Source organism: Phaethon aethereus (assembly GCF_964289735.1).
Source record: "Phaethon aethereus genome assembly, chromosome: 3".
NCBI lineage: Eukaryota > Metazoa > Chordata > Aves > Phaethontiformes > Phaethontidae > Phaethon > Phaethon aethereus.
Window position 1 is genome coordinate 17,265,352 of NC_138576.1, and position 60,948 is coordinate 17,326,299.

General features: G+C 50.3%; 2 protein-coding genes across 2 annotated transcripts; one reads left to right on the forward strand and one right to left on the reverse strand.

Moving 5' to 3' along the window:
• Window positions 1-25,409: 25,409 nt before the first annotated feature.
• Window positions 25,410-39,470, forward strand: CYS1 (cystin 1; the record flags this gene model as incomplete). The annotated part of the gene is made up of 3 exons (XM_081997250.1): window positions 25,410-25,658; window positions 34,007-34,059; window positions 39,362-39,470. 3 exons carry the CDS (start codon window positions 25,410-25,412, stop codon window positions 39,468-39,470), a joined length of 411 nt encoding a protein of 136 aa, XP_081853376.1.
• Window positions 39,471-49,736: 10,266 nt separating this feature from the next.
• Window positions 49,737-56,986, reverse strand: KLF11 (KLF transcription factor 11; the record flags this gene model as incomplete). The annotated part of the gene is made up of 4 exons (XM_081998253.1): window positions 49,737-50,041; window positions 52,106-53,099; window positions 54,423-54,677; window positions 56,945-56,986. 4 exons carry the CDS (start codon window positions 56,984-56,986, stop codon window positions 49,737-49,739), a joined length of 1,596 nt encoding a protein of 531 aa, XP_081854379.1.
• Between the last annotated feature and the right edge of the window lie 3,962 nt (window positions 56,987-60,948).

Here is a 60,948-nt window from a genome sequence, read left to right on the forward strand (position 1 = left end):
TAGGAATAAAATGGCAAGATGGACGTCGTCGGATCCCAACAGATGTGATCAGCAAAATAACAGCTATGTCTCCACCAACTAGCAAAAAAGAAACACAAGCTTTTCTGGGCGCTGTGGGTTTCTGGAGAATGCGTATTCCAAATTACAGTCTGATTGTAAGCCCTCTGTATCAAGTGACCCGGAAGAAGAACGATTTTAAATGGGGCCCTGAGCAATGACAAGCCTTTAAACAAATTAAACAGGAGATAGTTCATGCCGTAGCCCTCGGGCCAGTCCGGGCAAGACAAGACCTTAAAAATGTGCTCTACATGGCAGCTGGGGAGAATGGCCCTACCTGGAGTCTCTGGCAGAAGGCACCAGGAGAGACCCAAGGCCAACCTCTAGGGTTTTGGAGTCGGGGGTAGAGGTGATCTACTCATAGAGCCGGCCCTGCCCAATCAAAACTTTTACGTACTGTAGAAGGGGATAAAGTCCCTGTGGTGCATGTGAGAAACATGCTGGGGAAGACAGTCTGGGTTACTCCTGCCTCAGGCAAAGGCAAACCCATTCGTGGGATTGCCTTTGCCCAGGGACCTGGGTGGGTAATGCGGAAGGATGAGGAAGTCCAATGTGTATCTCAAGGAGATTTGATTTTGAGTGAAAATAGTCAATGATTTGAATTGTATTATGTTAATTGCTACACAATATGGTATGTCATTACTACTATGGCTGCTATCTACCATATCAATGGTATTACAGTAAGAATCACCCAGACTGATGAGGAATGAGCTTCACTGAAACCGAGCAACGTGCAGCAGTGATGGAACCAGAACTGGCTTCAGCAGCTTGTGCCCAGCAACTTCCTCGAGATCGACATCTTTGACCTGCAGATCATGGACATGGACTGTGCCAGATGACAATCCAACACTACATACCATCTCCCCTGCCCTGAGAGACTGCTATGATGGATGAAGCCCAGAGTCATGGACTGAATGAACTCCACAGACATTTTAAAGTGATGGCCCATGGACTAACAGAATGGTATCTGTGTGTATATATTAAAAGACGCGAAGAGTAATAATGAATAATTGGAATGTATTGAAAAGTGTAGGACCTGGGCATGAACGATATGGAATAGGGGGTGGATACTGTCCTGGTTTCAGCCAGGATAGAGTTGGTTTTCTTCACAGAAGCTAGCGTGAGGCTATGGTTTGGATTTGGGATGAGAAAATGTTGATAACGTGCTGATGTTTTGAGTTGTTGCTAAGCAGTCAAGGACAGTCCAGCTTCTCGTGCTGGACTGCCAGCGAGAAGGCTGGGGGTGCACGGGGAGCTGGGAGGGGACACGGCCAGGACAGCTGACCCAGGCTGGCCAGAGGGATATTCCATACCATACGACGTCATGCCCAGTACATAAACTGGAGTTGGCTGGGCGGCGGGAATCGCTGCTTGGGGACGGGCTATCGATCGCCGGGTGGTGAGCGATTGCTGTATTGGGCATCACTTGTTCTTGTACATTCCTTTGTCAGTATTATTGTTGTTATCATTGTTGTTTCCTTCTCTCTTGCTGTCCTATTAAACTGTTTTTATCTCAACCCACGAGTTTTTTCCTAATTCTCTCCTCTGTCCCACTGGAGGAGCGGGGAGTGAGAGAGCGGCTGCATGGAGCTTAGTTGCTGGCTGGGGCTAAACCACAACCGTAGATGGGCAGGATGAGGCTATCAGCCAATACTGCCAAGATGACAAGCGACGGTCTTAATTGCCATCGCCTCTCCAACAGGTTTGGAGGTAGCCCTCAGCATTTGCTCGCACACCTACCTGGCTGTGCTGAGGAGAAGGATGATCCACACGTCCCCAGAATCGATCTGAGCTGTAAGGACTACTTAGACCAAAACTTCAACAGTTTCAGCAAATAATTTGCCCAAATAGCTTGCCTCCCTGTTTAGAGGTGGTTGCCCTCCACTTGCTGCAGGGTTTATAACTCGAGGGAGGGCTCTGCAAAAACTGAGCTGCAGGGCTTTGCCTGTTAAGACAAGGCACTTTAACAGACTGTTTCAGTGAAAAATCTAGAGCAGAACAAAACAAGTCTTTATCAGCTTGATCCTAGCTGGATATCACATTTGCCAACGCAGCCCATTAATTAGCTGGATATCACACTTGCCATTAATTTGCGGGTCTGAGAGCACCATCATTAGCTGCCTGCTTACCTGATGACCAGCCTCTCTGGAGGTAATGAGCGGCTGTTGAAAAGCAAAGCCTTCACATGCTTAGTATCTCCACTGTCATTAATTTTTTAAAACCATGTTTCTCACCTATTCAAGGTCCTTACCCATCAGTTACAACTCTCAGGACAATGTCTGCAGATAATATATGACCACATATGGGATTATAATGGTGTACCTGGGCGTGTTGTTTCTTTGCCATTCGTGAAGCTGGGCACAGCGCTGTAGACACAGTCCCACAAGTCCCAGGTAGAGGAAAGAGCGTTAAAAGACTTTCAAGAGCCGGAAAAATGAAGCTTTCCAATCAGCTGACTTTCTGGTCATTGGTGGTCAGTAATACTCAAGGGCACAGCTAATTTTGGTGCCTTCCTCAGGATCTATGAGCACAATGTGGAGCTGGAGCAGTGAGACCCAGCGCTGCATTCATACATGTGCTCAGGAAGGTTGTCACTCTTCCTTTCTGGTAGCACCACCTTCTTGTTTCCTGCAGCAGAACGTGGCAATGGCACCAGTAGAAGACTTCTGACCCACCATTGACTTGCCTCAAGTAGATTTTGGTCTCAGCTCCTGTGCTCGGGTCATGGAGGCTGTGGCTGATCTCTTGCCACACATGGAAAATTACAGGTCATTCCTGCTCTAGCAGCCTGTCAGTCACCAGGGAGGAATAGTAAACTTTCCTCAGGGTTACATTCCTCAGCACTTACTCATCCAAAACTGCATATGTGAGGAAGGCAGCCCAAGGTCCCTCATTTCTGGACAGGCTCACGTTGTTTATGTCGAGCAGGGCTCTTGCACAGCGGCATTTCTGATGGATCTCACTCCTCGCTACTGCACACACCAAGCGGTCTGAGCTGCCCTCTCCCTCTTGCTCCAGAAAACAAACTTGCCACCTTAGCGAGGCAGCCAGGAGCCCCCCTGTACTTCCGAATGGTTTCAAAGAAAACCAACCTCAAACCATGAAAGTCAAAAACTGAGGAGACAAAGGTAGGATTGCAAATCATTTTTCTTAACCAGGTGAGTGGCGGGCAGCTTGGTTGTCAACCCCAGCCTTACTCATCTGCAGGGAAGTCCTGGGTCCTAGGTACCCCCCAACCCTGCTCTATCTGCTCCCAACGACCTTTTCTTCCCCAGAAGAGATTTTTTTCCCTGGAAGATACAGATCATTTTCAACAAAGTGGACACCTCCTACCACCAGACTTTCTGGTGTATGCTGGCATCCCTACCCCAAGAAATCACCTACTCAAGATTGGAATGAAAGGACTGAGAAAGTATCCCACCTCTTGTCTTTGGGATAGTACATTTTGGCCCTGTTATGCTCCAGATGCCCATGACATCTGCACTCTTCCAGCAGGGCAGAGAAAACAGGGAGGCTTATCATCGCACATTTTTTCTGGTGGCATCTGCCAGACGTTTCACTGCAGAGCCTGAGAATTTCATTTCTCTGAGAAAGTTCAGTATTTGTCAGGGTTCAACTGCAATTATGCCAAAAAAAGGGAAAAGCAGGCTCCTTCCATGCCATGCCCTGTTGCTCTGCCAGGGCAAATTTCCTTGTGGGGTCTAGCAGTGACCCCATGGTGGTAGGAAAAGGTGCAAGAGACTGTTTACCTGGTCAGCCCTTGTGCACAAACAGGCAGCAGTAGGAAAGATCCTGAACACATACAAGTAAGTGGAAGATGAGATAGGTATATGCCTATGTATGAAGGCAGTAACTGACCCTAGGAATTGTAACTGGGGGAAAAAAAGAGGTAAAATGGAAATTAGAAAGATAGAGGCAAGTGCTCACAGCACTCAGGGGACCGTGAAAACACAGAAAATTGGTTTTATATTGAACTTGCATTCAGAGGGATAACTACAGGCGGATAAATTGATGCAGGTCTGATATTAAATGACATAGAGGACTATATGAGGATATAGGAAACAAATAAAGATTGACATCCATTATCCTTTCAGCAGTACAGTCACGCTGATCAGACAAAATCCCTTGCTTTCTAAGGGTGCATTTGATTTACTGCTTCGTGACACTGAGAGGATTAAAACCGGTTAACTGATAGACTTTTGAAAGTCATTGTAGGGGCATATCATTACCAGCTCAGTGTCCTGAGGGTGTCTGCAAAGTTTTCATGTAGATGCAGTGGGTGGTGAATAATGAGTCTAAAAGCAGCCTCACTCGTCCGTAGTGATAATGAGCCTAAATGCAAGATTGTGCAGCAGGGAAGAAAACTGAAGACCACACTTGTGAAAAGCTGGACTGCTCCTGCAGAGAGGGGCTCCTGGGTGATGACACGTAGAAGCTCCATCATCAGCATCCCAGGCTAACCCATGGTGAGGGGGCAAAGCAGGTCCTCCGCCCCATAGGCAGAGGGATCGCAGCACCGGAGGCAGCACCGACCGCTTCCCTCCTGCATCGTGTGCGAGAGCATCCATGGGGCAGGGCCGGGGCAGCTCAGCTCAAGATTCAGCCACCCAAAAGCAAGTGTCTACCTGTGGGTGGGGTGTGTAGGCACTGAAGGTACCTAAAACATCCTAACACATCCTGCCAGCCCTCGCTGATCCCTAAGGGTCTTTCATACCTCCCGTGTACCCCTGCCAGCCACACACCTCAGCCTTCCTGGAGCCTCTCAGATGGCACCCATGTCCATATTTAGGGAACTGAGTCAAGCCATCCCATATGAGAGAGACAGACCCCTGTCGGGATATCTAAATGCGTTGTTGTTATCTCAAACCAAATACACTCACTGCGCCCAGTCCCGGCAGCAAAGCGTTGAAAGGGCGTTGACAATGTGGGAGCAGTTCAGAAGACAGCCCTGGGGCAGACTGGAGGTTTAAAAGCCTGTCCTGGAGCAAGGCACTGGAGAAAGCTGTCCTGTTCAGTGCTACTAAGAGAAAGCTGAGGAGCAACTAGATAAACCAAGCGCTGCTGTCATCAACTGATGGGGGAAGAAAAGGCGTAAGATCTTACAGCTGTGAACAGTAACCAGAACCTGGGTTTCAGAGAGGAAATATTTCTCATCAGTGGTGATTATGCACTGAACCAGCTTTCCTGGAGACACGGTAGATTCCTCAATTCCCAGTCATGATTTCAAGAGTTCACATGACAGTTACGTTCAGTCACATTATGATTTGCTCAGCAGTTACTGGCACGTTTCGCTGAGGTTGAAAGGATTAGGATACATTATTTTATTAGTCCTTTTGTCTGGCATCCATCAAGATGCTCTTTCATTGCACAGCAAGCTCAAGGGCACGCCAGGAGAAATCTTCAAGGTAAGGGTTTAATCCTGAAAATATCAATAAATCAATCACTGACATTTTGTTTCAGCTGAACAAGCCAGTCTCATCTAACTTCAGCAGAAAATAGTATAAAACAGGAGACAACTCCTAGCCAACAGGGACTCACTGTACCTGCTCCACCACATATTGCCCCATCTCCCATTTGGGGGTTCAGTGACCTCTAGCATTTTCAGTGGAGCTGAGACAGAAATAATTTCTTTAAAGTTTATGGCATTTCCCATCTTGCTTTCCTTCTAAAATCCTTAAACGGACCCACTCTCTCCTCTTTTCCCACACCAGTCCTTAGGGAAGAAGAGGACTTATTTTGTTAACAGATACATTTCTGGAGCTGAATTACTACTGGTGTTTCCTTCCCAGCAGGATTTGGGAAAGCTTCCACTGTGTAAGCATCCTAGATCAATCACAGATGGATGTAGCAAGGCGTTGTATGACCACTCATTGCGTATACTGCATTACGGAATTGCATCTCCTCTACAGTTTCCTGCAATAGTTGCCTTCCCTGAGGCTGCTCACATCTCTTCTCTACTTTTCTAGTTTTAAGTTCCCATCTATTCCCTTTTTGCAGTGCTGCCACATGATTTCCTCACAACAAGGCAATTTGCAGCCTCTTTCCCCTGGGATCCTGCCCCCTCCTCACCTTGGCCCTGGGGCTCACGTCTGAGCTCATTCCGAGAGGAGAGGAGAGGATCTGCACTATTTGGACTTCATAATCCAGTCCAATAAAGCCGTAAACCTTCTTGGCAATCTCTGGGCACTGCCTGGCAGGGGAACAAGACTTCAGATGGGTTAGCAGACCAGACGTGCATGGGGTGGGGAGCAGGAGCAGAAGAGACCAGAGCATGGGGATCAGACACTTTGCCAAAAGGCAGCAAGGGCAGGCAGCAATCACAGCTCTGGGTCTCAGCTCAGGTCTCCGAGGAGTCCAGGATACTTTCTTGGGGGAATGCATGGATGAAGGCATTTTGATCTGCCAGGTCCAGGACACCACGTGCAGTAACCGTGCTTTTAGCAAGCAAAACAACCTGGAGATGGTTCTGCTGGTTCAGATCATCCATTTTTAAATTCAGCCACCTGAACATGGTATAAAAAAACCAGAAATGAAAGAGCAGCGATAAGAGAGAGGGCTGGAACCTCTCTCCTATGAGGACAGGCCGAGAGAGTTGGGGTTGTTCAGCCTGGAGAAGAGAAGGCTCTGGGGACACCTTATTGCAGCCTTCCAGTACTTTAAGGGGGCTTAGAAGAAAGATGGGGACGGACTTTTTGGCAGGGGCTGTAGTGACAGGACAAGGGGCAATGGTTTTAGGCTGAAAGAGGGCAGGTTTGGATTAGACAAAAGGAAGAAATTGTTTTACAGTGTGGGTGGTGAGACACTAGCACAGGTTGCCCAGAAAAGCTGTGGATGCCCCATCCCTGAAAGTGTTCAAGGTCAGGTTGGACGGCGATCTGGGCAACCTGAAAGATGTCCTTGCCTATGGCAGGGGGGTTGGACTCGATGATCTTTAAGTTCCCTTTGAACCCAAACCGTTCTGTGATTTTAAGACAGGGACAAGTGCTCCCCAGGAAGTTTCCAGTGCTCCTGCAGGGACGCATGTGTGGGAAGAGCCTTTCCCCATGGCGATCCCAGGCATGGGGTCCTGCCGGGCAGGGATGGGAGAGGGAGCTCGCAGGCCTCGACCGCCTGTGCGGCGGGGAAGGTGCCCAGGGAGGCTGTCACCCCCGTGTCCGGGACACGGCTGCCCACGCAGAACAGGGTGGGTGGGTCACACATGGCCCTGGGAGGAGATGGATAAACACTCCCCACGTGGCCCCGTGTCGCCCAGGAGAGGTTGCTGCAGACGTCATGGAGTCCCCCCAGACGTCAGCATCGGGCTTGAATATCTCTGCTGGAGCCCCGCTGCCGAGGACGCAGAGTCTCCAGAACCAGGGACGGTATTTTTGCTTATCACTCCAAGCCCCTCTCAGGCAGCACTCAGCCCAGAAAGCTCCCCAGAGGTCCCTGTCAGCGGCACTGCCACTGACCACTGACCGACGAGCTCGTGCGTGCACACACGCGGGCAGCTCCGGGGAAGGTTTGCACATAACTTGGGGCCAAGCGCTTCCCGCTCCCGCCGCTGCCGGGAGGAAAACGTGCCATTTCCTAGCGTGCTCACGCTGCTTTCATTCGGAAGCACAAACGAAAACACAGCGTCGGTCCAGCCTGTCCTTTCTTGCAATGCTAGCGGGGACTCAGCTTTTTGGGTCCAAGTATTTGGCAACTCGGACATCTGCGCTCTGCTCCTGGGAGCAGAGCCTGGGGCGGTGCTGGCGGCGGCAGCTCTCTGGCGATGGACATCTGCACCGCAGCATGCACCGGTGGGCTTTGGGGGTGCCTCACCGCAGCTGGCAGGAGTCTGCTGCCGGCTCCCTTCTCAGCCTCTATTTGTCAATTGGCTCGATATTAAAAAAGACGTCTTCAATTTGCATCACCCAAAAATGCATCAAGCCAGCATCTCCTCCAGCACGTTACCTCCAGGGAAAGTCAGGGATCGTGAGGAATGTCGTCCATAACTTCACAGGGCCCACAACTGCTTAATTTTTCAAGTCAGTCCAACTGTGCAGCCACAAATCATGCAAAGTTTTGTTCAGTTGGGAAGAAAGCTGTACTGAGCTTGCCTGGCAAGCACAGGAGGAGCAACCACAGCTCAGGAGAAGTTTATTACGTCTCTCGGTGGTGCTAAGCTGGCCCTGCTCCCATTTACCGCAGAGGTGAACAGCTATCATCTGCTCTGATGAGGCAGAACAGAAATACAGCAAACCCAGACAAATTTAGCAGCTGGGCATTTATAGAAGTACCTGAGGATGTAAAGAGTAACCACCGTCCTGCTGTCACACCAAAAAAAGCATTTGGCTGCCTGCCTTGACCGTGGTCCAGGCCTCGAGGACCACAGCGCAGCCATTGACACCTCCCTCCACCCGCCCTTACTCAGCCTCCAGAGTCAGCGGGGGCTTTTGATCCTAATTGCATGGGGTGAGCCCAGATTTCAGCGGGCGACTTGCAGTCCCCCTGCAAGCTACAGCTTTGCGAGTGGAGGAGAGAGCTGGGAACAAAGCATCGCTAACTTCCGGAGGCGATGAGGCGAATGTGGTTGACTCTAGAAAATGCTGCAAAGCGTTTTCAGGGCTCTTTGAAAAGCCTCCCACAGTACCAGAACCTCAAACCAACGGGGAAAAAAACCAAACTTGGTACAGCGCAGCGTCTAAGGGTAGGAGAGCAAAGAAACCTTCTCCATCAGGTATTCCTGAGATGGTTTTTACTCTCTGTCTCCTTGTCCCTCTGTGAAGTGGCAGGAGTGCCATAAACCTACTAAGGACTTAACTGCCTCCATCACTGTTATGTGGGGGTGTTATATCCAGCCCAGTGGGAGTCTGGAGAACCAACATCTGCTAGCAGGTATCTCAGTCCATTACTCCTCATTAGACCTCCTGCAGGCTCACTTATGTGCTCGCAGAGACGTGAGGGACATCGCGCTCTACAACCACCTGGAAGGGGGTTGTGGTGAGGTGGGTGTGGGTGTTGGTCTCTTCTCCCAAGTAACTAGTGACAGGACAAGAGGAAATGGTCAAAAGTTGCACCAGGGGAGGTTTAGGCTGGATATTAGGAAAAATGTCTTTACAGAGAGAGTGGTCAAGCATTGGAACAGGCTGCCCAGGGAGGTGGTGGAGTCGCCATCACTGCGGGTGTTCAAAAAAGGTGTGGACATGGCACTTTGGGACATGGTTTAGTGGGCATGATGGTGTTGGGGTGATGGCTGGACTTCATGATCTTACAGGTCATTTCCAACCTTAATGATTCCGTGATTCTGTGATTGCACCCCTGCAAAAGCCAGGTAGCGCCGGTCCAAGTGCTCGGCCAAACGCTGGCCTCCCTCCCCTGGTTTCATGGAGATGGCTATACTCGAACAAGGACTCAGCTAGAGCCTGCTCGCAACCCCCGGAAAGCCTTTCGCATCTGTTGTGAGATGTGGGTACATCAGCCCTCTGGCTATTAATTACTCTACGCCGGCTAAATTTAGGGCTAGGGCTAAAACCAGCCCTGGCCGTTGCTGCTGAGGCAGGAGGAGGCACGTCCTCGCTGCGTCAGGCGTACAGCGGTGCGCCGCTGGCACTCAGCGATGCTCTTTGCGCACAGCACGTGTGCGCACACAACAAAACCCACGCTGGCAGCAGCCGGCAGGCTGCAAACCTCTGAGCTACTTCTGAAGTCTCAGGCGGTGGCATGTCCCTTGAGCAGGGGATTTTGTACCCAGGGATTTTGTACTCGGGGGCTCTGGCACAGCCAAACCACCCAACAAAAGCCATCAGCAGTGGTGTCAACTCCCAGGGGACCAGGACCTGGTGGGGAGGGCAGAGTTGTGCAAAAGGAGGTGCTGCTGAACTGGGCATCTGTCGTGACTTAACCCCAGCTGGCAACCAAGCCCCACGCAGCCTCTCGCTCACTCCACGGTGGGACGGGGGAGAGAATCGGAAGAGTAAAAGTGAGGAAGCTCATGGTTTGAGGTAAAGACAGTTTAACAGGTAAAGCAAAAGCCGCGCACACAAGCAAAGCAAAACAAGGAATTAATTCCCCACTCCCCATGGGCAGGCAGGGGTTCAGCCATCTCCAGGGAAGCAGGGCTCCATCATGTGTAACGGTGACTTGGGAAGGCAGATGCCATCACTCCAAATGTCCCCCACTTCCCTCTTCTTCCCCCAGCTTTAGATGCTGAGCATGACGTCATATGGCCTGTCATAGCCATCTGTCCCGGCTATGTCCCAACGTCTTGTGCACCCCCAGCCTACTTGCTGGTGGGGTGGTGTGAGGAGCAGAAAAGGCCTTGACTCTGTGTAAGCACTGCTCAGCAGTAACGAAAACATCCCTGTATTATCAGCACTGTTTTCAGCACAAATCCAAACCACAGCCCTGTACTAGCTACTGTGAAGAAAATTAACACTATCCCAGCCAAAACCAGCACAGCATCCCTCTCCATCCCTTCTTTTGAGCTCCTGGGTCTGATCCAGACTCTGCGTCAGGGACAGTGCTGGGCAACAGCCACCCTGGGTACCATATGTGTCATGTCCCGGTGGTAAATACAGGATTTTACAGACATGCACCACTCTTAGAGTCTGGTTTTCACCCTCTCTTGGTGCCTGACATTGGCTGAAGCAGCTGCCAATTTCCACATACATCTGTGTTTCAAACTCTGTAGTGTCAGAGATGAAGACACCGATGGCTGCACCCCTGGGGTCCACTCCTGACTCCAAAAGGTAACCCACTTTAGATGTTCACTGTTTGAGAGGTGCTCATAAAAATCTCCATATACTGAGGTGACAGAAAACAGTGACTTCTCTCATTCAAACTGGACAAACGTTTCCCTGTTTGTTGTTATCTCCTTTTCACAGGCTGCCAGCAGTGACATTTTATGAGCATATTTTTAGATAGTTTCTTCTCACTGTTTGCTTAAGCCTGTTCAATCTGTTATAACATTGTACAACTGGTTATGGTTGATTTACATTCAGCATTGGGGGGGGGTGGGAGGGAAAGACCCCTGACAGTTTGGGTTTAGAGAGAGAAAAAACATAGTGAAGTTGGGGTTTTTTTGTTTGGGTTTTTTGGACCTAAAGCCAAATTAGCCTCTAGGCTATGAGCTAGAAAAAACAAGGTTCTAATCCAGAAAAGCTTACTGGTCTCTATTAAGCATTAAATGGCTGTGTTTTATTCACCAGGGGGAGAGTGGAGGTTCTTCCACTCACTGTCCTTTCAAGATGATTATTATTCTACTTAAAATGCTTTCAAAAGTCTGCTTTTGAACCTAATCTGTGTTAAACAAGAGCTGGGGGAAAGCTTTGTCTGGTGAGCTAACAGAAGCCTCGTTTCAGACTTAAATAACCTATTTATGGGAAGTTCTTCTGGAAACAGTGTAAAAACAAACTTTGGGGGAAAAAAAAAAAGAAAGAGAAGAAGAAACCATACCCTCCGTCTTCCCAAAGCAGACCTCTGCTGCTACGGTTACCCTCCGTGTTGTGAAGAGTCCTTCTCTGTAATCCCCCTTAGCTCAAAGCATGTGCAAATCCCAAGTCTATGTGCTTTATTAAGCCTATGTGCCTTTATTAGCAGACTCGGGTCTTTAAGGGTTAAAAGGCTCATTTATGATAAAATTAAAATTAAGTACATTGAAACTCCAAGAGAGCAACAACTTTCTTACAGATGCCTGTACCCAATATTCAAAACTAACAGGAATAATCCATCATACAACTGTTTTAAATGACCAGACTTTTCCTTTTGTTTTCCTATTTTTTAAATAAAAGCTAGATGAAAAGCAATAGAAATCTCCAGTAAGATGCCTGTTGATACCAGTTTGTGTTTGTAGCACAATGTAGATACCTATGATGTTGTTTCAGTATGATTAAAAGTGTTTAAAATAAAGCTTATGAAATAGGTGTGTCTGAAATTCATACAGAAATCTGAATACTACAAAAAAGCTAAAGAAAGCAATGTAGCTAAATAACAAATCAAAGCTCTGAGAAGTTCTCATGCCTCTCCGGATGGTATACATTTATTTCTCCTTTATAAAAAGTGAAGAATGAAATTTTAAAAGGGGCTTTGTTCATCTCATGTCTTAAAATGACAATGTAAGGATACACCTGTAACAGCAGCACACTCTAAAAGTCATTTCATCGTTCATATAGCTACTAAAATCAAGGTAACTTTGGTACAATATTAAAGCAGCCAGTGTTAATGGATTACAGGACGTGTAAGCAATCCTGCCGCAGAGGCATCCAAAGCACTGCAGGAATGCGGTGGTGTTCCCCAGCACCGGACCCACGGCCTCAGTCTAGGACTCCTCTGTCTCAGGAGGTGGTAGATCATTCAGATTATGGCCTCATTTGGTTTGCTCTTGCAACAGAGAGCTAGAGACACTGCAAAAAGCAGACAAAGACAGTGTCTGAGGCTACAAGCGTATCTCTTAGTCCAGGCGTCCAGCTGCCGAGCTGGGGCAGGGGACTCCACGCCAGTCACGCCACGTAGTAACCCAGGGATGAGAAAGGTGCTCGCAGATGGGTGGAGGAGGCATCACCACTTGGACATGTAGGGATGGACACAAGCACACTGCAGGGCCTGGTGCTTGGCATATTATGCCTGTGCTTTGGGCAGTGTGGTCTAGCATGTGCGCATCCCCCAGGCACCAATGCCAGGGTGTGGACGTTTCTCACATCACTGGGTGACCAAGAGATGCACAGCTCAAACCACGTTCAAACCCCGTCTCCAGTGGGCACAGCAGGACACACTCCGCTGGTGCTGTACATGGAGCACATACAGGAAGGGAGGGAAGGAGGGAGGGAGGGAGGGAGGGAGGGAGGGAGGGAGAGAAAGAAAATCAGTCACAGAGCAGGTCAACAGCAGAATGAAGAACAAAACCTGATCTTCTCACTCCAAAGCCAGAGACCCACCACCAGTGGTTCCCACTGCATATTCTCCATAGACCCCAAGAGTCTTTGTACTATTTCAATTGGTCTTCAAAAGTCAGCTATACCTACTGCCACAACAGGCAGTCACACCTCTAACATAAACAACCTTTGGGGACCCCTCAGATCAAGAGGGAGCATGAAGTTCTGCTGCATCCAACCAAACAGCTTCTGAAACGCTGCCAAGCGTTGAGCAAAGGTTTTTGCTGATGCCGTGGACTGACTCAGCTAAAAGCAGCGCAGCATTAGTTGGCCTTATGGGAAACGTGCCGCCGTCAGCACGAAGTGAGTACCCGCACAAGGTTTTATGGCACACAATTTATTATTTCCATCCTCATTACACTGAGGTGTCAAACGAGATTCTGAAGATGAAACAACAACAGTTGGCATGCTAATAGCTATACTCATTTTCAGCCCCGCACCCTACTCCACAGCATACAAACCACTCAGACTTGGAAAAAGATGCAGCCTGCCTCAGCGTTAGCACTTTGTAATTAAATCCTCACCTTTCCATCTCTTGCTCGGAGCACTGCGTTGCTAGAAATAGTGCAGCTGTGCCCTGGCTGCCCACTCTTCTCACATTTTTACTCTTCCAGCAGATTGAGACTATTTGGTTTGTGAGGGCCAGTGGTTAATAAATCCTTGCTTTGCTCTACGGGAAGCCATACCATGGTAGCACAAAATCCACATTGACACTGCTCTGTTAGACACAGGCTTTGAAAGCTTTGTAGTTAAATCCATCAACCACGTGCATTTAGAGGAGACACAGTCACTCTGCCTTTAACTACACCTAAGTGAGAGATCCTGCATAAGTGCTGTGGACGTTCACTAACAACCACCGCAGTAGACCTATGTAAACCGAGAACTTGCTATCTAGTCATTAAGTTCTACAGCACATTGCTAGCTAAGAAAAGTGAAGGCAGCCTCTTCTACGGCCTTCGTAACTGCAGTTTTAAAAAACACAAAACTTTTAATTAAATCTATGCTTACTTCAAAACCAAAACCTACCCACATTATCAGGAGATTTAGCACTAAGTTCTCCTGGGTATGTGGGAAGCATTTACACCAGCCAATGAACCATCTCTGCGCTCTCTGTTTTGCCCTTTACAGAGCGGAGGTGACCACATCCACCCCAACACGGGCAGGGAAGCTTAATTAACTGACTGTTACACAACGCTTTCACAGGGAAACCACGTGTTTACAGTTTCATTTTGTCATAATTACTGTCACATACTACAGCAATGTCGCCAGGACTTTAATACACAACCTGTGTAAGGGGTATTTCACAAAGCTCAGCAAAAAAATCCTTGTTATTAAGCAACCTATTATTCCCACGTAAGTATGCTCTGCTCTTATAGATGCCCTGACATGTCTCAGAAGAAGCAGGTAGTAGGCAAAAGTTTGACTTGCTCATGACTCAGTGACATTAAATCAACTTGCTTTAACTAACTGTCTCTGATGCAGTGAGCACAATTTAAAAAAAAAAGAAAAAAAAAGAAAGATGTTCTGCCTTAATTGAAAACAAGCCTACTTCAGATGGCTATGTGAACACAGGAGTGGAGGAAAGATAGATGATTTGCTGCCTTCTGGGCTAAAGCCAATACCTTTTTCAGGACTGGTCAACAGAGACATCCAAAGCCATGTTGTTCATCATGAGACCTGAGTTATAACTGCAATTCTCTTTCATTGCAATGCTTCACTGACCTCAGGTCTCGGCATTGGTCTCTCGTGTCCTGAAGGCAACTGATCAAAAGAGCGGATGTGACGACGAGCTTCCATATGGTCTGCTAATGAAGATCGCTAAAGGCCTTCAGCAGGTATAACTTTTGATATCTCCTGGACAAAACCATGTTTCCTTTTCATCTCTGTCAGATGTCGTTTGAGTACTAATCCCTAGAAATACCTGAGGCACTTGACCTCCTTCTTCTGGGACCGTCTCCCTGTGTTTTGGAAACACAGACTTGACTGCAAGTGCTACTGAAGTGTTGCTGACGTTTCATACCACCCTGCAGCTGGCTAAACAGGGACAAGAGCCCTAGAGGAAGAAAAGGAAGGATTTTTGCAGAGATGATGTCCAGGTGGTGTTGTACACAGATTTTTAAAATTGAGGGCATAGAGGGTCATTTAAGGTCATGCCTGGCATCGTGGTAACAAACAGTTCAGGCCTATAGAAAAGAAGGGTGATGGTAGAAGAAAACCTTATGTGAGATAAAATGAGTACGTAATGTGGCAGATCACATAGTTTTGTTTGAAATTACTTTTCTCTGCAGAGCATCTTTGCTTCCTGGGCTCTGCCCACATATGGTACCCCCATCTCCCTGAGTCCTCTGCTCAGGTGTTCAATCTTCAGCCACACATAGGTGACAAAGACTGTCCTTTACACACACCTATATCTACCTCCAGCTTTCTATCAGCTCCAGAGAAGACTCAGAGGGTCCATCTGTACTGGTAAATAAAACTAGATGGGGCTTGTCCATGACCAGAGGCCACCTGACACAGCCTGGTCAGCTCTCTACAGCTCGTCTCTTCTCGCTGGTCTCCAGGCTGAGAGGCGTGGGTGTAAAGCTAACCTTCCCAGTGCTGGTGGAGGCCAAGGGAAGGATGGAGCTGCAGGGCGTGTGGGTACGGGGATGGCCTGAGCCAAGCACTGGGGGAGGCGCAGGTGGCAGGAGGGAGGGTGAGCTCTATGGATTAATTCAGAGGAAATAGTTCCCAGATTTTTTCCAAGTCCTGACACCCATCTCAGGGCACACAGCTGCCTTCACAGCTCACCATCAGGCACTGGTGGTGGGGGACACACAGGAATGACGTTCAGGCTCGCTCCCCTCTACTGAGACAGGCACAGGCTCCCAAGAAGCAGTGGGGCTGTGTCAGAGTCACCTGAAGGACCCCTTCCCCAAGGCCTCCTGGACCCCTTGCCTGGACTGATGGATCTCCATGGGACTGGACCAGGCCATAGGTGGGCATTCCGGGGGCTAGGGATGCACAGCAGTTGTGTCCTCCTCCTTCCAGTAGGAAGGACTTTGCTGCCAAGAGTTGGCAGCTTTGTGTCCTAGAGCTGATACAACACCTTGGCAAACCCCGTACAGGGTCACAGGAAAATTTAGGTGGAAAAAGCCTTGTGGTGGTTGCCTGCTCCAGGCCCACAGTTACCACTGTACAGGAGATCAGGCTTTGGTGCTCTCCTCCTACTGCCCTCTCACTCCCACTCCAGACATTTACTTGCCACCCTGACTTAATTGCCCAGTCTTCGATGCAGCTCAGATATCCCAGCGGGCAGCCTGGAAGTGGGGTCCTGGGCTCCTCAGATACACACTGGCCCAGCCGGCTTTGGGGCTGGGGATCACAACCTGCCCCTCACCCTTCTTCAGCAACACTGCTAGGTCATGGCTTCAGCATGTCCATGAACAAGTCACATGGACATTTTGAGAGAAGTAATGACTGGTGGTCATGCAAATGAGTATTGGGAAATATTGGGAAATGAGCAAAGAACCTGAAGGTTTCAGTAGCCCACTTGTGTGGAAGGTAAAAAAGCAAGCGTTATAATTTAGTTCAGTGGTTTCCACAGGTCAGAAGCTGGGCCATGTGTTGTTTTTCCCCCCGTGGAGACAGGCTGCATGCACATTTGCAACAATACACCATCGCCTCCGCAGGATGGAATTTGGTTGCCCAAACACAGGCTAGTGTCAGTGCTCTACTCAATCACAACACCCATGACTCTTCTCAGAGGCACTCAGCAACAGGACAAGACGCAACAGCCACGCACTGGAACAAGTGAAAGGAGTTTTTACCACGGAGGTGGTCAAGCACTGGAGCAAGTTTCCCAGAGAGGATGTGGAGTTTCCATCTTTGGAGATACTCAAAACTGGACAAGACCCTGAGCAGCCTTATCTAGCTGGCCCTGCACTGAGCAGAGGGTTGGACCAGAGACCCTTCCAGGTGGGACATCTCTAGGGCATGTAAAATGGCAATTTTTTCCCATGTGGAGATTCAGTTGAACCGTTGTTTGCTGGAGTCTCTGCTCCTCCATGAACTGGAAAAGCAAAATCTTCCTCACCAGCAGTACTGATTTGCCCATCTCCATTCCCAGTCAAGCTACTTGGTATTTCCAGATTTGCCTCTCGGGGAAGATGCAGTCACTGAGTTCACAAGAGCCAAAGCTTTGGATCTGTGACCCATATTTTTGGGGAGATCAAGGGAGCAATCCTGGCTCTCCTCCCTCCCTTTTGAAACTTCCTGGCAGCACAGAGCTGAAGGCAACACGAGTCCCTGTGCTCCCAACCCTCAGGCCTGCCTTCTGCAATAGCACAGCTTGACATTGTTGACTACACACTGAAAGGTATATTGTACATTAGCTACATGCTGTACCGGTCGACTTTTTTATAAAGGAAATGCTTTTAAAAACTTCTCTGCCATTAGTCTCCTCAAATGTGAAATAGCAAAAATTGTTCTTTCAACTAGAAGAATGCAAAGGCTTCCCCTTGAGGTAAAAGCACATGGTTTTGCACTTTAAAGCCCGGGTAGATGAAAGGGAGGTCTCCTCACAACTGTTACTGCCAGTGTAAGCGATCCCGTTCACACCACCCTTTGCAGATAAAGCCCTGGAATGTCCTGCCCTGCCTCTCCCTCCGGCCACCCGGCTGGTGGTCCCCCCTCCACCCGCCCAGGACATGGATGTGCTCCGTCATGGGCCAGCTTCAGAGATCTCTGTTACAAACCTGCCTGATCTCTGGGGCTTGCTAGGAGACACAGGTTTGCCAGCGCCGGGTAGGTCACACATACCATGAAGGGACCAGGCGGGATCCCGTTACAGCCACTCGGCCAGTTATTCCATGGCCTGAGCCCTCAAACCTGGCATTACCCAAGTGCGTGCTCTTAACCTGGCTTGTCTGTGAGACGTGGACTTGGCGCAAGCCTGAAGTGGGCTAAGGGCTCAGAGGGACAGCTAGCACGGCCCTGCTGCCAGGGGACAGCCCTGACGGCTCCCATAACTCAGACGGCTGTCGGAACAGCAGGTCACTTCCATTGCTTGCTGGTAAGGCATTAACCTCGGCTATTTTCTCCCTCCATGCAAGTCAAACCAGGTCGATTGTGTCTACATTTGGTGGTCTCTCCCTCTCTCTCGAGCTTCCCTGCACAAACAGGGCTAGACCCTTGCTCCGTAGAGCTGAATATCAGAATATTTATTTAATAACAGGAGTCCCAGCTTGGTGGTGATAAAGGACACAGGGCTGGAGGGAACAAACCTAACAGTATCTCAAGACACAGTAGTTGATGTTTGCCCTTGATCTGCCATCGCCTCATTTGCAGGGCTCCAGGCTATCAGGCTGGAACAGAAAGCAGAGGTGGAGGTGTAAGAGGAGAGACGTGCCTGGTCAGGGACATTTGCAACAGCTCGGCTTGGTGAAGGGGACCAGCAGCAACCCCTGACGTCACCACTGCCTTCTGCTCTCTGGGCAGAGCATCACCAGGCTGCAGTGCGTCCGCGCTGCGCGGGCAGCCGGGGAAGCGCTCCTGCAGCCCCTCGCCTCCTCCCAGGCTGGGAGAGGGCAAGAGCTGCAGGAGAACTGGGTGCTGCCCAGGCAGCAAAGCAGCTTCTGCCGTTGGAAGCCAGGCCTGGTGTCACCTGCCTGCTCACCTGCACCCTGCCTGGTGTCACCCCAGGCTTCTGCAGTTCTGCGAAGGTCCAAGCCCAGCAACCCTGCAGCACATTTGACTCTGCTGAAGTCTGGGACGTAGCGCCTTGCTTAGCCAAAATCCCGCAGCCTGACAGACACTGGGGACGTTAGGCTTTCTGCGGTCAGCATCATAGAATTCAACCTTGTCCACTGTAAGGATGAGAAACAATCTCACAAAACTGGAACAAGAACAAAGTTTCTGCTGGGAAGGGAGGTTCATCTTTTGCCGATTAGCTTCACACACCCAGATCTCTGCAGAGCTCTTCTGCTTCCCTACACCCTCGTGCTGACCCAAAAGAGTTAGAAGCAGCCATCTCTAAAGGCCATCCACAAAGTCCTACCTCCAGTACTAGGACAAAGAGAGGAGAAGGACACGGCCAGGGAGCCGCAGCAGGAAGCCCAGCAGGGCTCTGCAGAAGGGCAGCCCACACAGGATGGGGCAGGGCTGCAAGGTCCACAGGGCCACTGACCACATCCCTGGTCAGGCATTGGAACAGGCTGCCCAGGGAGGTGGTGGAGTCACCATCACTGGAAGTGTTCAAAAAACGTGTAGACGTGGCACTCCAGGACATGGTTTAGTGGGCTTGGTGGTGTTGGGTTGATGGTTGGACTTGATCTTGGAGGTCTTTTCCAACCTCAATGACTCTGTGATTCTGTCTGGAGAGACGACAGGGCTGGGAGTCACAGTGGGAAGGGCCAGGGGAAGTCAGGTTTGAAACAAGGAAGCTGGGACAAACTCGAAGGAGCCGAGTGGGGCCAGGGGGACATTTGTGCTACCGATGAGGTGTGAACATCACGCAGAGAGCTTGAATCATCCCCCCACCTTGGTAACTACATCCATACTGTGGTCACTGACCTGAAGTTATGGTTTGAGTTGTAAGTCACTCCTAGGAATGCAGCACTACCGGGTGGACACCAACTCATCCCCATGGTGCTGAGCCTCACCTGCAGGATGCCCGAGAGCATCCTTCCCCTACCGCAGGTGACCGTGGGATTTTGGACCTTTTCCTCATCTGGCCGTAGTTTGAGCCTCGCACAGGGACTCCACAGAAAGGGCTTGTCTTGTCAGCATGCAAGCTGCTCATACGGGACATACCGTCATACGCCAGCGTGTCACAGCTGCCTCTCCAGCGCGCAGAGGTGCTCAGGCAGGAGCCGGCTGCAGCTGCTGCTGGTGGAAGCGCTCCCACAGCGCAAGCCCTCTGCGCTCCCGAAGGAAAGATCGCAGAAAGACAGCGTGCTGAGACACACAAAATGTAACTTCGCTTGGCTGGGTCTTTGTTCTCACATTTTTTAACACAGCAGAGCCCTTCTCTTAAATTGCAGGAAGCGGGGCGAAAAAAAGTGTTTTCTGACAATGGTTAGGGTGCAGTAAAATCCAAGATGTGTTGAAAGGACACTCCTAAAAAAAGATGCTTTTCTATTTAAACATCTGTTGTCAGCATTTTTTTTTCCAAATTAGATGAGTCAAACTCCAGCCCTGGGCCAAAGCCCAGCTCGGCTAATTACATAGGGGCAACCTCCATCCCTCCTCTAGCTGTGGTTTCACCGCTGTGCCCTTGTCCCATTCTGCTGTAGGACAGCTCTTCAGCAAGGGAACTGGCCTCCCCTGCTGGGAAGCACCCACCTTCCGGCTCATCTCAGCCGTAAAAAGGATGCTCCGCATGTGAGCAGCAGCAGAGATGGAGCAGGATTAGGAACATTGACTCCTAACCATCACCTTCCGACTCAGCCACGTGGACCTTTCCTCTCCATGTTTCACTGGCCTCTCCCTTGCAGTTATTTTGGTGTGTCGGACAGCAAAGCTGGCTCCCTCCTGCCGCTTCCCTTTCGGGTCCCCAAGCAGACAACGCTGGCTCTGTGCTCTGTTCTCAAGCCCAGCTTTTTCCATGTGCTGCATTTCACAGCACATCAGGTCAGGATGTGGCTCAGACTCACAGGACATGACATCTCTGCATCAAAGGAAAGGCCTGAAGAACTGTCAAAATTGGAAATAAATTTTGCAGGAGGTTTTGGGTCAAAACTGTAGAAAAACCCAAGTGAAGATCATACCGGGGAAAAGGTTTGGAAAGCCAGGTGACAGAGGATGGCCCTGCTTTGAGCAATGTATACATTGCCTTTGCTACACACAAGTTAATGTTAGAAAGGCAGATTAATAAATAAACCTGTTCACTGAAGGGTAACACCACTCCAGCAGTTTGCAGTGGGAAAGATGAAGGTTTTCCTGCTTGCTCCATGGAGACCAAATCTTATTATCTTCTTTTAGAGAGCGGCAAAAGCTGGTTTGAAGTCTAAACAAACTTCTAATCGACATTCATTGGGCTGTTTCTAACAAATCCACAGTAAAAATCTGTACCAAAATCTCCTGGCTTACTCCAAATGTGTGAGCGTGTCATGGTGCAAGGCAGGAGTGTCCAGGTCACAGCAGTGGTGGGCCAGTGTCTGTGCCATGGTGGGGGACAGCCGGGAAGATGTGGCACCTCTCCATGCCACATCTCAGGAAAGCAGGTACCCCACGGGGGGACCTCGGAGACAGGAGACAGCACAGGAGAAACTGCCTTTTTAGTCAGTGAGCAAGAGGGAGAGATTCATTCTGACATGATGAATTTTAATCCTTTTTGCAGTTAATATAGATGATCACAAAAAATCCCATAGCTTTCCAGCGCTCTTGTGCCAAGGGACCATAAGTATCTCTATTGAAGACTTGTTGAAAATAGAGCAAGTATCGGGAAAGAAAACAAAACCTAAACACATGTGGTGTGATATTTATTGTTGCAAGATCAGCTTCTTCAATGAACTAACTGCAAATAGCCTGGAAAATTTCTGGTGGGAAGAAAAACCTGAAAAAACAGAGCTCCCCAGGTTCTGTTTTGGTTATTATATTAGAGGGAGCCTGTTATGTTACCCAGCAAGCAAACGCCTCATATGTTTGCTCCTTGGTGCTCCCATAATAACTACTGGTAGTGCCGCAGCTGCCCATCATGCCTTACCGGGGTGAACAGGAATACAGCCTGGCCACAACACCCCCTCCCAAATGATGGTGCTCCCAACACACCCCTCGGGGTGTTCCTCCTGCCAGGGGAGCCTTGTCTATGGGGCAGAGACTGTGCTGGTACTTGTCCTCCATCCTCTCTGTCCCTTCCTCACGCTAAATTTGCTGAGTGAGAGGGATGGACCATGCTGGTCATTGCACCATTGCTAAAGCCATGAAGAGCTGTCCTGTGGCCAGGGGCCTGCTTCAGGGGTTGGAGCTAGAGCGCAAAGACCTGAGGAAGCAAAAAGCTCGTGCTCTGGATCGCAGGGGAGCAACAAACCCATGGCTTCAACAGAGAGAAAGTTTGCGACTACAGGGTCTCAATTTGAGGCTGAAGTAAGGTGTGTGATAAGGCTTGTGAGACCATCCCACAGTGACCAGGGGATGCAGACAAGACAGGGAACAAGCAATTTGGCAATTGGAGCTGGCTCCAATTTTTCACATGCTCTGTCCCTTCACAGATGAAAGACTGTCAGGAGAGAGAAGAGTGACAGTCCTACCTGTAGTCTGGGAATAGGATGAGACATGGGATGAGACAGAGTTGGGCTGGTTTATTCTCATACTCAGGGAAGAAGCAATCTGAAAATAAGATCTGAAAGTCACATTTTGTCCAGGCAATTGCACACCTCAACTCCACTTTGTCCTTTGCTCTTGGAAGTCCAGCCAAATACCACAGCAGGACAAATCAGTGCTAGTGGCTTCGATGGAAAACAGCAATCTTAAAATAATCCCATGTTCCTCAAATAAATGTGATAGTTTGGGTAAGACTTGGGTGTTCATATGTGTAAGTATAGATGTGTGTGTGTGTGTATGAATGCATATATATATATATAAAACTCCATAAATAATTATTTTATTAGAAGAAACGATTGCCAGGTTTGAAGAGTGCTGTCTGACAGAGGTAGGCAAACTTTCACATACAGCATATGCCCTTTTCTTTCCCAGATCAGAAGCTGAGGGTGCCAGCACAGTAGGAGTCAGAAGAGGCCACTTATCATGCAACTCCAGCATTATCCTCTGGAAGACCTGGGCTCCCACAGGACTCAGGAGAAACCCAGAGACGGTGCCGTTGGCTCTCAATGCTATGCTTTGGATGTGAAGGCTCCTGGCGCCTTGCTGGCCTGGCTCGATGCCATCCAAAATTGATCCACATGGCACCTGCACTGCACACTTCCAACCCTTAGTCTTGAAGATCAGCCAAGGTATTATCCACTGGCTCTGCTGAGAAATGGTGTTAAAAGCCACCAGTCTATCGTAAAGAGGAATTTGATAGCCGATTTTCATTGATTTTCCAGAGAAGTCATGTGCTTATCAGGCCTTTAGCTTTTGGAAAATCTTCTCTTTAATTCCCAGAAGTCCTAAAGTCTTTGCAGCAGGGAAATATCTCCGGCCTCAGAGTCCTCCAGTGTCACTGCTAAACCACAGCAGCATTTGGGGTCAATGCTGCTCAAACACTTCCCTGTCTCCAGCAGCGAGCCGCTTCAAAACACAAGGCTTTTGGCTCATTTTGACAGCTGGTTTATGGAGCCAGAGTCGCTTCCAAGCAAATCTGACAGACTGCCCTGGAATGAACTGTTTCCATGGGGGCAGCCAGGAAACTTTCCAGGAGGCTCCAGCCCTTGAGAGACAGCCTGCAGGGATGGAGGAGGAATTTGCTCACTTCTTGTTGGGAATGTTTGTGTCTCTGGTGGCTGCAGAGCCTTTCTCCTTGGGGAGGGATGCAGCACACGTGGTGACCCTCAACCTGCACCTCCCCAGGAGCCAAGCACCGCTCACACTGGGGGGAGCTCAGAAACACCACCTCTCACAGACCCAGAAAACCAGCCAGGAAAAGGCGGCAGAGCCCTGTGTCCTGGGGACCCCCGAGGCACAGCCCTGCCTCACCCACAGGGGCTGATGACTCCTTTGCTCCTGCCCAGCATGAAGCTCCCGCTGCCTCCTCCGCTTTCAGAGATGCTCATATCTTATCCAAAAAGCAATACGACTAGAGGAATGATCTTTCCTGGGATGAAATGACATAGGTTGGGTCAATTCAAGGAAGCAGCTTGAGTTAAAGCTTAGGACTGAACTCCCTCAATGTAGTTAGCAGGGCCAAGGACAAAAGTCCTCTCCTGTCCCTTCCCTCTACTCCAGCTAGAATAGCCCATCGCACTAAAGCACCTGAGATGTGCCAGTGCCTGGAGCCACACAGTGCACAGGGAGAGATGTAGCTGCCTTTAACCACTCAGTCAATATGACCACGTGGCCACAGCGAGTGCCTCGGCCTCCCTGCCAAGAGGAAGGTCTTTATAAAGCGTGTGCTGCCAGGTCAGAGCAGAATGATGGCAGTTCCTTGCATCCTTCAGCCATTTCATATGTTGTGTGTTTTGTTTGGGGCTATTTAATCGCATGTTCAGGTCCCCCATCTCCTCCTCAGCACCCAATCCCCATCACTTTTCCTTTCTCCAAGACCTGCCTTAGATCCAAAGCATTTTCTCTGTCACCTCCCCTTCTCCGGAGCCAGGCCCTGCGTGTGCCACTGCACCCCCAGACCCCCAGATGATTTCCTCTTCCTGCAGAGTACCCTTCTGGCAATGACCTGACCACTCATTGCCTTCCCTCCTCTAGCTCTTCTGTTGGGCTCTGGGCTCTTGGGCTCTGGCTTGGTGGTTTAGGAAGAACCAGCAGAATGAATGACTGGTAGATGCAATCGTTGCAGTTGGTGGTGAGGAGCAGCGAGAGGAGTCACACCTCTGCCCCTCCTGCTTCCAAGCCTCTGGTTTGGAAGGAGGGGAGCAGCAGCTGCTCTTCCTCCCGCTCACCTGCATGCTGCAGGTAGGGGCTGGAAATGAAGTAGCTGCTTTGCCCCCCTGCTCTCACCCCCCAGGGGGAAATGACAGCCTTGCCTTTAACCCGTGCTTTTTCATTTGAGCGATACCTCACAGAGTGTCCAACAATTGTGCAAATATTTCATTCTCGGAAGCAAAGACAGAAAGGAGCCATAGAGGATGGTTGGAGGATCTGCTCCACGGGCTCAGCAGGCTGCTGGGAAGCAGAGCTGACTCCAGCCGTGCGGACGGGCTGCGGAGGTGCCCAGCTGTCCCCTCCTTTGCACGGGGGCTTCCCTGAAACTCCACTCCTTACGCTGGTTAGTCCGAGGGCAGAACATTTCCCCAGGCCAGGGACACTGCCAGAACCGCCACTCAGTGCCCGAAACCTGCCCCAAATGACATCCTCTGGGCTGCGTTGTTTTCCAAAGGTCTGCAAGACCCGTCTGAGCGAGGGGTGCTTGAATTTAGCCCAGGATGGCTGCTCCTGCTGCGTGGTCCCTGAAGGTGACAGGAATTCCCCCCTCCCCTCATCTCCGGGAGATGTATGTAAGGAACGAGAAGCCTGAGATAACGGGCTAGTTTTGAAAGTTTTTGAGATAACAGGCTCGTTTTGAAAGTTTTTGAGATAACGGGCTGGTTTTGGAAGGAGAACTGGAGCAAGGCAGCCTGCCCGTGCTCTGGGCTCAAAAACTGCGGTTAGAAAGGTCCGCGCACCCCTCCCCTGGCACCGTCGCTTCCTTCCCGTGGCCTTTGGGGCACTTCTGGGCGGGATTCTGCCCCCGCCCCCCCGGGGGGAAATAAAAAATAAAAGTTTTTTGGGAAACCCAGGCTCGGGGAGCGGTCAGGAACCGCGCCCGCCCCGGCCGGGGGAGGCGGCGGGGCCCGGGAGCGCGTCCCGGGAGCGGGGCCGGCGGCCATGGGCAGCGGGAGCAGCCGGCGGCGGGGCGCGGCGGCGGCGGGGCGCGAAGCGGTGCCCGCGGGCAGAGCGGCGGCGGAGAATCGGCGGCTGCTGGAGACTGTGCTGGCCGAGTGCGAGGAGGCGGCGATGCTGCCCGGCCCCCGCCGCTCAGCTGCGGCCGCCGGCAGCAGCCCCCCGCCCCGGGACGCCGGGCGAGGCGGGGAGGCGGCGGGGCCCGGCGGCGGCGGGTCCGCGCCCCAGCAGGCGGTAAGTGCCCGCCCGGGGACCCCCCGGCCCCCGGGGGTCCCCGCAGGACGGGGGAGCCCCGCCACGGCCGGTGCTCCCCGGCGTACAGCCGGGACTCGGCTCTGCTGACCCGCGCCGGCGGAACGGGGGGAGCGCGGCCGCGGCGGCCCCTTCGCGCGTTCTCTCTCCGGTGCCTCGTCCCGAAGAGGGCCGTCCCCGTCTCCCGTTTCCCTCTGCTCCTGAAAGTGTCTTTTCCTGCCTGACGGAAATAGCTCGGCTTTATATCGAGCAGGGTTCGCCCTGCCCGGGGTCGGGCCTCTGAAACAGAAGGTTTAAAGTGGGAACGTAAAGCTGCCGTCTAATCCGCGGCAACCGCAGTCTGGCTCTGTCTAAAGAAGCATTTCGGTCTCTTTCTGCTTAACAAATAGTGGATTTGCCTCTGAGGGAGCTGAGATTTATTCTTTTTTTTTTTTTCCCCCCTATCCAAAACTAACAGCAGCATCTGTATCATCTGGTGATGAGGCCGAAAATCAACAGCTTCTTTCATCTTCCCTCGGCTCTGGATGTTGCGTGCTGTTTGTTAGATAAACGCCGCTCTGCACAGATGCACAAAAGTCGTCAGACTAATGTAATAAATGTAAAAATAGAAACAAATATTTAGGACCCAGGACTTTCTGGTTTGCATGCCTTGGTTTTGCTCTTTAGAAGTATATTGTTTCTGTTGTCAAACTGCATGTCCGTGGGGTAAGGATAGCTTTAATACAAAATAATTTTGCTACTAGGAAACTTGGCAGGGTTCAGTCTGAAAACCCTTTTTTGAGACAAGTTTTAAAGAAAAGCCTCAAAGAAAGTAAGATTTGGAAATGGAAAAAAATAGAGCTCTCATACTGTCATATTTTTTTTATTGCTCTTTTAACTCCAAACCCTCCTGTGGTATGAACGGCAGCTCAACTGAGCACTGCTTTCTCCTCTGAGTGATTCACTGATGAGCAGTCCTCCTCCTGGCTTCCCCTATTTAAAAATTGTATTTATGGCAATAGAGGCTGCTGGTGTCCATTTTCCCTCTGTCTCCACGTGTGAATATCACGGATATTTAAAAATAATAGTAATATTGGTTGTGAATTTTCCTGTGCAGAAAGTGGTAGTTTAATTCTATTCTGGAGCGATGTGTATTCTGAGTAATTATGTATGAGAAAAGCAATGGAGCTGCCCCCATCTACAAAAATCAGCAGAGAGGCTATTACCATGGCAGTAGATACTAGTGAACTAATGACAAAAGGCAAACCAGAAAGGATCAAGAATTTAAGTGGGGGGTGGCGTGGGGGCGTCACCGTGCCTAGCTCCCTGCTGCAGACCTCCTCCTCTGGCAGGAGTGATGTTAAGGAACCCATAGCGTCACCTCGGCCACCCTGGGTCGTGGTCGCACCCAGGGAAAACCCAAGGTGGGAACACTGTCAAGACTTGCAGCACAGAGATGTCCGTGAGGGGGTCTCAAAATTCAGCCTGAAGCAGGCATGTGGGGCCTTGGTCACCCAGTGTGGCCACGCGGGTGCAACTATGCCGCCCGTGAGGTGATGGTGATGCTGAGCATCTTGTGCATCTCCTCATCCGTCTGCTGCTGCTGCCTCTTGTTTGGGAAGGAAGTTCACATCTCTGGTTGCATCCAGACAGGTTGTTTGAAAGATGGCAAAGAATTACCAGTGTTTTTCAAAGATACAAAAGGCATACAAGAGAAGTCTAGATATTTCCAAGGCAAACTTGAAGCTCTTCTTGGTAGCACTTTCTTTACCTGAACCCGAGGTGGCCATGGTCCTGTTGAGACAGCAGTCATGCTTACTGTTCTGACTCCTTGAGGCCTAAAAAGTCACTAGCCTGAGAGAAGAAAGGAGGAAATTTTTTGCAGCACCAAGTTTTGCTTGTTTACTGGATGCAATTTAGTCTTTTAGGTCATTGTGCAAACTGTAGTCCCACCCTTCCCATGAGGCTGGTGGCGGAGGTTTCTGGAAAGGGATACCAGCTTTGTTGCGTCACTAGTTCCTTGCTAGAAATTTTGAAGGCAATTTGTACTGCTCTTGTCATCTTCTCAGACAGGCATTTGTAATTTCTATCTTGTGGTTGGAAATTCCTTGCTTTGCCCTGTTCAGCTGTGCAATCTGGAGGACAGGCAAAGAAATTTCAGGGAAGACAGGATGGGTTGATTGAACAGAGCTAATGGGGGGAAGATGAGGGAGGAGGAGGAAAGGCGACAAGGAGATATTACAGTAGAAAGGTCTGATGAGAAATAGCCTGTGGAGGAGCAGATTCTGGGCGGTGGGAGGAGAGGAGAGGTTTGCCACTGGCCAGAAGAGAGCGGATGCCTGCAGGCAGGACTCAGCTCTGTGCTGTCATGGTTGGGTTTCTCTTGGGCGCGATGTGCATCAGCGCTGTGCTGTCCCACCTGAGCCCCGATGCACTTCGTCATCCAGCAGCAAGCTGGCAGCGCCGATGGGCGGTCAGGCCGGGTGGCAAGGGCTGGTGGAGAGGGATGCAGCTGCATTTAACGGCTTGATCCACCTCTGTTGCATTCAGATAGCGCTTGGGAGTGAGAAGGGTGAAAGCACATCACAACAGCAGACTGGCAACCAAATCCCGATGGGGAGCTTGAACCCAGCTCAGAGCAGACCCCAGCACCTCCTTATCAGCATCAAACGTCTGTTTTCAGGTTTGCCCTCGGTGCCGAATGGTTGTATGTGCTTTTTCCTTATTTCTTTGCTCAGTATAGAAGAAGTATTTGTGGTTTTGCAGGTGCTGCCACAGCAGAGAGCAGGGTGGCAGCTCTCCATGGAGACCAGGGGAGAGGCCGCAGCCTCAGGCATTTCCCCATTGGTTTCCTGAAGTGGAAAAATCATGCAGACATGTTAGGATCTTGCTTTTCACAGCTTTTTCCACAGCGCCGTCACTCGTCCTGACTGGAGACGGGGTGTGATTACAGTAAGCCGATCACCCCAGCCGCAGCGTGGGAATAACACAGGTAGAGGGTGTACTAACCGTCTCCTAGAGGCACTATCACATATTTTCAAAGCACCCAAGTCTTCCAAGCTTTGCCTGGTTTTTTTTTTTCATCCAGATAAATGTTCTTTCTGCAGATTGATGGGGCGCAGCGTCATCTCGTGGCTGGTGCCAGCTGCAAACATGTAGGGGTCCCGTGGGGACATTTAATGTCATACCCCATTAGTTTCTTCTAGGAATTCAGATAGGTTTATTCTTCCACTCGTGTTAAAATATGCTTCCCCCAGCAGAAATTCAATCTTTCTAATTCAGTGCTGTTAGCAATGTATTTCAGTGTTTTCTTCCTGTCTGTATTAATGGTCAAAAACGCCCTCGAGTCAAGAGGTTCTCTTGCAGTCGTGGAGGGAGCCGTGCCCCACTGGCCAGGGTGACTTCAGAAATGGTCTTTTCCAGCTGAACATCTGGGACTCTTTGAACTCCAAACTAGGGCTAGGGAAGCAGCTATGGGAAAAGTCCAAAATCGGATTATTTCAGGTTCTGCAGTTAATGTCCAGGTGTGGATCGGGCAGTTGCTGAGCAAAAGGTCTCCCTCCCTCTCTCTCGTTATGTTCCTTGTCCTTATAAAAGCACCTGAAGTTTCACCAGAGCCCAGCGACCAGCGAGCTGTGCTGTCCCCTCAGCCAGTGTTACCCTTCCAGCACAGCTGTGTTGCAGCTGGACTTGGAAAACTGCTGACTAAGTTGTTTTTTCCCCCCAGCAGATCACGGGTTGCTTTTGCCCTGAAACCATTCTTGATCTACAAACTAAGCACAGGGCATGTGCAGAGTAGCTGTTTTAGTTGGAAGGAGAGGAAAAGCGTGGGAACCCCCGGCATCCCGGCCCACTTCCCATCCACCGCCTGCTCCCAATTCCTGCGCTGGCCAGGGGATGTTGCTGCAGACCGGAGCAAGGCTGGGAGTGCTTTGCCTGGATGCAGCTTGGGGCTATACGTGCCATTTGGTGCCTGCTGACACGTTAGGTAAGCTAGATGTTCTTGCCAGTGATAAGCCTGGCTGCGGGTTCAGGAGAGGCTGGTTTCGGCAGTGATGACTGGCTTAGCCACCCACGTCATTGCCGGTGTGGCCGGAGGGTACTGCCCTTCTGCCGTACCAGCTCAGCCATCTGCAGCTCTGCTGCAAACTGCATCTCCGGCTGGCATCGCCTCCTTCCCCTCCGAGGGAGGGGGGGTTCATTTCAGCTCATACCAGTCCCCTGGTCCAGTTCGTGGGGTGTTTGTGAAGAGGCATTCGGGAGGAGCAGAGGCAGGGAAGGAGGCACCGGCCTACACCCTGCAGAAGAGCCGCGCTGTGAAACCACAGCCCAGCGCACCGGCACCGGCAGGGGACCGCACTGCTCCCGTGTGGGTGTTTTAAGTGGCTCAGTCACTCTGAGGCTCCCCTGTACGTGACAGGACCATATCCCTATATGGTCTATACCTCTATATAGGGTCTGTCTCTCTACTGTATCTATACAGGGCTGTATCTGCACCGGTAAGCTACACCATAGCAGCTGCCCGGCGTTGGACCATGGTGGTCTGCCCCGCAGCTGCTAGGGCTGGCAGAGGGAGAAGGGAGGGAGCGGGCAGGGTAAGGGCTGGCAGGACGGTGAGAAGCACCAGCCACAGCTTGCACCGGCTTGGGGGGAGTGGGAAGCTGCACCCCGGCAGTGCTGGTTCATGCACGCAGCAGAGAGAAATAGCTCCTGCTTCCAGCTCTCCGGTCTGCCTGGCTCCCAGGAGCCGCTGCCCTAACGTAAAGGACGGCTGAACCGTGTGTGCAATGGCTGTCAAACCACTCCACCTCACCTCTCATTACATTGCATTAAACCCGGGTGCATGCTGGGCGAGCTTAATATCCAGCCTTTAAGCTCGAGGGAGGTGGCAATGTGGGTCTTTGTAGCACAACAGACCCCAGCACCAGATGCCTGCACTGGGAACAGGGTGGAAAACAAGGAGACACGCTGTGGTCCAGATGAGTAATAAAAAGATGACTGCAAGCTGCAGAAAAGAGAAGCTGACTTCATTTATCTCTTAACAGGGCATAGGCCAACCAGGCCAGCAATTACTTATTTAACTGTAGGATAGGAAAACATAATATTAAAGTGTCATGACGTGCGCATCATCTAAACCCACATAAAGAGCTAATATTAATTATCTGCTGAACTTGCAACATACACGTTACAGCAATCCCGAGCGGGCTGGGTGGGGTCAGTTGTTGTGATGTCTCACTGCCTGCAACAGCCGGTGCTCCGCACCGCGCCTGCTGCCCGGCGCATGGTGTCACTCGGGCATCGCGGAGCTGCGTGTTGTTCGCCTGGATGAATTAGGAGCAGCTCCTGGAGCGCAGAGGTGGAAAGGCGGAGGCTGGAGGTAGCTTTTGGTTTTACTCGCCACCATTTTTCCCTCCTACACGGGATAAAATGTTGGTAGAGATCTACCTGCGCCAATGCCAAATTCACTTGGGAAATAAGTGTTGCTGCTGATGGATCCCTTGGAGAAGGTGGGAGCTGATTTTGCAGAGAGAAGCAAATTTTGCTAACCAGAGCTGCTCTGTCCTGATGACTAATTAATTCTGTCTTCCACCCACACAACACGTACAGCTCGTAATGTGGAGGAGTCAGCCACAAGGGAAGAAAAAAAGACAACCTACTGTACAATTCAAACCCCTCCCTAAAATGATCCAAACCCATTCTTTGCCCAGAAGTGTTGGAAGCTGGATTCTCGCTGTGGGAAGAGCAGCATCAAAGCACTCCTGGAGAACTGTATTCCCCTTGGTGCTGAGGATGAATGACGTTCTTCGGCTGGTGGAAGGAGGCTGGGGCAGCAGCAGTAGCCCGGTGGGTGATGGTGACGGCGAGGACGAGGGGCTGCGTGGTGGGGTGCAATCCCAGGAGGAGTCAGCCCTCGGAGCTCAGCATGGCATCCTCCTGGCACTGCCGCTTGCTCTTGTCGCTTGTGGGAGATTGCCAAGAAACAATGCTGAATAGCCAGGTGGCAACTCTCTTCCCTTGCCATCAGCTTTCTCATATAGCCTTGTCTCTGCTCAGACCCAGGAGCTGTTTATAGAACAATTCAGGCTCTTCCAGAGGAAACAAAGTGTTGCCAAAGAGCAGGGGCTCTTCTGAAAGAAAGTGGAGTGCCTTTTGACTGGTATCAAAAGATGTTACAAGTCTTTCATAGAGATTTAGTCTGTAATTTTAAGCAAGCACCTAGGACGTGAAAGGCTGCATAGAGCAGACACCTTTCCCAGCTCCAGAAACAGAAGATACTTAGGTCTCACCTGAAGAGGCGTGGACCCAGTGCCATGAGAGAGGTGTCTTTGCTGCAGCTCCCTGTCCCCTGCTCAAGCGTGGGAGCCAAAGGTGACCACGGCAGCACAAAGCCCATCCGAGAAGCAGGGAAGAGCCAAACAGTTTGCTGCCAAGCACATAGAAGTGTCTGAGACCACTGTGTTTAAACCACAACTCCCCTCCATCTGCACGTGAAGCAGCTGAGGAAGGAGTGTAGTGAAAACATCGCCTCTCAAATTAAAATCTGGTGCCGTGAAAGAACGGCAGCTAGACACCCCGGGGGACATTTCCATCCAGCGGATGGCACGTCCAAGCCTCACCGATACCAACCAATGATTTAAATCAGCGCAGAACTGCATAAAGCTGTCATTCCTGTACCGATGCTGCCTATAGAGGGGTGTCTCCCCTCCATGGCTCCCACACTTACCAGCACCAGTCCTGTGCACTGCTGGACCTGGAGGCAATGCAGGTTTGAGCTATTTCAGGAGCAGACGCATGATCTTACTGAGGAATCGCTTGATCACATCCAGCCCTGCAGAAACACTGCACAGAAGATGTAGAGGCGATGGCTCTGAACTGCAAGCTTTTCCACACCGCTCCCTGGTTCCTTTGCTTCCATTTTTTCTTGTACAGAAAAATCTTTTCCTCTTTTCCACACTGATAGAACAACTTTTCCGGCAGCCAAGGCCTCACTTCGGTTCTGCGTGCTGCCTCCTTAACGTCTGTTAGTGTCATCATGAGATTTAGGATAACTTGTATGAAGGAGGCCCACGAGCCTTAGGGCTGCAGCTCATAAAAAAATAATGGCAAGCCAAAATGGGTCTAGTTTTGTGCAAAAGACACAGCCCTTGTCCCTGTCCCCCCTGCCTTTCCCCATGAGAGTACAGTGAAGTAGAAGAAGATGAAATTTGTATTCTTCGCAGCAGCATCTGGCTGCAAGGGGACAATTTTATTATTGGGCCAACTGGGGGCTCAGACAGACACATGGTCCCATCATCTTCCCATCATTTTAAATGATGTTTGGTTTGACTTTGGTTGCGTCCCCCCACCAGTGTGCCATTGCAGACCTGTGGGCTTCCAGTGTAGGGAAAGTGTATGTTTCACTCCAGATGGATCATTTCAGGGAAACGGCTTTGTCAGGTGAAAGAGTTAGGTCTGTGTTGCCATAACTTCCTTCCTTAGCAGGTATTTTCATACTGCTACCTGTCAGCCAGTGGGGCAGTGCACATTCATGGGAAAACTGGGAGATGTCATCAGTTAATGTTTAGTGATTTCGGTTCCGTAGTCTACAGCCACCCAGCTGCCCTGAATGCTGAAACAGAGCTAGCAGAAGGGTGGTTAGTGAAGGGGACTCTCTTGCACCTCTGTTGTCTCCACAGGGGTTGTTTGGGGGTATAAACCAGGGCAGACAAGGCCCAGAGATAGCTTTCATAGAAACAGAGAATAACAGAATGGTTTGGGTTGGAAGGGACCTTCAAAGACTGCCATGGTGTTGTGGTAGGAGGGACACATGGGCAGGGACATCTTCAACTAGATCAGGTTCCTCAGAGCCCCATCCAACCTGACCCCGAATGTCTCCAGGGATGGAGCATCTAGCATCTCTCTGGGCAACCTGGGCCAGGGTTTCACCACCCTCATGGTGAAAATTTCTTCTTTCTATCTAGTCAAAATCTGCCCTCTTTTAGTTTTAAACCGTTGCCCCCTGTCCTATCGCTACAGGCCCTACTAAAAAGTCTGTTCACATCTTTCTTCTAAGCCCCCTTGAAGTACTGGAAGGCTGCAAGAAGGTCTCCTCGGAGCCTTCTCTTCTCCAGGCTGAACAACCCCAACTCTCTCAGCCTGTCCTCACAGCAGAGCTGTTCCATCCCTCTGATCATTGCTGTGGCCTCCTCTGGACCCGCTCCAACAGGTCCATGTCTTTCCTGTGCTGAGGGCTCCAGAGCTAGAGGCAGGACTCCAGGTGGGGTCTCACCAGCACGGAGTAGAGGGGCAGAATCCCCTCCCTCAAGTGTAAAGTGTTATAACTGAAATGTGGTTCTTTTGCCCCTCCCCAGGCCTTGTCATCCAGAAGCCCACCAGGCCCAGAGGAGAACAGCGCTGACCACCAGTGAGTACCTGTGCTTTTGTTATACCTTCAGAAGGGAAGAGGAGCTGGAAGGAAGGAAACATAAAGGGGAAGGCTATTCCTGCATGCCTCCCACTGTGCAAAAGAGAGGTGGGAATGGTGTCAAATTGTTTATAGCCCTAAATAGTTGTCCTCTACCTATTTGCCAATTAAAAAAAAAAATCCAGGAGCTGCACTGCCAGAAAAGATCCAGGCTCCACCTCAGGTACAGTACAGAGTTTCATTCCTGGTCATGAGCAATGCAGAATTTAGGACGTCCACATGTCACACAGGCATCTTGAAGGATCTTGTGAAAAGCTGGAGAGAAGTGCTTCAATGAGTAACTCAGGCCCTGGTTCACCCACAGGTCATCTATGGGCTCTGCAGTATGTAGAAGAGGAGAATAACATCTCTTTGCGTCCCAGGAAGGAAAAACTCATGAGACACTACCATGTTAGAGACTTGAGCATCCCTCAGGGACAGGGGAATGGTGGGGACCTACTGCATTGCGTATCAAACAAGAGGAGTTTGAGATCTTCCTTCCACAAGCAGACTGTGCCTGCACCAAGAGCGATGGGAACTGCTTGACACACGTTAAAGAAACTCAGAGGAAATGAAAAGGCATGAAAAACCATCTTAAAATACCATCTTCTTACGCTAAAGAGTGACTCTTTTGAACGCTAAGCTCTCTCTGACTGTCCTACTCTGCTCCTGCAGCACTCAAGAGCAGCCTAATCTGCAGACGCTGCCGTGGGGCTGCGCGACCTGCCAACGCCGAGCAGCGCTGGTAGATGTGACGTGAGAGCCCAGGCGCCAGCGTGCCCCCTCCCCTCCCTCCCACCCATCAGGGAGCTGGCCGGGTGAAGCTGCTGGTTTCGGGAGCGCTCGGAAAACACGCCTGTCCCCGTCTTTCCCAACAGTGAGGCTCGTACAGGTGCCCTCGCGGGGACCGACAGCTCTCTTGGGGTCCCCAGCACCCTCGATGGGCTTTGGGCCACGATGACAACGGAGCAGTCCCCTCTGGGGGTGCACACCCCGCCCTGCCACAGCCCCCCACCGAGCTCCCCAGCCCCAGGCTCTCATTGGCCCCTCTTGTCCCCTGCCAGCGCTTTCCTTCTCCCTCCTTCTTTGAAACGCAAATGGAAGACTTGCGACTGGTTTCTGATCTGGGATGACGGCGCAGGAGCTTATTTTTATGTAGATAACATTTACTATATACCCACTGCAGAGCCCCACAGCGCAACTCCCGTGTGAAGAGCCTGTACCGCCCATGATAAGCAGGGCTGCAGTTTCTGCTGGCAAGAACGGCATGCAAACACTTTTTTGGAAGTGGGCCAGCACCCAGCAAAACTGCATTTTGAAGAAATCGCATCAAACCCCAGAAACAGCGGTTGATGTGCGTAGGTGTCTCGTCGTTCACATTTCTGCAGCTAGAATTATTCTAGATAAACACTCACGTTACAGGCAGCAAAAATCAGCCTTGTCTTGATAGAGTTGCTGACTGAAGAAATTCCGGTAAAGCCAATTAAAGAAGAAATAAATGTCAAGCAAGAACAAAAGCAACTAGATATCGAGACTTAATACTCTCTGCCAAGAGAGCAGTCAGGCGAGACAGATGCTGTAGGCGTGCACCTCTTGTTCTGCAAACACACCAGTGCGGCACCATGGGAGCATCCAAACCAGGCCCTAATAAATACCTTCGATGTGCATGGGAACACAGCTGGATGTATTCCTGGTCATGCTGTGTTACCTCTCCTTTCCTGCCGCAGTTCTTTTGGGAACCACTCTCTAGCATCTGGCAGTGCACGGGTGGGATGACACAGCCCGGGAACGCTGTAATGATCTTATAATTGCTGCCAAGGCTCATGTCACTGGCAGAGTTACTGGCGCGTTGTTTTGACCCATTTTTCAGTGGCAAGGTCTTGCAGAAAGCATCGTAATGATTAACCCTGGACTTTCCCATCCTCAGCAAAACGATAAAAAACACTGGCCTAGATTCACCCCAGCCTAATTTTCAGTCGCTTAACTTGGGCTTCTACCTCGGAGCGTGTCACCCCAGCCCCTCCTCAGGGATGCTGTCACCAGAGCCCGTGGGCAGCTCTCCCCCGCACCAGGCAGCTGCCTGACACCAGGGACCTGGCACTGCCGGCCATCCCCACCACTGGGATCTTGCTCAAAGGTGCTTTTGCTCAGTTTTTCTCTAATTATGCCCTTTGCGTTTCTTTCTCCTCATTGCGTAGTTCATCGTCTTCCCATTAAAAAAAAAAAAAGAATTCCTCCTTCTCTTAATAATCTTTAAACACAGAAAGGCCTTTAGCTGAACTGGAGCACATTTCTTGCTTTCGTCTCTCCCAGATTGCTTTGCTCTAGACCCTTACATCACTTTTATTGCTGCTTCCTAAACTCCCTCCTGGCTGTTAATAACTTTTTAGTGATGAGATACCCAGAAGTCTGCACAGTAATCTTGATGGAGTCGCATTGGCCTTTCTTTCTTTGCTGGCCTGCCATGCAGCAAATTCCCCCCTCGCAGCCCTTTCTAGCCTCTCCTTCCCTCTCAGCACAGCTCCTTTCCAGGTTTTGCTCCTTTCCAGGTTTCTCTCTTCCCCCGAGAACATCTGGGGTTTGAAAATTTTTCCCCTGGACGTACTGACCGGTTCCTTTCTGAAGCGGGAAGTCCAGCGGCCCTCAGCTGGGCTCGGCGCGGTCGCAAGCCCCGGCCGCGCGCTGGCGGGAGCGGCGAGGGGCCTCCTCTCCTGCCGGAGCAGCCGAAGCAAAGCAGGAGCAGGCTCGCGGCCCGCGGCCCGCACTCGGGATGTCCCCGCCACCGGGGACCAGCAGGAAGGGCTGGCCGCCGAGCTGCACCAAGGTGCCTCTGAGGTCAGGGTCAGGTTGGGAGGGCCTCAGGAGGTCTCTTAGTCCAGTCTCCTGCTCCAAGATGGATCAGGTCAGGCTTCTCAGGGCTTTGTCCTTCAGGTCTTGAAAGCCTCCAAGGATGGAGCCTGTGCAACCACAGCCTGTTCCTCTGCTTGCTGTCCTCAGGGTGCAGAATTGTCTCCCTTTATCCAGATTGAACCTCTCGTTTTCTAATTTATTTCAGTTTTTCCACATTAAATGATACAGCACTTTGCCACAACAATAGAGAGGGAGAGAACATGAGCAGCAACTCGGTTTTACCTTGCTCCTGGAATAAACACAGCCCTCTCCGCTCCTCTCAACGCCAGGACGTGCATGGCGGGGGGGCGTTGCTGTTGTTTTTAGGAAGGCACATCTATGGGTTCCAATGGGTTTGAACTTTACCTGGAGATTTCCTCCCGCGCTTGGAGGTCACCATGCAAGCCACAGCGCCAAGAATAATTAACAGTGGGAAATTACGTAACCGCTAAGAGAAACAATGACTCTTCTGTGGGCCTGCAAGCAAGCTGCCAAGAGCTCTGCCTCCAATTCATCACATCATATAAAATTAGTTTAAGGATTGTCTCAGTGCAGAGTTTAAATCAATAAATCATGTGTTTAAGTCAGATTTCTACACGTCCTTTTCCCAATTCTTACAAAGAATTTGCTTTGTAGCTACTGGTGGACGGTTCGAGCTCCTGGACTTTTAGCTCTCTCCCCAGCTCTCATCTACTGGGGTGGAAACCGGGTCGCTCACGGTCCGTCGGAAGAAGGAAAATGAATAAAAGGGCTAAGCAGAAGAGGCAACTTGCTAAATCCAGCTGTCTGCCATCTTGCTGCCAGTAGAACTTGCCATCAAGGGCACAGCGCAGCGTGCGTAAGTGCAGGACACCCACATGATGCGGCTGCCACGCCAGAGGGTCACCAGGCGGCTCCAGGAAAAACACCCGATTATTTCTGACACGCAGGGGCCACGGCGTTAGCCCAGCGAGGTCAGAGCAGCTGGACTGGGCAAAGCCTTTCTGGCCTGGACAGAAAGGATGGAGGGGAGGCTGCACAGGCGCCGTTCGCTCCCCAGGGCACGGGCTGCTGCCGGTTCGAGGAACGCTGCAGGTGCTCCCTCCCCAAAGGAGGGCAGCTCTTGGCTGTCAAAGGCAGCTGAGGGTTTATGAAAGCATCTCCTCTATATGAGAAAGTTTCCTTAAAAAAGCATTCCATGGCTCTTTTCTTCAGTTCTGATTCTACATTTACCTGCTTTGGGGCAGCTCCTCTGATTTCGTCTAATAAACAGGTCCTCAGTTTTTTTCACTAAAGTATTCTAGTGACCAAATTCATCCCAGCTGCAAGGCCAGGTATGAGAGAGGTCTCATCCTTAGAGAAATGGTAAGTCAATAGATGCTACATAACAAGTCCGGGACAGAGTTAGAGCCATGCTATTGGAAAACCTCTCTTCTTTGGCAACCAACCAGCTGGCATACCAAAGCATTTCTTTCTTATTTCTTCTCCACCAGTGGATGGGCACAAAGTAAGCCCATCAATCTCAGTTGGCATGGCGTGATGGAGCACTTCGTAGTTTGGATTTACCAACTTAAGTCTCCACTTAGCTCTGCACCTCACTGTTACCTCCATTTCATGGAGCCACATGCCCCATCTTCCGGAGAAGACTAGCGTGATGGCCCAGGTTGCTCACCTCCCAGTTCTCTACCAGGTCAAGGAGGAACGCTCACTTGCCAGCTGCTATCTCCTCTCCTGGAGGGCAAGATCAAGCAGACCTATTTGGTAGTGTGAGCTACAGTGGCCAAAGCTTGCAGAAGACTTTTCACTGTCCTCCCTCAGGCAGGTAGGGACAGATTTCCCATGTACCCAACATAAACCACCTCTGATAATATCAATAAAAACCGTGCCAGTTCCCTTTGAATTGTACATCAGTTCCCACTCATGGGAGAGTTGTGTTGATGTGAAAATAAATGTTTTTATTTATTTCTCATAAGAGCAGTTTGAGGTAGCTGAGTTCATATTTTGGTTGCAACTCAAATCCTTTACAGATACAAACAAAAATTCCTTCATGAATAAAACCTTAAACTAGTAACATAAACCTTAAACTAGTAACTAGACTAAAGGTTAGGCAGTGCTTTGACTGAGCCTTGAACCTACACTCACCGAAAGGTTCTGGGAGTTTGATCTGGAGCGTTGTAAGGACTGGAATGAACTCGCAGACTAAAATAGATGCCAAGTGATAGCAAATGTCAGCCTGTGGGGTATGGGAACTAGACGTGACAGAGTATCTGTGTCTCAGAAAGCCACGTGTGGCTCAATCTTTCCATTCACAAAAAAATGAAGTAAGGGTCATCTTGTGCCTTCAGAGCTTGATTGATTCTCTCTTATAACACCAATAACTCATTGCCCTCCCCAGCAGGTGCCCACAAAGGAACAGCAACAAGCCGTCGGGGCAGTCCACAATATTGTACGATAACTCGGAGGAGGAGCTCATGGCAAGCATTGAGCGGGAGTACGGCCGCTGAAACCCACACCACGCCACGAGAACTTCAAGCACATTCCTGGAAACCCAGCTGGAGCAAAACTGCTGCTGCTGACAAAATAACCCCTCACACAGCGAGATGTCATGGGAGAGGTGGGTGGCAAAGTGGGGGGGAGCATGAGAGGCAGAGGGCGGCTGCTTGGGAAGCACGGAGGACAAAGCCCTCCTGACCAATTCCGAGTGACAGCGTGAAGATCCTCACCAACTGCTGGTTTCTGATCTGTGCCGCTGGGAGGGGGATCAATTCATCTTGCTAATCAATATTTAGAAGCTCATGGTATTTACAAATGAAGATGTACTAGAATTGAAGTATCATACTAGAATAGAAGCGTTGAGATGTGGTGGTGCTTTGAAGGAAGATCTTGTTTTGTCTTGCAGGGAAAAAAAATGCAGCAAAAATCATTTGATTCAGACCTCACTTAAGGGGGTGTTGCATGAAATTCATGTTCCTGCCACTTAAACCAGGACAAATTCACTCCTTGAGCTGTGCAAGCCTCTGGTCCAGGTCTGAATTCGGCACTGTCTCTTCGAACATGGTCCTCTCCCCAGCATGGGATGTAAGAAAGTAGAAAAAGGGAGCGAGCCCACCATCCAGTACGCAGCGTCATCCCAGAGCTGAAATCCCACCACTTAGGCAAACGAGGCTCCTGGGAGCCATCGGGGAGCACAGGAGTTGTACAATCCCTTCGGGGCGGGATCCCAGCATCAGTGTGGTACCTGGAGCTCCTTGGCATGGATCCTCCAGCAAAAGCAGGAGGCACATCCCTGGTGCTGCTTCACCGCGGCCAGCGATCATCCATCTTGAGAGGGACTTGCATGCTATGGCAGAGCAGCTCTTTGCCATCAGTTTTCAGAATTACCAGTCCTGGCCTTCCTGTTTAGTTCCTGTAGGTAACGTGGAAGAAAAATCATGACATTTTACCATTAGCTGACTGCAAAGTAAAACAGAAAGTCATCTCTCCAAAGAAAACCAAATATTTTCAGTGCTCCCTGACAGGGAAGCCTGGTATTTTAGGGTTTCTGCCTTTATTTTACCTGCATATTAATATGTTATGGGTAGCTACTTATTATCAGAAGTAGAAAAATACCTTATTCTGCCTTCAGCTGAAGCATAAAAGACATCAGATGAAATCTTTGCATAGCCTGTGTAAATACAAGAGGAAACAGCAGGACACATCTTAAGATGCTGTATTTTAACTTCTTTGTAATTCCTGGTATCTGTGAAACAGAAATAAATGCATCTGTACTCTATGTAGCCCTCAGTAAAGGCGTCAAATGTTGTTTTGAAAAAGGTTTTCCAGCTGACATGGTGAATCGTCTTACAGTACCTGCAGAGACTAAGCACAATTCATCCTCGGAGTATGGCAGAAGGGATGCCATGAGGCAGACGCTAGATTACACACCTGGCACAGGTATTCATGCTCCCGTTGTCTTTCCTGCAGCGAGGCTGGCCCTCTACGCTCTGCCTGAGAGCTCAGGAGCTGGCAGGCAGCCCGCAGAGGTGGGCAGCAGAAAGGGAGCCAACCTCCTGCAAAGCTAGGCGGGCTTTGACAGGATGAGGGGTAACGGTTTTAAACTGAAAGAGGGTAGATTTAGATCGGACATAAGGAAGAAATTGTTTACTGTGAGGGTGGTGAGACACTGACACGGGTTGTCCAGAGTGGATGCCCCATCCCTGGAAGTGTTTAAGGCCAGGTTGGATGGGTCTCTGAGCAACCTAGTCTAGTGGAAGGTGTCCCTGCCCGTGGCAGGGGGGTCGGAACAAGATGACCTTTAAGGTCCCTTCCAACCCAAACCATTCTGCGATACCTCAGTGGCCCAGAAGTTGACAGAGTAGAGAGCAGATGTCCTTGCACAGCCTGGGGGAAGTTGGGTGGGCCCTCTGGAGCAAGGGCTCTCCAGTGCTCCTGAAAAAAAATCCAACTTTGAATGATAGCACTTTATTTTTTTGCAGGAACGGTCATTTTAAGACCTACTAATGCTGCCGAGCTGCGGCAGGAACGCGGTTTCTCTGCAGCATGTCACGCGTCAGCAGCCAGATCTCCCAGAGCTTGTATTAGTTTTTAGCCACTCTCAAAGACCTGCTGGGGTGAGCAGGAAAAACACAGGAGACCTGCTGACTCCAGCACCACAGGTGACCATGGTACTCCATACCCTGTCTTGCTTCAATCACCGCACTGGTTTAGAATTCCCTTCAATCTGGATTCTGTTCTTTTGACCACAACCTTCCTCTATGCCCAGGTCCCCAGAGTCTCAGGCACATGTGGGGAGGTGCTTCAAGGAGCTCGGTTGCAGCTCCCCCACCACGTATTGCCGTCCTTTTGGGTGGCCTCCAGTGACACAGCAAACCAGAAGGAAAGCCACGCTGCTGTCCGGCCACCCTGCAACGCCAGCAGGCAGCTGCCCCCCGCAGCAGGCAGCGCAGGCAGCTCAGGCAGGGACCGGGGCTCTGCCTCCCGCCGTGGTCCCTCTGCCCGTGCCCTGCCTCCCCTCCCAGAGTTTCTCTCTCTGAGGCTGCATTTGGTGACTGGCCTGGGTAACAGCTCTACAACACATTTCAGGCTCTCCTAAAGGAAAGCCTAAGTACTAACAATTTTGCAGAAAGTGACTATTAACAAAAAAAATCTAAACTGAACATATTTTTGTTAGGCTGCAACAAATCTCTCTTGACTGAACACAGCAAATCACAGAATCACAGAATCATTAAGGTTGGAAAAGACCTTCATGATCATCAAGTCCAACCATCAACCCAACACCATCATGCCCACTAAACCATGTCCTGAAGTGCCACATCTACACATTTTTTGAACACTTCCAGTGATGGTGACTCCACCACCTCCCTGGGCAGCCTGTTCCAAATCACTAAGCTTCTTTACAAAATTAGCTTATCAAACAGCCAAAGGACAAGCATGTTTCTGGACCCGGAATTAAGGGGCAGTGGGTTTCACAGGTAACCTTTTCAGTATCACCAAGAGAAAAGGAGAAGCTGCATGAACACAGGAAGGTCCCAAAGGGAGTGATGCAGCTGGGACAGTCACTGCACCAGGGAAAAGGTGGGAGAAAGAAGTTTTGGGATGCAAGGAGGGTGTCCAAAGTGTGCCATGGTCTCACAGGCTTTCTCTGTGCTGTGAAATGAGGCATGCTCGGTGCCGTGCTCTGAGCGCAGAGCCAGCCGGCACGGAACAACTCACAACCATCTATCTTATTCTCATACCACGCAGAATGGGGTGGTGGTACCCAACCAGCTCCCCAGTCTGACCAGCAATTGCCAGGGACTGTGCATCCTCCACCTGCATCCTGTGCCAAAAAGCGCACCAAAACCCGGGAGGGTGGCAGTGGGGTTGGCACCTGGGAAGGCACGATTGCACAGTTTAACTACCTGGTCTCAGTGTAACCCTACTTGTGATCCATCCTTTGCTCAGGAGAAACAGGACACTAGATCATTCGCAGGTAAAAAAATCATACTCAAGAAGTACCCGAGCCCACAACTAATTTCAAGGGAAATTTCCTGAATTAATTGTTCTTTCTAAAAAAAAAAAAAAAGACAGTTGCACTACACAGATCACTTTGCCACATCTCGGGCAGTGAATGCTGACATCCCACCAGCTGAATTATCAGGCAGTTTATTTTCTTTTCATTGTATTTTTCTATAACCATCATCAAATCACAGCCGCTTGTAAGACAAAAAATGGTTTGGTTTGCCAGTACTTCTTCCTCTCCCCAAAACAGTTCTGCTGGAATTAAATAGGGTTCTGGATAGTCTCTGGTTCATCATTTTAGAAAATAACCTCTCGTCGGATACATGCAGCGTAAGACAAGGTAGTTTAGCACAGGTTTTGAGCTGACACTATTAATCCCCATTAATAAAACAGCAATAGGCTGTTAGCCTATTTGCTTGTTAGCCAAATTAGCACATTATTCATCGAAGACAGAAAAATGCTACACGTAGTATTTTGCACCAGTACAAGAGGAGTACAAGACCCTCACTGGCCAGCTGGCTGTCTATACATACCTCCTGTTACTACTATTTTTAAAGTGAGGCAAAACCACAGCTGTTGAAAGGACTGAAGAGGGTCATTTTTTCAGCTAATCGTGAAAAATTACTCTTCAGTGCATGAATGAAACCAATGAACCTGAAACTACAGAACCGGTTTGCACACTTACTCAGACTCTGGGTTTCACTCAAATCTGGGATTTTCATGTGCAAACAAATGCTTTGAATCCTTTTTTCTCCATTTCTTTGTAGATGTCTCTCTGTCGGCACTGCAGGGGAGGCAGAGCTCTGCCGTTTCAGTAGCCTAGAAAATGGGCAGAACTCTTTCCCAAATAGCAACTAAGAAAACAGAGCAGTCTTAGGATGTGAGTTGTGCCAGGGGAGGTTTAGATTGCATATTAGGAAAAATTTCTTCACCGGAGAGTGGTCAAGCATTGGAACAGGCTGCTCAGGGAGGTGGTGGAGTCACCATCACTGGAGGTGTTCAAAAAACATGTGGACATGGCACTCCAGGATATGGTTTAGTGGGCATGGTGGTGTTGGGTTGATGGTTGGACTTGATGATCTTGAAGGTCTTTTCCAACCTTAATGATTCTGTGATTCTTTCTTTTACCTGGCATGTAGCCATCCAGTGAAATCTCCTAAAAGTTTCAAGAATTTGACTGGGAGCTGTAGGTAGACTTGAGTGAGGAAAAAGCTGTGACTTGATCCATGCTTGGGTGAGATGGCTGTAAAGAATGATGAAGAGCTAGTCACCATAACCACAGCTCCTCGGGATAGGTGGTCTTCATAGTCCATCCCTGGGACCCTGGGTGCCGGTCCCTTTGCCTAGCGCATGTGAGGATGGCCCCTGTATGCATGTATCTACACGTTGGTCCCGTTGCCAAGACCTCTGAGGGCAGAGCAGCTAACTTGGCAATAGTTCCCTGACACGTCGCGTCTAGCACCCTGCTGTCATCTACTCACCTCCCCACTCACATCACCACCCCCAGCAACGCTCTTCTCCAACCTTCTTCCTCTGAGGATCAATCCCCAACGAGCTTTCAGCCAAACGATTCGCACGCACAGGCCAGGAGCTGAAACGGAGCCACTGCCCTGGATGAGGTGCAGCCCTGGAGTTGCGCCACACAAGGGTGGTGGAGCTCCCCACCGCTCTTGGCAGGGGAGCTGGAACACCAGCTGCCTGGCACAGATCGCATCCACAACAGGTTTTTTTTCTCCCTCAGCTCTGGACGCAGGACACGGCAATTATTTGCACAGGGTGAGGTGGGTTTATCTGGACAACGATAACCAACGGAAATCACTCTGAACTCGAGAGACACTACAAGGGAGAAAATGAAACCTAAGGTACTCTTCCCACCTAGGAAAACCTTTCCCAGGAAAGGGTATGCACCAGCTTCCTCAAGTTTTCTGCACTGCAAGATGTACGCATTGGCCTTCTGCACACGCCAGGATGTGAAGGCCACCCGAATTCCTCCTCCTGCACCCAAAGACTGAAGCAGAAATTGAGGAAGGCTGCGTCTGACAGAGGATGAAACTGCCCCGGTGCTAACATGCTCGCTGCAGGGAAGGTAATCCCACGGGCTGTGTGGACTGCGAGCAGACGTGGCTGAGGCTTTGCGGCATCCTCCTGAACTGCCTCACCATTTCCTTAGCCTGTAGGTTGCCGGGTTTTGAGTCATGATTTACTCCTTCTGTACGCATGGAAGACGTTTGCCTTTTTGTGGCTATAGTCTGCTTGCCTGAAGCTGCCTTGCCAGACATGAACAGAAGGTCAACAGCCAGATGGGCTCACAGATTAAACTTCAAAACCGGTTAGAAGATTTATCCCAGCAGATGAACTCAAGTCAGATGCGAGCCCGAGGCAGGACTTGGCTCACAAAGGACGGCAGATGAAGTGCCACCTTCATCGCTCGCAGGATGCTGAGCATGGCTTTCGCAGCTGGAAGCAGGGGCTTAGCCAGAGCTGCAGCCTAAGCCAGAGGACCACATCGGGCGTGCAGCCACCCAGCAACACCGTCCACCTCTGCCCACCCAGCACCGCAGCTTCAGAACAGCATCTAACCGCAAGCGCATCGGTGCTCGTTGGTTTGCGAGCAAGAGGCAAGCTGCCGCTAAGCTGAAGGTTTGGCTGTATGACCACAGAAAAGCGACGCTGGTCTAACTGCACAATGTAGCATTAAACCAATGGACACGTCTGAGCGCACATGCGTTCTTCTTCAGAAAATTATTAGTTTTCATCAATTTAGAATGGCTACAAGATAAAAAGACTTTTGCCCGCACGATGCCCGTGTTAGGACAGCAGCTGGGAAGGCTTCCTCACGTGGGAGCTCTTGTCTCCCACAGGACGAAGCTGCTCCAGACTCCGGCCCCGTCAGGATACGTACCGACCGCACCTCGGGGCTGCACGTAACGGCTCAGGCCACAGCTTGGTTTTAAGAAAAAACAGAAAGCTGAGCACAGATCTGTGAAATCCATAGTCGCATTTCACATAAGCAAAGCGAGGGAGACAATATAAAAAATAGCAAAAGAATCACAGGTATTGTTTAGGATATGACTTGATGCTCAGAAAAATCTTCCTTGAAAAATAGTGGTAGGAACAGACAGGTAGGACATCTTGCCCGGGAGTCAAATGCGTTACACAGCCCTGCAGAGCCCAGGGGCTGAAGGGTTTATGCAGTAAAGCTTTCCCTTCCCGTTGTTCTCCCGAGGTGGAAGCAGGACCACCCACGGGATCTTCTCTTTTCTTCTTCTGCACACTTGCAAGAACGATGTGCTCTTCTGCAGACAACGCTTTCAGTCACGGCTCCCAGTTTGCTCTCCGAGGGCTGCGACTGCAGAGACTGAGTCACCTTGCAGGGAAAGGCTGCGGCAGAAAGCTGCTGTCGTTACACCCTCTCCTCCCCTTCTCTTTGATTAAAACATGACCCTGCTAGAAATGAACATTGCTGCAATTTGGGAACTGGTCAGAGGGAACGAAACAGCAGAGATGCTTAAAAATGTCAAGTAGTTGCTGCTGCTGCTGTCACCGGTGCTAAGACTCCTCTGTCCCAGCCGAGAGCTGGGGGTGACACCCAGCCTGCCAAAGCCACCTCCCCGCCAGACCGCAGGTACGCGGGGACGGGAAGAACCGGGGCTAACGCAGCCATCTTTTGAGTCAAATTCTCATCTCTCCTTTATTTCCAGCGTTCGTGCCACGCACAGCTTGCGACACATAACTGAGCAGCGCTCAGACCATCACCTTTTGCTGATAGCTTCTGGAGGCCACGCTAGCAGAACAGTTACGAACCCCGAGACTCTCGTTTTCAGACAGCACGCAAACACCCCAAACCCTGGTGGTGCTGTACGCATTCTAGCAAATACTCAAGAAATGTTGTGTAAAATTATAAATGGACAAGCATTGGTTGATTTACAAAGGATCCAGAAATGTCTTGCCTTTACAGGCGAGTCAACCAGCGAGTCCCAAGGTCTTCCTAGGTATATAACCTAATCCAGATGGATTTACATAGTTCTGGAATGGACGTGTATGAAACCTGGAAATTCACAATATTTTTATGATTTATAACCAGTCAGATTACATACTTTTTATTTAATAAAAGTTAGAAACAGGTACAAAAACGTGATTCCATTTCTTTAAAATATAGGCTCAAAATAAAAAGACTGAACCATCAAGTTCAGGCAGTAAAGTGCAGAGAGCAGCTACCCCAGCCATGCTTAATCCATAAGTAACCCTTACGCAGCAGGAAGGAAGAGAAAGAGCAAAAGTCACACTGCGGCTCAGCTATTCACGCACAGCCACAAGAGAAAGAGCCGCACGTCCCAGGCACGTCCTGGTGCAGTGCACACCTCGCACGCCAGGCAAAACTAACAAAGAGGGGGCCGTCGCTTTTCCACACCATGACACACACTTTTTGAAATTCCGTATTCGCCACTCCATCACTTCCCACCCCCCTGCCACGATGCGACAAACTAACATGACAGTTTACTAAATTATGACACAAGTTTCCAAACTGTTTTGCTCAGATGAAGACCATAAATCGTTACTCACCAAAAAAAAAAAAAAAAAAAAAGTAGTACTAAATTGGCTACTGGACTGAGAGGGGATGATCTTCCACCCAGTTCAAAGCATCTTAAAATGGCATCCAAAAGTCAAACTTCTTGTTCTAAGGGACTTCTGAGGAAAAAAAAAAAAAAAGACAAAAAAAAAAAAGAGCAGCAATTTCTTTTTCTTCACCACATGAATTTGGAAAACCGAGTATCAACACAAAACAGCAACACTACAAGCATCATTCACCAGGAAGAGGGGTTTCAGCTGAGCCTTTTGGAGAGCACAAAGCGAGTTTGCATATACACACAGCCCCACCAGCACGTACGGTACGGTCAGGGGGGCTACAGCTTGCAGTGAGCGAACAGGGTGTGGACATTGTAAAGATCAGGCACAAAACCTTTAGTACACTTAGCACAATACTCCAATTTAGTGCAGTTTGAAAACTTGTTCCTGGTAATTATAACCATAGACTTCAGTGTAAAAATAATGACATATTCTGCTTTCAACTGAAACAGGTCTCTGCCGATTTCAGGGGAGGGCTAGCTGAGATCAGCAAGTCTGCACTTACATAGATGAGAACTGTGCTTTGCCCGCACTGAGAGGCGGGGCCAGGATTTTAGAACAACAAAAGCCATGCAAGAGATAGTGCTTTACACATCCAGGAAAAACAGTCCTCCTCAGTGCTCAACTAAGCGCCAGTGTGGGAGTGGCTGAAGGGAGAAGAGTCCAGAAGGAATAAAAACTACAGAAATGTTTCATCCAGCAGGTGAGTTGTCTCCCAAAAAAACACCACCTGGTGCTTGACAGCACAACAGCTCTACTGTCAGCTCTGCTATGATACGCACGCACTTCCTCCCACACCACGGGAACTGAGCAGTCCGATTGTGCCATGGGCATTTCGTTTTATTACTCATACCATGCCATTACAACACAGCACTCCAGCAGCCAGCGATTCCACTTCTCAGCCATATTTACACTTGGTGTAAAAGAAAATCCATTCAACAGGGAAAGTATTTCATTTAATAGAAAAGGGTGATTTTATACAAAGTACTGTGGAGAAGTATAAGGCCACATGAAGAGCATCATCAAGTTGACATGGTGGCTATTTCTTAAGACATGATTAGTACTTCCTCTGATGTTTTGATACAGGTAAATGAAAGCCTTGAACAAATAATTTCCTAAGGTGCACAAGCATTCACGATACATAAAACCCCTTAATTTTCTATTTCTCCTGTACTCAGAAAAAATATAAAGAGAAACAGCTAATTATTCAGGGGTTATCTTGCCATTTTTGCATTTTTCTGTAGATTTTGATATGCTGGTTTAGTAGGACTGAAAGTAAAGCATAATTTTTAGTGTCAAAGCTTCTGAAGAGTGTTTGTGCTTCTACCTCCATCAGAGCAGTCTGGCTCTTCCAAACTTTGCTCCAGTGGAGTGTGGACTCAGGAATGCGCCGTATGCCAAACTTCTACCAAAAGTCACAACGGCTTCCATTTGCAAAGGGTATGAATTTATAAAATGTTGAGGATTTCAACACTTCTTTTCTAAAAGAAAGTCATTCTGGTTTGGTTTGTTTTAAAAATGATGACATGCTTACATCTCAAACATCCAAAGTGACCTGCGTAAGGAGGGTGTAACAGCACCAGCCCATTGCAGGATCAGGATCTGCAAGCATGAAAATCCCAACCACCATGAGTTATCAAAGATCGTGTGTTTACAAACCGCTCTGAATGCAATTCTTTACTGAAAAGGAGTTTCCAAAACTCTGGGTCTCATCCTGCACAGCCCTACTAATGCAGGTCAAGTACCCTGCCTGCATATCAAGACCAAAATGAATAAATACAAAATATATTTGGTATAGAAAATACTAGTATAAAAATTAAAAATCACCCTGTTTTACTGTCCATCACAATATTAACAGCAAGCATTACAAGTGACTTTTTCAACCTATTGCCAAAATCATTTCCAAAGAGTTCTGCTTTCTTGAAGTGCTGGTGATTGCATTTGCCCAAGTATGGAAAACAACAAATAGGGGAGGGATGAGGAAAGATATGATAAGATTTCTCACATAGCATTATTAACAGAGGACCTAAAGGAAACTAAAGTATGCACAAACAGGGCCACGGAAAAGCCATTGTCAATTTTATTGTAGCCGTCAGAGCTCTTCCTGATCTTCAGAAAGTTTGTAGAGAAGGTGCTTCCTCACACTAGCCCTGACAGACAGACGATGGCACGGGGATGAGCATACTCAGAGCACTGCTGCTTTTCGGTTTCTCTGTTGTGGCAATTCTGTTGAGTTTGCCAACCTCTGCCTGCCAGCTGGGGATCTTCTTTGTGGTCATATGGCGGCGGGTGTGCTTTGTCAAGTGATCGCTGCGCATGAAGCGACGCTCACACACAGGACAAGCAAACTTCTTCTCTCCCGTGTGAGTTCTACGGTGGCGTGACAGTTCATCTGAGCGGGCAAACTTCTTGTCACAGCCTTCCCAGTTGCAGCTGAAAGGCTTTTCTCCTGCAGGACATAAAAGAAGCGTAACTTACTTCTGAGAAGCTGTGTTACAGTTTTATCAAAGAACTAACTTAAATCCTGCCTTGCAAAAACTGATGAATTCCAAAGAACTGCTCATGCGTGCCATCAACATTAGCTTAAGCTCAAGTAGCGTTCCAGAGAAAAACCATAGATTTCTATTTATTCCCTCATACCTCTTTAAAGGTTATTTAATCGAGTCTATTTTTTTCAATTATCCAAAACCCCAATTAGCCAAGATTCTTCACCTTTTTCTTTAAACTAGGTTTAAAGCTACCTTATCCGCTGGCTGAACTAGAAGCCAACCCCTGCCTCCACTCCGTGTGAGCACGCCTCTTCGGCTGCTGCATGTCATCAGCAAATACTGCGGGCAAACAGGAAGCCTGGAATCGAGCCTCGGAGTCCTGCGGCTCCAGTGATCCAGCCATACACACAAACACACCACCCCAGTGAGCGCTACTGAGGAACAGCCTGTCCTGCCATCCCCATGCAGCCGGAGGTCCAGCAGGCAGCTAGGGGAGCTCTGCACGCCCGGGAATGGCAGCAGTGAGGAAGGCTGTCCACGTCAGCTTCTGCTCATCCTGAACAACTGCTTAACACCAAGCCTATCCTAAACAATGTGATCCACCGCCTACAACCCCCATAAAGCTCAAGATAAACATCTACCACATGACCCAAATGTATGGTAACACTTTGGAGCAGAACAAAAGTGTCCAGCAGAAAGGCAGCACCACAGAAGTGTCGTTATTTCAGATACTGAGAGTAAAGTGAGAGAGAAAAAAAGAGAGTGAGAGTCTATGTCTGCTATGGACCATACCACCTAACTACTCCGTGAGCAGGACAAAAGCGGGAAGAGAAAGCTAAACTATGCTGCCTCCTGATCCTCTAAGGTGGACTGGTTAGGGGCGGGTCAGTGTGCTTGACCTCCCACTGAGTCCTAGCCTTAATCATGATACAGGGACACAGAGCTTCCTTATGGATCATCAGCAGCATGTGCTCAAAGCAAGACACTTGTTGCTAGTCTATGTTTATCCTGTAGTGCTAGGTTAATTCAGCAGCCTGCAGCACTTTGTCTCAAGCCAGAAGTAGAAGCAGCCTCTACCTCTGGGCTCTGGTTTACAAGGATTATCAGCCTCAAACACGGTTTAAGCTTTCTCCCTAAAGGAATGGTAAAGACAAGCTGGCAAACTAATGCAAATCCTGCCATGGAAGCTGACATCCAATAAACTACAGTGTCTGTGGGGCAAGGCAGGGCAGGGGAAAAAAGCCAAGGGAAAACAAAATTAGACAAACTTTTGAATGAGCTATTCTGTACCAATCTCCCACTACGCCTGTCCCCCAACATCAAAAATAGTCCCTTTTGAGAACTCAAAGTTAGTTTTAACTTAACAGGATCTTGGAGCTAGAAAAAGGATAAGCAAAACACATTTATACTGTCTCCACACTAACCAGATTTTATGGAGCAAATCAGCTCACATTAATTACAATTAATTTTCAGTTACCTTTAAAATTTTCTTTCTGTAACAAATAAAATGCTACATTCCTGCAGACGTTCTTCTTAACACAGTAGCCCAAAACCTTAATGCAATCCCATTGAGCCTAGACAAAAGTCTGGAAAAATACGCAGTTTCTGACTTTCTCTTTTCTCTTTTATTCATGTAACAATTAAGACCAACCACCTGTACTATGGTTTGCTTACATCAGACCTTTCCATGCCCCAAAAAAAGGGACTTGCACAATTCATTTCAGTCTAGTCCAGATGGCAAGATTCCACTCAAATCTAAACACACACAGACGGCAAAGCTTCGCTCCAACTAAAGCATGTGAAATTCAACTAACACTATGGGGTCAGCTGAGGTCTCAGAACAAAGTCTGTCTTGTTTTGCTTCCCCACGGAGAATGAACATTCCTCCCTTCTCTGAGATGACCACAAGCTTCCCCATCACCTGCCTCTTCCCTTTCCTGCCTCCTCCCCCCAAAAAGTGTGAATTTCAGCACCCCAACACCAGCCGTGCTAGAGTGACAAAGAACCCGCCCTGTTGTACACACCAGTGTGGGTGCGAAGGTGGGCTTTGAGGTGTGAACTTTTGAAATAGGTTTTCTTGCACCCAGGGAAACTGCAAACATAATTCCTCCGTCTAGAAAAGTCCATCTGGGGGGTGCAGCTTTGACCGGAAGCGATGAACACAGGAGCAGGAGCAAGGGGCAGTAACTTGGTGTTCCCAACAGTCATCACTGTTTGCGGGCACTGTGGTGTCTGTGTGACAGCAGTCTGTGGAAGAACCAGCATGACGGTCCCCTGAGGCACAGAAGGTCCCATGAGTACAGGCTGAGGGAGCGGGGCTGCCTGCGGTAAAATAGGTTTCATGGGAGTCGAGACTGTTGGGGTTGAAGGCTTGACATAGGCATTGATCATACTGCTTTGTCCATTTAAAGGGATCATTTGACAGAGAACCTGGGGGCTTGAAACAGGGGCAGGTGTCACTGGGGTAGCTCTTTTTTGCAAGTCAGTCTCGCAATTCTTTGGTAAACGGGCCTGCGGTGAAACGGGCCGGACTGGTAGCTGTCCTTTATTGGTCACAATATCACTGGAGTCATGTGCACAAGGTTGATGTACTGGAGAGGTTTTGTTAATTAAATTATCCATGGCACACGTGTCCTGTGGCAGTCTGGAATGTCTTCGGTCATCTGCTCCACACCAGTCTCTGGACATGCTGTAGCCTGAAGTTACCTTTGTTTTCTCTTGCACAGCAGGAATGTGATGGTAAGCAGAACTATCACCTGTGTGACGTATCACGCTTGTTGCCATGGCCCTGCAAGGCTGAGGGGCAAAGGATTCAGATATCACTGGCTTCTGACTGCACTGTCGCTCTGTGTTGATAGCAGATGGCTTGGTTATGGGAGAGGCACCGGTCACAGACGTGACTGAGCAGGCAGCTGTATTTGCCATGACAGTCCTTGGTTTGGAGTAAGTGACTTGTGAGGAGAGGAGCACAGCAGCTGATATCTCAACAAAGTCAGGGCTGTGCGGAGGGGTCATGCACTGCAAAAAAGAAAACACCATTATACAGCAGTGTAATTTCATAGCACAATTTTTCGCTATCTCTACTGTGAAAAAATAAAGTTAACACCTCCTCCCCAGAATCTCAGAACCTGACTTTTGGGACAAACTGATTAAGGCATGCACTGCCTCATCTGATGGCCATTCTGAATATGCTAAAAAGCATGTTAATAAAAGGACAGCAATGAGGCAGATGTGAACCTGCATAAAACACTGCATGTCTACTCACTGCACTACACAAAAACTCTCTCGTTCCTTTCTCCACAGCAATGGGTGCAGCTGTGAGAGGCTATGAGCACTCTGCTGTTCACAGAAAACAGACTAGCAACAGAGCATGACACTGTACCATTTCTGTTTTAAGCTTTCAGCAAGCCCTGCATCTTTCATCAACGATTACCCCATCAGCTGGTCGCTACTTCTGAGATAAAGACAAATGGAACTGCTCTCTCCCTTCTTACTCATCCATTTCTCCCTATACTCTCTTGCTGCTACCACCTCTCCTTCCTCCTTTACCACTGAAACTCATGCCTGTCTCCTGTGCTGCTCAAGAGACAGTGCTACCAGTATGAGAGAAGTCCATCAACCAGCTGCCATACCCACTCAGCCTCTTTCCTCTATTATTCCCCTTTTTCCTGACATAACTACATACTGGAAGGGTACTGGTTGAAATGGGCCTTAGCCATATGAAACCTGAATGGCACCAAGCCCTTGTTTAATACCTACTTTTGTTACAACATAAATTGCAACAAAAAAAATTGTGATTCAGCCGACATTAGTCAGCCAAAGTAGACCAATGCTCTGGAGAAATAACAGGCTACATGTACAAACACATAGCATAGAAGCTAATTAAATTGTCTATTTCATAATGTACTTTCTCTTATAACGACCAGAGTAAAGCCAAATGTCATCAAGAGCCTTTTTCATGTAGTGCTTGCAGATAAGTTGGTGCCGAATCACTGAGGCTCACTCTGCCATTCTCTCCCAAAGCACTCCAAGAAGCCTCCAACAGCCATTCAAGACAGCATCCTCAGCACACCAGTTAAATAACCTGTCAGCAAAAGCTTTCACATTGAGATTCAACAAGGGATCAAATCCCTACATCTGCCATTCCAGAGACAGCAGAAAAACCCAAACTCAACATGCCCACCTCACCATTCCACGTACACACACACAGCACTGGCTATCCTATAGCTATTCTACAAAGGGACACATGAGCAGGCTCTCTTTTCCAGCCAAGTTAAAACATTGCAGAGATGTAACATCCAGATGTCAGGCATATTTATTTTGCATCCATGTTTTCCTTACCAGTGTAGATAAATAGTCCTTTGGTAATTCAGACGTAGCCTCAGTGTGCATTGTGAAATCACCAGAATCCGAGAAGGGCGTCAGTGGCCTTATCTTTAATATGTCACCTTTCTGCGATCTTTGACCCCAGGAGCTCATACAAACAAGCGCTTCAACAGCTTCAATGTCATTCTGCTCCAAGGTGCTGCAGGTAGACCTTTCGCTGTCATGACGCTGCCTTTCACGGATAGACTCATAGATGTCCACAATGTCAACCTAAATGTAACCGGATTACCGGCTATTAGGACAAGTCAGAATACAAAGCCGACACCACCCACATACTGTCTGCTTGCGATGAAGGTCATCTGAAAGAGATCCCATGCCTGGGGCAAGGTTTTCACCAACCAGCTCAACTCTTGCCCTCCCCCACCAGCTCATCTCCCCATCCATTACCCTGGGGGGGGGGGGGGGGGGGAGAAATACCAAAACAGGTATGATTTGCAGGAAAGGAACAGATAACTATGTAGCTCACATTTCCAGAGTTACTTTCCTGGACTTTCCTGGATTACACCACTCTGAATAAACATATCTCATGCCTGCATACAAGCAAAAAAAGAAAAAAACCAACTGACTTCCAACCTCGTTTAGACAAGGCTGTTTCCTGGACCCCAAAGATGACTGCTGTTCAGCACTAATCTCATTCTGGTAACATTTAGAAGATAAATTTCAGCTGACAGCAAGATGCTTGAAGGCACGATCACCGATTCAGAGTACCACACCTTACAAAAGCATTTTAATCTTATTTTTACCAGTAGGGAAGCCAGGGTTGGGAGGAAGGAAGAGAAATAGTCTTCAAAGTGCAGTGGGAATTATTTGTACTGTACTTTAGAAAGGTATGATACTAGAGAGGTGCTAGGTATCCCAAAGTGCGCTAGGAGTAACATGAGAACAAATGTAATCATATTGATTTGCTTCCAAATGCAAGCATCACACAAAGTCTGTGTGCGTGCACGCGTATGCATGCATGCAAAGCACTTGCCTTCTCTGTGAAAGGATACCTCAGCTTCATAAAGTGCGCTCAATGCTTGGCAGCGACTCCAAAAGCTACGTTGCACTGTTGGTTTATCGCTCACGTGCCAGCTCAGGCTCAACTAAGTGTTCAAACTCCTCCAGTCTTTAGGCACACCAATGAACAGTGAAGGCTGGGATTCATAAGCATGGACTAAGATTCTGGAGCCTAATGCTGTTCTACAGCATGCTTATCTACTGCAGCAAACTAAAAACCACCACCACACCGTTAGCATGGCCTAGAGGGAACTGTACTTGTTGGGTGACATCACCTACACACGTAAGTCAACAAGTTTTGTTACTGAGCCTTGTTAAGCAACATGGAATGATCCTGGCTCAACAGTGTCACAAAGATGCAAAGCTCCGTGACATTGTCTCCACCACAGGGACGTGCATGGCAAACATGTTAAACATAACCAACACACCAGCACCGGACTCGGAGAGGACTTTCGCCTAGAACAAGAGGTACCGTGCATGAATATGCCCAGGCTGGGGGCAGGAAGGGGTTAAAGCGCTCTAAAACAGGGATCCGAGTGATTAACTGCCCTGAGAGACTTCTAAGAATTTCCACTGAAAGCAATGTAGAACCCGAAGGAGGGCAAAAAATGATGTCGCCTGCAAGCCTGGACCTAGAACGCCTGTCAGATGGGAGCCACAACAGGCGAGGCTCTGCACTGAGCTGCCAGAAAACCTACTTTCCTCAAAGCATGACTGCAGGCAACCAAGCCAGCAGGTCTCTTTTCTTCCAACCCTACGTTTCAGGAGAGCAGTTTTCCCTAAAGAAACATGAAAAAATACTCCCCGTTTCAAAAAATACCAACACCCCCCCCCCCCCCAAAAAACCCTAAAAAAGCCTTTTCTCAAGGCGAGCGCTGCAGCCCAGGCCCCCCCGCCGCCAGGGAAATGGCTAACCGCGCCTGCCCGCCTGTCCTCACATCACCCCGCCGGCTGCCGGGGCCCTACGTGCGCGGGCAGCGCGGGCAGCTGGCGGGCAGGCGGGCGGGCGTGGGCGGCGGGTCCCCAGCGCCGGGCAGCGCCTCTTCCCGCCCGCCAGCCGTCCCCGCCCGTTCCCCGCCCCGCGGCGGGTGCCCCCGGCCGGGAGGCGCCGCTGAGGGGCGGATGGCGGGAAGGGAAGAGGAGGAGGAGGAGGAGGAAGGCAGCTCCCGCCCTGCCGCTTGCTGCCGTCGACGCGGAAAGGCTGCCCCCCCCTCCCCCCGCAGGTGACCGGGCACCAGCCTCCCCGAGGGAACGGCACCGACCACCCCCCGCGGCGGGTAACGGTGCCAACCGATCCCCCCACCCCGCGGTGAGTAACGGTCCCGAGGCGCCCCCGCCCCCACCGAGGCGGTAACGGTCCCCGCGCCCCTGCCCGCCGCAGAGCACGTGCCCGGGCCGGGCCGGCGCCGGCTGCCCCCGGCTCGAGGGGCGCCCGCCCGCCGCCGCCTGCTGTCTCCCTCCGCCTGCGCGATGCTTACCGCGGACGCATCCCCCATCTCCGAGCAGGGCGAGCCGTGCATGGCGCGGCTCCGGCGGGCGGCGGCGGTGTGACCGGGGAGCAGGAGCAGCACCACCAGCAACAGCAGCAGCGCGCACAGGAGCGGCCGGCACCGCCCCCGCCTCCGCCCCTTCCCCCGCCCGCCGGGAGCCGAGCAGCCCGCGCACCCGCGGAAGCGCTGCGAACCGCTCCCTGCGGCAGACAGCATGGGGCGGGGCTCCGGGACGGGGGGGGGGGGCTCGCCAATCATCGCCCGCCAGGGCCCGCATCCGACCAATGAGCGGCGGCGACCGGCGTGATCGCGGCGTGCCGCGGGGCTGCCGGCAGGAAGGGCGGCGCGTGGGCACTCTCGGCGGCGGGCGAGAAGGCAGGGAGGGGGCGGGGCCCAGCTGTGGGAGGAGGGGCGCGCGATGGAAACTGGGGGAAAGGTCGGGGCGGGGGCGGGGCGGCGGCCGGGAATGCCCGTGCGCGCGGGGGTGTGGCGGGGCGGGGCGCGGGGGCGCGGCTCTTCCCCCCTCCCGCGGCGCGTGCGGCGCGGCACGCAGGCGCTCCCCCCCCCCCCCCCCCCCCCCGACGCTGGGGCGGGATTTGGGGGAAAACAGCCCTTTTCCACAGGCTGCCGGGCGCGCGCGCTGTGTCGGCTTTTCCGTTGTGTTCGGTGAGGTCCCGCCTGGCCGCCCGGCTCCGGGGCTACGCATAACCCTAGCGCCCCCCCCCCCAAAAGCATCAAGTTTGGGGTTTTTTCTGATGCACGGGTACCTGGCCCCGGCCCTTGCCCACCTGTGAGCCCGCGGGGCCGCGCCCGGCCGGGGAGGGCCTCCCCTGCGCCCGCCCCGCAGGCGTCTTGTAAAAAAAAAAAAAAAATCTTCAAATTGCAACATATTTTTTAAAAGAAATGTGTGTCGTCTTTGGTAGGTTTTTTTTTTCACCTTCCAGCCCCTTGTTTTCTTTTTGCAACAGCAGCTGAAACGTAGCGGCCCGTCGGGTTCCCGGCAGGTCCGGGGTTTTACCGGACGACAGCGGATCGCGGCGGTCGCGCCGTGCCGGTGCCCGCTGGCGGGGCGAGGGCGGCCATTTGCCGCGCGAGCGCCCGGCCGCCGTGGGGGCCTTGCTGCCGGCTGACACGACGCGCGGACAGTAATGAGCCTTTTTCCCTGCCGCATTATCTCCACTTTTTCCTTCCTCGGTTTCTCAAGACGGGACATCCTCCTCGGCGGTGCGGAGGACATGGGAGGGATCATGCGCAATCTTTCATCTCCTTTTGCTGCTGGCTTCGCCTGACCGCCGGGGCTCATTTTTTCCATTACAATCCTGGGCCTTCCCTGCTGTCTGTGTAGTTTCTAAAGTTTTGCCATCCTGCGCTCATCCCCGGCCTCCATTACTGCACATTTCTTGTACTTTACCTTCCCCAGTGCTACTACCTCCCAGCCCATCAAACACCAAATTAAAATGATCTCCCTGGCCCATCCATCTGGGCATTCCCCTTGCCTCTTTCCATCTTCTCATGGTGCCTCCCATATTTAACCTAATCTCTTGGGTTTGTTTTTTTTCCCATTGCCAGGCCTCCCACCGCCATCTCTCCCATCACCGCAGGAACTGCGGCAGCTGGTGCAGCTACAAGCCCTTCACCCCAGAAGGTCCCACGGGCTTTCTTGCACGCCCTTGTTCCCGCCTGTGGCTTGCAGCCTGCAAGCTTGTGCCTCTGCCCGGCTGCACTTTGCGTGGCGAGCAGCTTTCTGTTTGTGTTTGTGCGGTACCTGCCCTGCTGCAGCTGTAGCCTGGGCGACAGGGCCCCACGCCTTACAGTAGTAAGAAAAATGCTGATAATTCACGCGGCAGATCCAGCTCTAACTTTAGTTACGGTCGCAAAAGGAAACCGGTTGTGTGACAGGGAATGAAACAAATCCGGGGAAAATGCTGTCAGTGACGAAAAAGCATGATGGGGGGTGGCGGCGCGGTGGGGGCACAGGGTATGCGCCTCCTCTGTAAAATCACTAGCTGTTCCTCGTAAGGCCAGAGCCAGTTGCATGCTCCCATTTCGAGGGAAGCCTTTAAGGAATTGCAAAACTAGGAAAATACCCTGCTGTTCTATTTTGCATTTTCTGCAGTTCCGCTGTAGCTGAGAAGCGACTGTATTTGTCTCTCTCCTGCTTGTTGAAACACATGCAGTTTCTGCTTGAAGCGCTTACAGGCGCAGCCTTAGTCATTCACAGCGCAGATTTTTAATTGAACAATAGCATCTGAAGGCAGCACAGCGACCTCGCCAGTGAAGAAGCGGTCGCAGGGGAGCGGAGTGGATCGCTTCTCCCGACTCCCAGCGGGATGTCTTCCCGTGACATGTACCACAGACCGTGCCTACGTGTTCTGAGCTTCCCAGGTGGAAGTTGCTGGACTGGGGGTCCTCGCGACAGCGTGCGGATGCAAGACCAGTCGACAGAAGTAATGTAGCACGTCCGCACTCCGCCTTGCACCACAGGGAAAATGCGTTTGATTGTGTTCCCCTTTGCTGAGCTAAAATGGCAACTAAGGTGTTTAATATAAATCCTCAGAGCTCTTGCCAGAATCACCTGGTCTGCCTTGGTCTGCTGCTTCCAGCTGAGGCAGTGTTAGATGAGGAAGGAGCATCTTCTTCATCCTCGCATCAGATGTCGGCGGCAGAGCACTGAACCCCACGGAGCCTGAGCCCCCAGCCCTAACAGCCTAGAGCTTCTCCTCCTCTCCCCCCTCCTACTTCTCCCCCCTTTCTCTTTTCTTTCCCAAGGCCGTGCTGAGGTGAACATTAATGCAGTTGATACTCTCCTGCTTCGCCGTACTCCTGCCTACACCCACCGGCTTCCCTGTGGGTTTCGGCAACAGCTTCCTGAGCAACCTGCGGGCGTGCTCGTCGGGATGATCCACGCCGGCTGTGGTTTCCCTCCTGAAGCTAGTAACCTGAAATGGGGCCCACATATCTGCAATACTCCTTTCTGAAGAGCTCGGAGGAGCCTACCCGTGTTGGCTGCTGGTGCCCCCGCCCTACCTGGCTGAGGCAGTGCAAGCCCCCAGCCCAGCAAAGCCGTCCTCCGCCATGCTGCTGCCCCGGTGCCCTCGGGATCTGGCTCTCCCAGCACTGTTCGGTTTTGTAAAGGCCTTTTTTTAACTCGGTTTAACTCAGACTGTTGGCAAACACTTCAGAGAAAAGCTTTCTTTGTCGAAGATAGGCAGTGTCTTTGTTCCGAGGTAGGAACGAGCAGATGTAAGTCGCTTCAGCGGAGGGCTGAGAAGGCTCCACTCGGGCTATCTTATCCTTTCGGCTGGGAAGACAAGAAGAGAATCAAACATTGCGTGCGAGTGGGAGGGAAAATATTTAATACTGTAGGCTGAAAACAACAAAAGGGCACACAGGCAGCTCTCCCCCATTCCCTTTTTGTAGATAATTATACAATAAGCAATTCAAAAAGAGACTAGAGGAAGAATATTACGGGCTCAGACAGTTTTCCTAACATTTACCAGCAGTTAAAAATAGACCAAAGCAGTTGTCTTGGGTGCAGCTTTAGAGTTAGTGCAATTTGGCAGCGGCCTCTGGTCTGGCTGAATACAGCAGCGGGCTACTGTAGCAAACGCATATAGCCTAGCACATGGGGCGGGATTAGATAAAAATAGATAACTACAGTCAGAGCTCGCATACAGGAGAAGTGGGAAGATACATCGGAAGAAACGAAAGACTACGATGCATGTGTAGGATGCGTCTCTTCCACCTCCTCTCCCCTCTCCGTTGCTCGCTCGAAGGGAGAAGCGGTCGGAGCTGCCGCAGACCCCAGGTTGCCCCAAAACACGCTTGCTGGGCCGCCAGCAGCAGCCAGAGGAGAAATTCCCCACCACGGAGCAAACGAAGCAGCTCTGCCAGGTGGTGCCTGACACCAGCCGATGGAAACGGCTGCAGCAGCCCCCGGCCCGGGCAGGAGCGGGACCGGAGGGATTCACCCAGGGGGTGAACGCACCCCC